Source organism: Pristiophorus japonicus, chromosome 4 (assembly GCF_044704955.1).
Source record: "Pristiophorus japonicus isolate sPriJap1 chromosome 4, sPriJap1.hap1, whole genome shotgun sequence".
NCBI classification, from domain to species: Eukaryota; Metazoa; Chordata; class Chondrichthyes; family Pristiophoridae; genus Pristiophorus; species Pristiophorus japonicus.
In genome coordinates, this window is record NC_091980.1 from 101,160,497 (window position 1) to 101,232,585 (window position 72,089).

Genomic DNA, 72,089 nt, shown 5'->3' on the forward strand with positions numbered 1-72,089 from the left:
AATGAGAGGCGACCTCATAGAAACGTTTAAAATTCTGACGGGGTTAAACAGGTTAGATGCAGGAAGAATGTTCCCAATGTTGGGGAAGTCCAGAACCAGGGGACACAGTCTAAGGATAAGGGGTAAGCCAGTTAGGACCGAGATGAGGAGGAATTTCTTCACCCAGAGAGTGGTGAACCTGTGGAATTCTCTACCACAGAAAGTTGTTGAGGCCAATTCACTAAATATATTCAAAAAGGAGTTAGATGAAGTCCTTACTACTAGAGGAATCAAGGGGTATGGTGAGAAAGCAGGAATGGGGTACTGAAGTTGCATGTTCAGCCATGAACTCATTGAATGGCGGTGCAGGCTAGAAGGGCCGAATGGCCTACTCCTGCACCTATTTTCTATGTTTCTATGTTTCTATAACCGCAACCTGGGATCACGTGGGCCTGGATAACCAATGAACATGGAGTATTCTTATTGATAATAATGGTGAGTTCTATTTGTACGAGCTCCCATTACTATCAATGAAAATACCCCCAAAAAACATAAAATCACAACACAATACATTAAAAAAAACACATCACATATTTAAAATTAATTGAAATTGAATGTTTTAGACAAAAAATGTGATTTTTTAAAAATATGTTTTAATAGGGATAAAAATAACCTTACCTTAATGGACAGGGTTTTTAATATAAAAATCAGTGATAAAATGTAATTTTTCTATCTTTTAAAACTCTTACGCTATATGCCTGCTTTTACCAGGCGTAAGAGTTTGAGGGACATTCGCTGGGCAGATAGCCCAAATCTCTGTGTGCAAATGTCCTTTTCCCAGGGATGTGTGTGATCTGTCAAAATTTTGACAGATTGCAAATGCCGGTTTTTGGCGCATGCACTTGCGGGGCCGCTTCGGGCACGTGCACACATTGTACGCACCCGGAGAGGCCGCAATTTACAGCCCATCATTGCACAATATTGACCAAGTCGGTTGTAGGTTTGGATTTTTCCAGCCCGCTGACTGGTATAGATGTTTTTAGTGGCCTGATGAAGCAGATATAGTCCCTCTTCCACCAGGTTCTTACATGATTATGGGCAGTGAATAGGCCAGCATCTGTCTCTAGTTGCTGCCATATCCCTGGTCTGTTGTTGCAGACATTCTCGTTAATATGGTGAATCTTGGAGAATCCAGCAACAGGTGAAAGATCTTCCAGATAATTAGTAGCACATTGTGTGACTCTGGTCCCCCAATGGCAGATCTTCAGCACCTGATGCTGATTCCTCCTTTCCAGAATTTTCAACATTCTCTTAGGCTCTTGGCAAGTTAGGAGCTATCTGACCAGCTCATGTGTCTCTTAATGTTTCCCAGTACCTTCTTGCTCCCCAGTACAGAATTATTTTTAACACTAAATTAATAGACACTCAGTGACTGGGGTCTGGGCCCACTCAGTGAAGAGTGAATTTACATTTCTAACTAGTTGCATTTTTTAATTTTACAAAGCTCTCTCATGCGTTCCTCTAATAATATGAAACAGACATTAAAAGATGTATAATAAGCCTTTATTAAAGAAATAGCTGAATTAATAAAAAAGAAAAAAAAATCACCATCAGGTAGGAGATTTAGTCCCAGATGTCATCAGTAATGCTAACTTTGAATTAGATTAAGTGCTCATCCTGTGTTGGCTCATCCTTAGATGAAATTTGCAATTATGTTTTACTCCCTCGGTTAGAATTCTTCTCCAGATCTCGCACAGCTCATTGTTCTTCAATTTTAACATTATTAAGCGCTCCCAGCCACCAGGGAAGGAATTAAATGCCTGTAACAGTACTGCTGCCCCCAAGACACAGAAACAGATGTATGAGCTTAAAAAAATGCAGCAAATATATGCAGTGCTACTGCATGCTAATGAGCAGAAGTACATTCTGACAGTGTTGCAGAGAAGTGGCTGAGGAACATCAGGCAGTGTTTATATATTATTTAGCAAAATGGCACATTGTGACTGTTATAAAGAACAGACTAAGGAACATCAAGCAATAATTATTTATTATTTAGCCAAACAGCACCATCATTGCAATGTTTCCATCCCTTTTTTTTGGTCACGATCAACCTTCAAAGGAATACAGGAAGATGTTTAAAGTTGTGCAGGAACACGCAAAATAAGTTATCTGGATTTGCTTCATACATGGGATAAATTCCATATTTCACATTTACTGGCAAGATTCCAGTCAATTTTAGCTTTGACCGTTCTCTCTCTCCATGAGAGAGAAAGAAAAAGGAAAGAGAAAGAAAGAGAGAATGTTATCAGTCAACTTGAAAATTCCAGTACTTTGAATTAATGTAAAAAATTGAGCAGGTCCAGCCCCATTTATATATTTTAATAACTTGCCATCAGGCTACTTCAAGGTTTTAAATTAAAGGGGTGAAAATGGGTTATGCCCTGTTTTTGTGTCCATAACCAATGGCACACTGACAGCGCACACCCCAACCAGGACGTCTGAGGCCGGCCTAAATTTGGTCCTCAGGTAGCTCACACAGTTTACTTACAAAAATATGGGGCCACTTGCATCGCCCGAAGCAGTGGTCCAAAGGTATGTCCCAGGAGGGGTTTGGGAGCAGGTACAGGGGGGCGGCAGTGGCAATTGTAAGGACTGTGGGTAGGGGAGCAATTCTGCTCCTCCTGACTCCACAGGGACGTTTTAAAAACATTTAAAGAAAAAAAGAAAACTTACATTTTGGTGGTGATTGTTGCCCATTTACACATGTAAGTGGCCTAATGCTTGTTTTAGGCAGCCAGCTGGGACACCTACAAAGTGGTCTTTACCAATATGGCAACGATCGAGCATGGGATGCTGCACCATGAAGTTGGTCCATTTTGGTCCCATTTCCCCTCTGGAAAACAGGTGCAATGAGCACCAGTGTCTCCACCAATGAATCATTGACATTGTAATTACTGGAGTATAAGTGAAATATTTACAATGATTACAGGGTAAAGGGAAATTATGAGATGAGGAAACAGAAAGTAGAGCAAAAGGGACAAGAAGTGTTGGAAAGATAAAAAGAAAAAAAACAGGTCAGAGAGAGGACAGAGGGAGGTTTGAACTGTAATTACATAAATGCACAAAGTATTGTGAAACTTGTGAGCGAGATACATAAATCTTAATGGGGAGAGATGATATAGCCAAAGTGGACTAGAAATAGCTACTTGATGGTAAATCAGAGTCAGAGCAGTGGGAGGCATTCAAGGAGGCGATCCTGAGGGTACAGAGCAAGTATGTTCCCTCAAAGGAAGGTCGTATCTGACTAACTTGATTGAATTTTGAGAGGGGGTAACCAGGAAGGTCAATTGGGAAGTGCATATGATGTGGTGTATATGGATTTTAGCAAAGCTTTTGATAAGGTCCCACATGGCAGACTGGTCATGAAAGTAAAAGCCCATGGGATCCAGGGCAAAATGGCAAGTTGGATCCAAAATTGGCTCAGAGACAGGAGCAAAGGGTAATGGTTGATGGGTGTTTTTGTGATTGGAAGGCTGTATCCAGTGGGGTTCCACAGGGGTCAGTGTTGGGTCCCTTGCTTTTTGTGGTATATATCAATGATTGGACTTGAATGTTGGGGGTACGATTAAGAAGTTTGCAGAAGAAACTAAAATAGACTGTGTGGTTGATAATGAAGAAGAAAGTTGCAGACTGCAGGAAGATATCAATGAACTGGTCAGGTGGGCAGAACAGTGGCAAATGGAATTTAATCTGGATAAGTGTGAGGTAATGCATTTGGGAAGGTCTAATAACGCAAGCGAATACACATTAAATGGTATGACACTGAAAAGTGTAGAGGAACAAAGGGACATTGGAGTGCAGGTCCACAGATCCCTAAAGGTAGCAGGCCAGGTAGATAAGGTGGTTAAGAAGGCATTTGGAATGCTTGCTTTTATTAGTTGAGGCATGGAATATAAGAGCAAGGAGGTTATGCTTGAATTGTATAAAACACTGGTTAGGCAGCAGCTGGAGTACTGTGTGCAATTCTGGTCACCACATTACAGGAAAAATGTGATTGGACTGGAAAGGATGCAGAGGAGATTTACAAGAATGTTGCATGGACTGGAGAATCCTAGCTATGAGGAAAGATTGGAGATGCTGGGTCTGTTTTCTTTGGAACAGAGGAGGCTGAGGGGAGAGCTGATTGAGGTGTATAAATTTATAAAGGGCCTGGATAGAGTGGATAGGAAGGAACTGTTTCCCCTTGCAGAGGGGTCAACAACCAGGGGACATAAATTTAAAGTAATTGAGGGGAGGTTTAGAGGAGATACGAGGGGAAATGTATTCACCCAGAGGGTAGTGGGGGTCTGGAACTCATTGCCTGAAAGGGTGGTAGAGGCAGAAACCCTCACCACATGTAAAAAATACTTGGATGTGCACTTAAAATGCCATAACCTACAGGGCTACGTACCAGGTGCTGGAAATTGGGATTAGGCTGATAGCTCTTGATTGGCCGGCGCAGACACGATGGGCTGAAATGGCCTCCTTCCGTGCTGTAAATTTCTATGGTTTCTATGGATATAATAGCATTAATAGAAATGTGGCCTATGCTAGGGCAGGACTGGGAACTAAACATTCTTGACTCCAAAGTAATCAGAAGGATAGAGTAGATAAAAGGAAGGCAGGGTGCCAATCTTAATCAAAGATCCTATTAAAGTACAAAAGCATAGAGACTTTGGCCCCAAGTTTTGTCCCGCGGCGAAAACGGCGCACCTTCGAGCTGGACGCCTGTTCCTCGCGCCGAAAACTGCGCCTAAAAAAAAGTCTGATATTCTCGAGGTCCTTGGCGCGGCGCGCTCTTCGCAGCAGGGGGCGGAGCCTAACACTCGCGCCGATTTTCTAAGTAGCAGGGGGCGGGTACAATTTAAATTAGCTTTCGTGGTGCCGGCAACCCTGCGAGTGCGTGTTGGAGCGTGCGCGCACGCGCAGTCTCACACAAACATTGGCACTCGGCCATTTTTAAAAATACTGCAGAAAAAGTGAAGATTTGTTTCTTGGACCCCTGCAAAGGCTTGTAATTTAATTTTTTTTGATATTTCTGTGTGTGAGGGAGTGCTTTTAGCAGCACTGCTGAATAAATCACCTGCTGAAATCAGTGAGTTCAGCTTTTCACTGCTAAACTTGCAGAACCGGTGTGCATTGGTGCATGCAAATTAAGGACTGTGTGTTTGGAGAAATAAGAGTGCCAATTCAACTTTGCAATGGATCAACGTCCACCAAGAACAAAGATGGCAAACCATTGCATAATACGTGGTGTTGACAATGCAGCACCCATTCTGCAAATTTAAATATAAAACTGTCGATGTGGCTGCCTCTCCCTGTCCAAATGGCCTCAGTCCCCCTCACAGCTCGAACGCTGCTGCTGTATCTTCGGCTGCCGTCGAGCCACTGACGCCGCCCCTAAAGCGTGGCCGAATGGCCTCAAGCACCATAAGAGCTGCGTGTGTCAGGTGTTGATTCTTCGGCTGCCGGCCAGCCACTGACGCCGCTGATATCCTATGGCCGAATGGCCTCGGGTCCGTCCGGTGCTGCTTCTTCGTGGCCAGCCACGAAGAGAATGAAGGCCTGCCTCAAGCACTGCAGCTCAGCTCGAAGCTTGCTGCTGCTGCCGTCGAGACACTGACGCCACACCGCTGCCTGTCTCCAACATGAAAGGCCTGCCTGAAGCACAGCAGCTCGAAGGCTGATGCTATTTCACACAGGTAGGAACATGGTTTATTTAATCTTTACTTTGCTTATAAATTTTTATTCAGGTTGGATTTATTTGTATAATATTTGTATAAGTATAACTAAGGATTGATTGTAGAATTTAATGACTTCCCTTCCCCCCCTCCCCCCCCCAACTCGTTCCCTACGACTAATTTGTAACCTACACCTGATTTTCTAAAGTGTAGAGAAGGTTTTTTCGAGCGTACAAAAATCTTCACTTACTCCATTCTAAGTTAGTTTGGAGTAAGTTTTCACTCACAAAACTTTGAAATCAGGCGTAAGTGGCCAGACACGCCCCCTTTTGAAAAGAAAATTCTGTTCCAAAGTGAAACTGTTCTAACTGACTAGAACTGGAGCAAACTAAATGACGAGAAGTCCGATTTCTAAGATACTCCGTTCTACACCAGTTGCTCCTAAAAATCAGGAGCAAATCATGTGGAAACTTGGGGCCAATATAGGGAATGATACAAAAGCTGAATCTATTTAGTTAGGGTTAAGGGTACTAAGGGGTAGGCAACAAAGGTGGGTAAATGCAGTTGGGGTGAAGATTAGCCATGATCCAATTGAATAACGAAATAGGCTTGAGGGGCTGAATGCCTTCTCCTGTTCCTTTGACACTATGTAAGGAATAAGAAGGGAAATGATGCGCCATTGGGAATATGTTTTAGACTGCAAAACAGTGGAAAGGAAATAGAGGAAGAGATACATTAGGGTGAGCCATAATAATGAATGACTTTAATTACCTAAAGATAGACTGGGGCAAGAGTAATGTAAGTGGCAGTGCTGGATATAGTTCTAGGAAATTAAGTGGGGCAAGTAGGTAATGTAAAAGTGAGGAATTGCTAGGAAACAGTGACCATCACAAAATTAGGTTCAATCTAAAAATTGAAAAGGAGAAGGAACAGACCAAGATAAAACTATTTACTGGAAATAAGCCAATTTCAATGAGACAGCAAGGAAATGAATCCAGATAAACTGGGAAGATAGTGGGTAAATAACACGATGATCCAACGATGGGAAATATTTAAACAGGATATCATTAAGGTGCAGCTAAACATATTCCCACACAAAGCAATGATGTTACAAAAGCTAGAGTTCCCCAGATGAGTAGAGAAAATCAAATCAAAGGAGACTAAAGTAAATGCATATGACAAATCTAGGACTAACAACGCTGAAGAAAATGAAACCATATATAGAAAATACAGAGAGGAAGCAAAAGAGAGATTAGATAGGCTAAGAGAAGGTCTGAAGAATGGCTGGCCGGTAATATAACAGGGTGAGCAGCCCACCTACCTGAAACAGACATAAGGCTGTTTAAATATACAAATTGGGGTACCATGCCAGTTTAAGGACCCCAAATGAAATTCAGATACAAGTTGGGCATGCTCTGCCCAATTGTACCAGTTGATGAAGAGCTCCCCAAAAAGTAAGTGAAACCCTATATTTGTGAGGCCAGGAGGAGCAAGAATATTCCTCCAGACTCCACAAGTATAATTTTGCTGCTGCACTCCAGGCTACCTCCATCCGTGATCAGTCCCAGCCCACCTTCCTCCACCAATCCCCACACCTACCTCTTGGCAGCCAGTTCAGCCTCTGGACCACCTGATTTTGTGTTGGTTGGGTTTGGTGAGCAGCAGCAGGAGGCCTACTGGCACTTGCAGCTCGCTGGAGACATGGTAATAAGGCGCAACCACAAATTTGGCATGCCGGCATGAAAGAGTGGGCCGAATGACCGCACTACCAACTACACACCAGTTTCGGGCAGAAGTCATATTTCTCCCCCAATAACTCTAGATAAGGAAGTAGTACTGAAACGATGCTGGAGCTCCAAGTGGAATTGGGCCCTGATGCCATGCATCCCAGAATGATGAAGTAAGTAAGAGGTGAAATAGCAAAGGCTCTGATCGCAAGCAACCTTAGATGCAAAAATTGAGCCAGGGATGCCAATGTAACATCTCTAGTCAAATAGCTTGAAAAAGCGATAAACCAGGTAACGATAAACCAATCAGCCTAAAAGCAGCAATGGGTATGCTTACAGGATAAAAGACCAGAAATGTGATCCTCTAATTAGAAAGACATGAGGGATAAAATTCAGAACCGCCTCGTTTGGGAGCAGTAACAGCCATGAGGTAGGAGTTCCTGTGCCAGGGACGGTAGTCCCGCCCCGCGACCTATATTTAGGTTTCTGCCCTCGAGAGGAAGAACAGCGCAAAATAGTGTGCTGCACTTCCTTTCGGCGGCAGGAGCAAGGCACAAAGCCACACGAAGTTCGCAGTGCTACGTGGTGGGACGCGTAGTGCTGGTGCATACACAGGGCCCTCCCCTTCATTAAAAGGGAGGGCCAACTTGCCGATTCTGTGGGTGGGAAGCAGGGCCATCACTGGACCATCAGGGAGCAGGGTGCCGTGGCAGCAACCTGGCACACACGTGGAGTGGCGGGCTGCAAGATCTCGGCACGGACCCCACGATCAACAAACAAGGAGGCCGTGACCGGTAAGTCCTACAGCCCAGCATCGCCCGTGGCAACTTCAGGGGGTGCGACCGAATTTTCACTACGGGGCAAAAACGGGTCGTTGCACACAATGATGACGTTGTCATTGCTGATGCAGCAGAGTGGTGCGCTACCGGTTACCGCCTCTGCTAAACTCCTGCAGAATTTCACGGGAGTAGGTCGCGATGCCGCGCCTGGGTGAAAAGTTGTTTGCGTCCTATTAGCGCCCACTAACGGGAGGTGCAAATTCCCCCAATTTTTCCCCCTTGCATCCTAATTAGGATTACCTTAGCTTCTTTTCATTAGAACAGAGAAGATTAATCACCTTGGGATGTTTTACTACGTGCTCTATAAGTATAAGTAATGGATGTTGTGAAGAGGAGATCTAATGGAGGTGTTCAAAATGATGAGAGGTTTTGATGAAGTAAAGCGGATTTGGCAGAGAACAAGGGGCATACATGAGAAAATAAGTGGGAACTGGAATGGAAGGAGAGGTAATCTCCACAAGGCCCTTGTGAAGTCTTTAGCACCCACTTTCCAAAGCCTACCACCACCTTCCCAATGGCTGCCCTGGGAAGTGGCGGTAACTGGGGAAGATAGTAAGGAAGTTGACCTGCGACCTCTCGGGTACAGTAGCATAGTGATTATGTTACTGGACTTGTAATCCAGAGGCCTGGACTAATAGTCCAGAGACCCGAGTTCAACTCCTACCGTGACAGTTTGTGAATTTGAATTCAGTTTATTAAAGAAATCTGCAATAGAAAGCTAATATCAGTAATGGTGGCCATGATGCCAGTGTCATAAATATGCAATTAGTTTCTTGAGGGAAGGAAACCTGCAATCCTTACCCGGTCTATGTGACTCCAGACCCACAGAAATGTGGTTGACTCCTAACTTCCCTCTGAAATGGCCTCAGTTATATCAAACTGCTACAAAAAGGTATATTAAGAATAAAACCAAACGGACCACCTGGCATTGACCTAGGCATCAGATTCAGACGTGACAAAGGCACACCCAGCACAATTAACCCTGCAAAGTTCTCCTCGCTAACATCTGTGGACTTGTGCCAAAATTGAGACATAGTCATACTCAAAGAATCATACCTATCAGTCAATGTCTAAGACTCCTCCATCACCATACCTGGATATATACTTTCCCACATACAGATTGAGCCACCAGAGGTATACAATCAGGAGGGAGTCACCTGGGAGTCCTCAACATTGATTCCTGACCACATGAAGTCTCGTGGCATCAGGTCAAACAGGGGCTAGGAAACCTCCTGCTTGTTGAACACCACTTGGAAGAAACACTGAGGGTAGAAAGGGCATAGAATGTACTCTGGGTGTGGTCTCCAATGTCCATCACCAAGAGTCGATCAGTAGCACCACTATTGACTGAGCTGGCAAAGTTATGAAAGACATAGCTTTTGCGGCAGATGGTGAAAGAACAAACATACCTACTTGACCTTGTCTTCACCAATCTGCCTGTCGCAGATGCCTCTGTCCATGACAGTATTGTTATAAATGACCGCTATGGAGATGAAGTCCTGTCTTCACACTGAGGACACTCTCCATCGTCTTGTTTTCCACTACGATCGTGTTAAAGGGATAGATTCAGAACAGATCTAGCAGCTCAAAACTGGGCATCCATGAGGCACTGTGGGCCATCAGTAGCAGCAGAATTGCATTCACCACGATCTGTAACCTTATAGCCCGGCATATCCCTCGCTCTACCATCAAGCCAGGGAGCCAAACCTGGTTCAATGAGGAGTGCAGAAGAGCATACCAGGACCAGCACCAGGCATACCTAAAAATGAGGTGCCAACCTGGTGAAGTTACCACACAGGTACACATGCATGCAAAACAGTGGAAGCAGCATGCTATAGACAGGACTACATGATCCCAGAATCAATGGATCAGATCAAAGCTCTGCAGTCCTGTCTCATCCAGTTGTGTATGGTGGTGGACAATTAAACAACTAATGGGAAGAGGAGACTCCATGGATATCCCCATTCTCAATGATGGCAGAGCCCAGCACGTGAGTGCAAAAGGTAAGGCTAAAACGATTACAACCATCTTCAGCCAGAAGTGCTGAGTGGACAATCATCTCAGCCTCCCATGAAGTCCCCACCGTCACAGATGCCAGTCTTCAGCAGGAAGATGGTTGTGATTGTTAGAGGACAATCATCTCAGCCCCAGAACGTCACTTCAGGTGTTCCTCAGGACAGTGTCCTAAGCCTAACTATCTACAGTTGCTTGATCAATGACCTTCTCTCCATAATAAGGTCGGCAGTGGGAATGTCCACTGATACTGCAGACTGTTCAGTTCCATTCGCAATTACTCAGATAATAAAGCAGTCCATGCCCACATGCAGCAAGACCTGGACAACATCCAGGCCGGAGCTGATAAGTGGCAAGTAACATTTGTTCCACACTTGGACTATCTCTAACAAGAGAGAGTCTAACTTGACATTCAACAGCCTTATGATCGCTGAATCCACCACCATCAAAATCCGCTAACAACCTCCCAGTGATAGTCAATGGCATTACTATCATTGAATCCCTCATAATTAACATCCCAGGTGTCGCCATTGACCAGAAACTTAACTGGACCAGCCATATAAAAACTGTGGGCTGGATATTCGGCACATTTGCGCCTCGGTTAGCGCCCTGGTGGGGCGTTAAATGCTGTTTTTGGACGTTATACCGTGCATCCAGGATTTACCGCCCGGGCGGAAGATTCGGCTATTGGTTTGCACCGGCGCAAAAACTTAAAACTTACCATCCCTGCCTACGTTTTTAGCGTGATGACAACGTCAATTATCCTGTAATGCTGCGCTAGCACCCCAGATGGAACATTTGGCATTAATGCCTCATTTAACGCCCGCCCCAGGAAATACCTGAAAAAAACAGGCAGTCCCAGGGTGCGGCAAGCGGTATTGGCAGTATTTTTAAATGGAGGGATGAGGATCCTACATCGCAGGTCACATTGACCACAACGGTTACGTACATAATGCTGCGTGAAGCTCCAACTTGCAAACTTCACTTTTATTTGCCATTACAGTGCCCTTACAACTTCAGTGAGAGAATATAATGGGGACATTACTAATTCGCCTGTGTATCATGCTCCATGCTATTGCCAGACGGTGTCAAGCTAGAGGAAGGACTCTTGGCCATGTCGGCTCACGGATGATGAGAGGCTGAAGACATCCGGGAAGGACGGCTTACTCCTCACGGGTTTACAGGCACCAATGCTTGGATCTCCAGCTCTCTGAGGAGCAGTGTTGAGAAGGTTACACTTCCGAAAGGAAGTGCTGACAAAGATATGCCATCTCCTACAGGCAGACCCATGCCTGCACCGCTCTGGAGGCAGCCTTCAATACTCCCCTCAACAGGTTTCTGTTATGTATGCAACACCTTGTAACCAGCATTCTACCGCCACCAGAGGATGCATCTGTTGGAGTCCCAAGGGATCCCCGCATTCCTTGGGAGCACTGCATATAAGCAGGCCTCCCATGCTGTGTCAGCACTCTGGAGTCAGAATAAAGAGACTAAGGTCACATTTACTCAAGTCTACATTACTCAGTCACGTTGCTTTATTTGAGACATAACAGTTTCCAAATTCATTGTGGTGTGCTACATGTTGCATAGCTTGGCCATCATCAAAAATACTTTGATAAGCACTTAAGTGCCGTAACCTACAAGGCTGCAGACGAAGAGCTGGAAAGTAGGATTAGGCTGGGTAGCTCTTTTTTGGCCGGCATAGACACAATGAGTCGAATGGCTTCCTTCTGTGTTGCAAATTTCTATGATTCTATGCATACAAATTTATACTTACAGGACTGCTGCTTAAGGTTAACATTCCAATTAGGATAGTTGTGTGACAACAAAAGAATATTTCTGCCAAATTGTGCACAACTGAGTCAATTATACTCATCATTACTCAGTCTCGGTAATGACAGCATTATTTCCCAGAATCTGGCACTTATTTGCTTTTCCATAGATATAATTGATATTGGCATTGGTTATCAGCAATAATACAGTCTTAAATTATCAGAGTTAAAATCCGATGTGAAATGAATTTTAAAATAAGCAACAATGGTAAATTTCCATTGTTTACCTTAAAATGCAGTGATGTATTTGTTAAACCTTTGCTTGGATAGTCAGTCCACTGGACATACAGGCAAGGTTTATTGATAAATAAATACAAATTTCTGTTACTCATCATCATAGGCAGTCCCTCGGAGTTGAGGAAGAGTTGCTTCCACTCATGAAGTGAGTTCTTTGGTGGCTGAACAGTCCAATAGGAGAGCCACAGACTCTGTCACAGGTGGGACAGATAGTTGTTGAGAGAAGAGGTGGGTGGGACTGGTTTGCCGCACACTCCGCTGCCAGCGCTTGATTTCTGCATGCTCTCGGCGTTGAGACTCGAGGTGCTTAGCGCCCTCTCGGATGCACTCCTCCACTTAGGGCGGTCTTGGGCCAGGGACTCCCAGGTGTCAGTGGGGATGTCGCACTTTATCAGGGAGGCTCTGAGGGTGTCATTGTAGCGTTTCCGCTGTCCACCTTTTGCTCGTTTGCCGTGAAGGAGCTCCGAGTAGAGCACTTGCTTTGAGAGTCTCATGTCTGACATGCAGACAGTGTGGCTTGCCCCGTGGAGCTGATCAAGTGTGGTCAGTGCTTCGATGCTGGGGATGTTGGCCTGGACGAGGCCGCTGATGTTGGTGCGCCTGTCCTCCCAGGGGATTTATAGGATCTTGCGGAGACATCGTTGGTGATATTTCTCCAGCAACTTGAGGTGCCTGCTGTACATGGTCCATGTCTCTGAGCCATACAGGAGGGCAGATATTACTACAGCCCTGTAGACCATGAGCTTGGTGCCAGTTTTGAGGGCCTGGTCTTCAAACACTCTTTTCTTCAGGTGGCCGAAGGCTGCACTGGCGCACTTGAGGCGGTGTTGGATCTCATCGTCAATGCCTGCTCTTGTGATAGGAGGCTCCCGAGGTATGGGAAGTGGTCCACGGTGTCCAGGGCCATGCCGTGGATCTTGATGACTGGGGAGGGTGGTGGGGGGGGGGGGGGGGTAGGGGTGGTATGGGGGGTGCTGTGTGGTGAGGACAGGTTGGTAGGGGACCTTTGTCTTATGGATGTTTAGCGTAAGGCCCATGCCTTTGTATGCCTCAGTAAATACGTCGACTGTGTACAAATTTCTGTTACTACAGTGGTAATGTAAAAAAAATTTTCATGATTAACTTACCTTCAAACACCCTTTGTATGGTAATCTGATTAAAAAGTTATTTGTGTCTGAAAAGACTAAAAGAAAAACACCTGTACAGCTGTTTAAAGTAATTTAAACACAAAAAGCAAATAACTCTTATCAAATAACTTTGAATGCCTGATATTAGTAGCAAATTATTATTCTTTCATCTTAAGTCCTTGATTTCACCCTTATAAAGTTAGATACCTGTCTGTGTTACTGATGTGAAAACAATGGGCTGGATTTTGCTCTGAGCGGTGAATGAACAGCATTTGCCCATAGACTTGGAGAATATTATCAGCCTGATTTTGCTCTCATTGGAAAATTAAAGGCGCCAGCCATTATATACACTTGCACTTGCTCACAGACTTTCTGTGGGATTTTGCACTGGAATTTACTGTAAATTAGAGAGCCAAACTGGTGCAGTGTCCTCTTTAACCAATCAGATTGAAAAATGGTTAATAATTAGGGCAGATTGCAAACCAGGAAGTGTCAGTTAGAATAGTGAATTCAATGTCAAACCAGGTACAGAAAGCGAAATAAATAGGGAAAGAAAGATGGGATTAAGATAGAGAGGAAAAAAAGAGACAGAAGATATAGTAATAAAAAATGTTTTTTTTACATCTCCAACAATAATTAAAACTGAAGGAATGAGACTCCATACTTTAAAAAGTTAATTTTCAGTGCCAGAAAGGCTGTTTGGCAGTAATTAAGACTTACCACTCTGTGAAAATGGTACTTACACTTAAATGGACAAGCCCTAATTTTTCATGCAAATTTAGTTTGTATCTATGAGGTAAGTATAGGAATTTCACATGTCCAATGTATTGGAATGGTGAGTCAGATGGTGAGATGCCATTTTCTGGAAGTTTTTGGAGGAGTACGGCAGCAACATTCTGATGTCCACATTTAACTGCACATGCGTCCCCCCAAAACCAATCGCACCCCTTTCTGAGTAGCACATGGTGAGGCTCCAGCAGCGTGCGCAAGTTCTGCATAAAGTTCCCAAAGTAATTGAGTAGCCCGAGAAAGGCGCGCAGTTCTGAGACATTCCGGGGCCTGGGTGCCAGGCAAATTGCTTCTGTTTTGGACACTGTTGGGCGGATTCCATCAGCGGCAATCCTTCTGCCCAAAAATTCAACCTCGGGTGTGAGAAACAGGCACTTGGATTTCTTGACTCGTAGGCCTATCCGATCCAGTACTTCCTCCAAATTACGGAGATGGGAGACGGTGTCCCTGCCCGTGATAAGTATGTCGTCTTGAAATACAACGGTCCCCAGGATGGACTTGAGCAGATTCTCCATGTTGCGCTGGAATATAGCAGCTGCCGACCTGATGCTGAATGGGTATCGATTGTACATGAAAAGGCCTCGATGTGTGTTGATGGTGGTGAGTAGCTTGGATTCCTCGGTCAATTCTTGTGTCATATACGCAGATGTGAGGTCTAATTTTGAGAAAAGTTTACCTCCAGCCAATGTGGCAAATAAGTCCTCCGCTCTGGGCAGCGGGTACTGGTCCTGTAGGGAGCCTCTGTTTATGGTAGATTTGTAGTCCCCACAGATTCGTACGGATCCATCAGGCTTCGTGACTGGGACGATGGGACTAAATTCCACAGGTGATGTAATGCCTTCCCGCAGAAGCCTGTCTAGTTCGTGTTCAATCTTTTCTCTCATCACATAGGGCACAGCTCTGGCCTTGTGATGGACCGGTCTAGCATCCTGTGTGATGTAGATTTTAACTTTGGCCCCTTTGAAAATGCCCACACCTGGCTGAAAGAAATATTCAAATCGCTTTAGAACCGTTGAGCAGGAGTTCCATTCCTCTAATGACATGGCATGGACATCATCCCATTTCCAGTTTAGTTTTGCCTGCCAGCTTCTCCCCAGCAGTGCTGGGGGGTCTCCGGGGACAATCCACAGGGGAAGTCGGTTCACTGTCCCTTTGTGTGTGACAGAGAGCATGGCGCTGCCGAGGACTGGTACGATTCCTTTGGTATAAGTCCTTAGTGTGGTGTCGACCCTTGTGAGTTTTGGTCTGTCTCTTTTATGCGGCCACAGTTGTTCAAATTGTTGAGCGCCCATGAGAGATTGACTCGCTCCCGTATCCAGCTCCATGTTGACAGATATCCCGTTGAGTAGGACCCTCATCATTATAGGAGGTGTCCTGTTGTAGGAGCAGCGGCCATTGATCATGTTGACCCGCTGTACATCGGTGTCCTGGGTACTGTCCCCACCATCTTCTGGTCCACTTTCCGACCCATCCGAGCTGCCGTTTTTTTGCACATGCGGGCCAAATGCCCTGTATATTCACAATTTCTGCAAACAGCCTGCTCAAATCGACATCCCCTTGCCGAGTGCCCACCCCCACACCTCCAGCACAGACCTGTTCCATTGTTCAAAGAGTTTCCAAAGAATGAGCTGCGTCTGGCTGATCTCTCTTGAGCTTCTCTCAGTTTGTAGTTGATTGCTCGCATTGTGGGTTGATGAGGTGTGAACGGCCGTTCCTGTGGCCCTTGATGGCTTCTGCCTGCTGTCGAGAACCTGTTCTCCTGGTTTTGTCTGTGTGTGGGGGTAGCAGCTTGTTTAGTGCTGTGAACTTCTTGTTCCAATATTTTGTTAGTTGTCATACCTACATTGTAAATCAACCTTGTTTCTTCTTCCCCTACCAAGAATGTCTGTGCAACCAGTGCTGCTGCCTCGAAGGTCAGGTTCTTGGTCTCTATGAGCTTTCGGAATATGCCTGCATGGCCTATTCCTTCAATGAAAAAGTCTCTCAACATTTCTCTCCTCAGTTCATCGGAGAACTCACATAAACTAGCCAACCTCCGAAGTTCTGCCACGAAGTCGGGTATGCTCTGGCCCACACAGCGTCTGTAGTTGTAGAACCTGTGTCTAGCCATGTGTAGGCTGCTCGCTGGCTTCAGGTGGTCTCTTACCAGTGTGCTCAATTCTTCAAACGACTTGCTTGCTGGTTTCACGGGTGCCAACAGATCCTTCATTAAAGCGTATGTTTTCGAGCCACAGCTGGTCAAGCGATGGGCTCTTCTCTTGTCTGCCTTATTGTTGCCTAACCAGTCTTTGGTTACAAAGCTTTGCTGGAGCCTTTCTATAAAGTCCTCCCAATTGTCTCCCGCATTGTACTTTTCATCTGATCCGTTGTTCGCCATTCTGTGGATTCTGTAATCCCGTAACCCGCCGCCACTGTAAAGTCCTGTCCCCTCAGTACAGATTAACACGAGGCATATAGTGAAGTCAAGGTCACTCTGGACCTGCACCTTTATTTCACAGCTCTGGAATGCTGCACTTGCCTGAGACCTGCCCTTATATACCTGTCTCTTGCAAGTGCACCCCTGGTGGTAAGGTATGCTGGTGGTTACAGGTCATATCTTATTACAGTCATGTATAGCTTCAGTTGTATATAATAATGTAAGATACATGACAGAATAGGTCGTGCAAAGGGTTATAAAATCAATATGGTGTTGCTCACCCTGTCTTTGTTGTACACACTCATGCCCTATCACAAGAAGGCAAGAGCCATCACGGTTTGATACTGTTATTCAGATGCTGACATTATTTTAACCCTATGTCGCACGCAGAATGTGCCTAAGACTGGAGTGATATGTTATGTTTTGGACTTATTTACTTGCATCAGACAGTGCTTTGTAGACATGTTTGGTCAAAGATCATTTAATAATTCTGTTAGTTAACTACTAATTATTCTTAAATAAAAATCTAAATCTTACTTATCTTTTTATTGGAAAAGAAACAAGATGGCACCTACACATAAGTGTTTAGAAAAGCCTAAGAGGTCATCTGGAAAGACCACATCTTCAATGTGATATAAATAGAGAGACTTATATAGAAATAACAACAGTAGTAATGTATAGAAGACTGAAACCTACTGCAATCCCTTCAGAGCAAAAGAACAGGTCTCAGAACTATTGCCCTTGGAACCAAAACATGGAAACAAAAAAAGAGGCTGGCCTTGAATTACAAACCTCAATTTGTACAGGATACAGAAATTCCCATAAATTAATTACCATCAAGCATGATGAATAAAGAAGTGTGGAGGGCTGTCACAGGAGCTTTGCTGATAGTTGGTCACTAGTGACAAGGACTGAAAGTTGATTTTCTTCACTCTTGCATCCAACCCATTTTTTTCAATGCTACAGACTGATCTATTGTTCTGCATATTAACTTTTAGGAGCATTTGGGCAAATTTTCTGTACCTTTATCCATAGAAACATCGAAATTTACAGTGCAGAAGGAGGCCATTTCGGCCCATCATGTCCGCGTCGACGACAAAGAGCCGCACGGCCCTTGGTTAGCAGCCCTAAAGGTTACATATAAACCTATGAACAATGACGGAAAGGCAAAGAGCACCCAGCCCAACCAGTCCGCCTCACACAACTGCAAGACCCCTTATACTGAAAACATCTATACTCCACCCCAACTGGAGCCATGTGATCTCCTGGGAGAGGAAAAAGCAGATTAAAAACCCAGGCCAATTTAGGGAGAAAAAATCTGGGAAAATTCCTCTCTGACCCATCCAGGCGATCGAAACTCATCCAGGAGATCCCCCTGGCCATATTCTGTTCCCTGCACTACTTACCATTATATCTGCGCCGTCCATCAAAAGGTCATCCAGTCTAATCCCAATTACCAGCTCTAGGTCCATAACCCTGCAGGTTACGGCACTTTAAATGCCCATCCAACCATCTCTTAAAAGTGCTAAGGGTTTCTACATCCACCACTCTTCCAGGCAGCGAGTTCCAAATCCCCACAACCCTCTGCGTAAAGAAGCCCCCCCTTCAAATCCTCTCTAAACCTTCCACCAACCACCTTAAATCTATGTCCCCTCATAATAGACCTCTCCACCAATGGAAATAGACCCTTACTATCCACTATGTCCAGGCCCCTCAATATTTTGTACACCTCAATGAGGTCTCCTCTCAACCTCCTCTGTTCCAATGAGAACAAACCCAGCCTATCCAATCTGTCCTCATAACAAAGATTCTCCATTCCAGGCAGCACCCGAGTAAATCTCCTGTGCACCCTCTCTAGTGCAATCACGTCCTTCCTATAATACGGCAACCAGAACTGCACGCAGTACTCCAGCTGTGACCTTACCAAAGTGTTATAAAACTTAAGCATAACCTCCATGCTCTTATATTCTATGCCTCAGCCAATAAAGGTAAGCATTCTGTATGCCTTCTTAACCACCTTATCCACCTGGCCTGATACTTTCATGAATCTGTGGATAAGCACTCCAAAGTCCCTTTGTTCATCTATACTATTAAATGGCCTACCGCTTAAAGTGTATACCCTTTCCTTATTAGCCCGTCCAAAATGCACCACCTCACACTTCTCTGAATTAAATTTCATTTGCCACTGCTCTGCCCACCTGACCAGTAGATTGATATCCTCCTGCAGCCCATGACGTTCCTCTTCATTATCAACCACACAGCCAATTTTAGTGTCGTCTGAAAACTTCTTAATCATATTCCCTATATTCAAATTTAAGTCGTTGATATATACCACAAAAAGCAAGGGACCCAATACTGAGCCCTGCGGAACCCCACTGGAAACATCCTTCCAGTCACAAAAACATCCATCAATCATTACCCTTTGCTTCCACCTTCAAGCCAATTTTGGATCCAACTTGCCACTTTGCCCTGTATCCCATGGGCTTTAACCTTCATGACCAGCCTACCATGCGGGACCTTATCAAAAGCCTTGCTAAAGTTCATATATATTACATCGTACGCACTACCCTCATCGATCCACAGTGTACTCATTTTTTTTCCATAAGTATTTAAATAATGATTTACCTTGCGCCAAGTAAATTATTGAAATAGGTGGATAGGAGATCATTTCTATTACATGTTATTACTGTTTCTCTAGGTGAACTAGAATTATAAACCTTATAAGTCGTGTATAGAGATCATAAATTACTTAAAAAACCTTCTCCATGCTGATATCATAGGCAATGATAATGAAACCCAACAGTACTATACATCATGGTCTTTTAATATGGAACCTTCCCAAGAGCAACTAGGGATGAGCAATAAATGCTGGCCTTGCCAGTGAGGCCCATATTCAAAAGAATGATAAAAAAAAATGATACCTTTGTTATTGTTAATTGGATAGCTTGTGTTCTTGCTACTTGGCCAAGAATGTATTATGATTTTGATTAATTCAGTCATAAGATGTGAGTTTGCAGCAGTTCCATTAAAATAATTAAGTTAATACCGAAATAACCTAATGCTAAATGGGCTCTAATATTCTCACTGACAGATGGGTTTCATGCTAAATGGACAATCTGAAATATTGTCAAAGTTGTTCTAGAATTATGTTAACTTAAAAATCTAATCTGAATTTTAGACACAATAAAATGCAAAGGACCAGATGCTAGATCTCTGAATAACACATTATATGGCATCTTGTAATGTGCAAGTGCGAGATCAAACAACTTAGCTGATTAAACAGATGAAAATGAGAGATAATTATGGAACATGTAGGAAATTCCAGTATCGCCAGTAAATTCTCAAAATATAAATACCTACAGAAAGGCTATTTGGGATTCCACATTGAACACTGAGATATCCTATTAACTCACATACATAATTATATTATGTACAGGATAATAGCTATTTCCACATGTTGAAGATTTATAAAAATGTATTTCACACAAAATTTTAAAGAAAGCCATATTAGTATGTGTAGGATATATATCACTTCTAAACAGCAATTACTTATGTAAGTTAGTGGAGGGGCCATACTTAGAATATTATGTGCAATTGGAGAGGGGTCAAAAGGCATTGTTACATTGAGGAGGTTTCAGAAAGGAATGATGATTCCCAAGCTCAACTTACAGAAAAAAGCATTTGAGAAGTCTAAATGGTGAGAGGACTGGATAATGTCTGCCCAGCAGGTTATTTCACTTGGATTGTGAGCACAGATCTAGAGGTCATGAATATGAATTTAATAAATACTTGAGCACAACTTGACAGTGGAAGGTTTTCCCCTTTTCAGAATATGGAGTGGAGAATACATTCCCATGGATGGCATTTAATGCCATATTAATTATCACCTATCAAAAAGTGCTGGATGATTCTCTGGTTAGAAGTGTGATTGAGGCCCATCAGGATAAAATGGAGAAATAAATAATGAAATAGCGGTGTCGTCCATAATACTAGCCATCTTTGAGCAGCTAAGAGGGCTTACTTCTGCTCGTATCTAGCACTAATGATGACTCAGGCAGATGTTACAACTGGCAGAAAAATCAGAAGATAAGGTTAAACTGTAATTTTCCTTACTTTTCTGTGCAAATCCCTGTTTAGCATCTCCACAAAACGGACCTTGGCAATATTATGTTTTAAGTTTGCTTTAGTTTTTCCCAGGGGCAAATTAAAATGTCCAGGCAAGAATGAGTTCACCCACTGTTTAACATTATTATAGTAGCTGGTTAAGGGTCAACACTAATTGGAGGGGGCTCTGTAAAGTCCTTACTCTACAGTATAAAACCACACGAGGCACATTCTGGAGACAAAGTCACTCTGTGATCTTAACTCTTTATTCACAGGACTCCAAAAACAATGACCCTGCATGGGACCTCCCTTTTTATACCTGTGTAATCAGGTAAGGAGTGTCTCCCACAAGTTCACCCCTTGTGGTCAAGGTGTGCATCTAGGTTGAGTGTATACAGTAATACAGTGGTGTTACATTGTGGTTACATACATGACAGGCTCCATTGAAAATTAAACTCCCACCCCACAAATTATGTTTGGGATTATCAATGCCGTTTCCTGCATTGCATTTATCAGCAGTTTAAACATTGAGCAGAACTGCACCCATGTTCTCTTCAAACAAATGAGCAGTGAACTGTTAAAAAGTCCAAATGAATGGCTTAGCTGTATGCTTCACCCTTCCTCATGGAAAACCCCAAATCTTCATTGTTTGGATACATTATTACAAGTACAAAGAAAACTAGAACTAACCAAAAAATAATTTTAAATTATACTGAAATACAAGCCCACAATACATACCATTTTTACAACTTGAATAGTTTTCGAAACTCTGGAGTTGATTATTGCACATAAAAGAAAATTCCAGTTTTTCAAAATCATAAGTAGATCAAAATAGTAAATCAAGGTGTACACATTTTCTACTCTGCTTAATTCCCTTAGACTTCCCATTTTCTGGAGCTCGATTAGTGTCTTTACACATCACTTGACCAGTTGAGATGCTCTTAAACAAATTGAGAGGTGCAGACTAAGTAGGTGAGTCCTTATTGTTAGCCTTACTGGCAGAAATCTAGCCAAAGCCACTGATTAAACTAATCCAGCAGAAGTTAGTGTTTCCATTATTGAGATATTTTTTGTTAATGGCGAGATTAATACCTTGGTTTCTCAAATCAATTTAGCCAGGTCAGTAAGAAAGGACAACAGAACAAAACAAAACGCCAAAAACAACCCTTGGGTAAACAACCTGGACATTCATAGTTGCTTTGTATTAAACAATGTTCCTTTTCAATATAATTGTTCCTCTGGTTTGATTGGAAGGAGCATAGGAGACACACAGTTCATTTATTACAAAGCACATGGCACTCTGTAGCTAAACTGGGGGCTACAGATAATATAGTCTCATCTTTCAGGCGAGTGATTTAGCTACTTTGCATCTTAGACTTCCTGCATGAGATAGAAAGAGAGCTAAAGCCAGAACTTTCTGCCCTTGTAAAGACAAATCATACTGTAATTCCCATTGTATTCTCACCATACTATTAATTTAAATGATGCAAAATACACTGAGCCAGCTTCATGCAAAATTAAATAACAAAACAAATGTATTCAAAAAATGATATTGGGACCTAGGCAATACTGTAAGCATAAACGTAATGGCCCCAAGTTTCCACACGATAAAAAACAGGCGCCCCTCTGAGCTGGGCGCCCGTTTTTCACGCCGTAAATGGCGCCGGAAAAAAAACGCGCGATTCTGGAGGGCCCTGCAGCTCCATGTCTGCTTGGCGCGGCGCCCAGGAGGGCGGAGCCTACCACTCGCGCCGATTTTGTAAGTAGGAGGGGGCGGGTACCATTTAAATTTGTTTTTTTCCTGCTGGCAACCCTGCGCGTGCGCGATGGAGCATTTGCGCACGCGCAGTGTGAAGGAAACATTGGCACTCGGCCATTTTTGTAGTTCTTTGTAGCTGTTCAATTTTTGAACATTTTTTAATAAAAGCACATTGCCATCAGCGCATCAGCACTGAGGCTTCTTGCAGCAGTGAGAAGGCTGCAGGAAGCCTCAGAAAGTTGAGGCAGTCGTTTCCCGACGGCCTCCCCCCTGCCGTCGGGGAATGGCTGCTGAACTTGTGAGGCTTCCTGCAGCCTTCTCACTATCTCCTTCCCACCCCCCGTCGACCGTCTGGAACGGCTTCCTCCCCCCCCACCCCCCGCTGCGTTCAGTCGGTCGGTCGGTCCCGCACTCCCTCCCGCCCCCCCCCCGCCCGCCGTCTGGAACGGCTTCCTCCCCCCCCCCCCCCGCGGGAACGAATGGCTGCCTCCTCCTCCCCGCGGGAACGGCTGCCTCAACTTGTGAGGCTTCCTGCAGCATTCTCCCTGGCTGAAGCACTTTCACACAGGTAGGAAGATGGTTTATTTAATCTTTTCTTTGTTCATAAATTTTTATTCAGGTTGGATTTATTTGTATAATATTTGTATAAATATAAATAAGGATTTATTATAGAATTTAATGACTTCCCTTCCCCCCTCCCCCCCCCACCTTGTTCTGGACGCCTAATTTGTAACCTGCGCCTGATTTTTTAATGTGTAGACAAGGTTTTTTCAGTTCTACAAAAATCTTCACTTGCTCCATTCTAAGTTAGTTTGGAGTACGTTTTCACTGTGGAAACTTTGAAATCAGGCGTCAGTGGCCGGACACGCCTCCTTTTGAAGAAAAAATTCTGTTCCAAAGTGAAACTGTCTAACTGACTAGAACTGCAGAAAAAATAATGTGGAGTATTGCGATTTCTAAGATAGTCCGTTCTCCACCAGTTGCTCCTAAAAATCAGGCGCAAATCATGTGGAAACTTGGGCCCACAGTGTGGAGAATCCATTACAGTATTAGTTTACCATTACAGTATTCCTTTACCATTATGGTATTCATTTACCATTACGGTATTAATTTACTATTACAGTATTTATTTACCATTACACCCCGCCTGATTTTACTATCTTAACAGAAATAAAGCAATAAGCAAGAATTTTATTTCACGATGATGGCTGATGGTAAGCTTGATTACCCAGCATCAGTGAGGCAGATGAGGTTGGAATTGTGATTTTTTTTCCCCCTGTATATCTGGCTTCCCTCTTTTCCAAAGGAAGAGCTCCATAGGCTTAAAAACGCCAGTCTAAATACAGAGGGGGATTTGTGGGTTTCATTATCAAGGGTCCAAAGCAATCGCTATTCATCAGACCTCAGGAGCAGCAAGCAAAAATGCTTGGGCAGAAAAGTTTGATTTTCAGGTTGGCAGCTGCCTTCTTCCTTCCGCTACAATAGCCCTACTAAGACTCTGCCACAGCCAGCCTGGCATAACCTCCTGCCAGAGGCTGCACAGCCTGCCTCTAGCACGCAAATGATCCTTTAAATGGAAAGAAGGCTAGGGTCAGGGGAAATTCTATAGTGGGCAGAAATCCCAACCTCCAGCGATAGCTCCAATTAGAAAGCCTCGGCCACTGTTTGTAGTTTATATCTGTGTTTATTGTGAATCATTGAAATAAAAATGTATAATTATGCCTTATTATTTTTGAAATGCGAATGAAAGTCAAACCCCCATTTAAGGATTTTTAGGAGGATGCTAAGCACCATATAGAAAGTAGAGGAGTGCCATTGTGCTGATCCAATATAATTGCATTAGCATTCATTAAATTGGTGATGAAGTGCAATTCAATATATGCAAACACACTCCACTCTGACTCATGGCAATCATTGCATCACAGTTTGACTGCTACAATTTTCCATGTGAAGAGCTCCTGATCATGGCCAATTGAGGGAGGTGCCTTCTTACAGGAGAGAAGGTAAATAGGAAATAAAATCAACACACACTCTCCTATTGAGCCTCCAAACTACTATGGTAACTGTGGCAACAACAGAGGCTAAGGAACAAGTTGCCTATCTGACTGATCAGTCAGTAAATTATGAAGAGGCAGTCACAAAGGAAAAAAAGAATATTGTTTGAAACTGGGGAGAGTGGAGTTATTTTATCAGTTTATAAAATTGTTTTAAAGTATGGGACAATCAAAATAATGAGTGACTGATTATATGATCACGACTTTCATCTGTAGTCAGGTCATGGATCAATTGTGAGTTATTTGGCAAACTCACATTATCAGTCATTTATTATGCAACATGTGTACCAAAAAGGAGGGTAATAATATTTACATAAAAACATAGAAATTAGGTGCAGGAGCAGGCCATTCGGCCCTTCGAGCCTGCACCGCCATTCAATAAGATCATGGCTGATCATTCAAGCTCAGTACCCCTTTCCTGCTTTCTCTCCATATCCCTTGATCCCTTTGGCCGTAAGGGCCATATCTAACACTCTTTTGAATATATCTAACGAACTGGCCTCAACAACTTTCTGCGGTAGAGAATTCCACAGGTTAAACACTCTGAGTGAAGATGTTTCTCCTTATCTTGGTCTTAAATGGCTTACCTCTTATTCTTAGACTGTGACCCCTGGTTCTGGAACTCCCCAGCAACAGGAACATTCTTCCTGCCTCTAACCTGTCCAATCCCGTCAGAATTTTATATATTTCTATGGGATCCCCTCTCATTCTTCTAAACTCCAGTGGATACAAGCCCAGTTGATCCAGTCTCTCCTCATATGTCAGTCCTGTCATCCCGGGAATCAATCTGGTGAACCTTTGCTGTACTCCCTCAATAGCAAGAACGTCCTTCCTCAGATTAGGAGACCAAAACTGAACACAATATAAGAACATAAGAATTAGGAACAGGAGTACGCCATCTAGCCCCTCGAGGTATAAGATCATGGCTGATCTGGCCGTGGACTCAGCTCCACATACCCGCCCGCTCCCCATAACCCTTAATTCCCTTATTGGTTAAAAATCTATCTATCTGTGACTTGAATACATTCAATGAGCTAGCCTCAACTGCTTCCTTGGACAGAGAATTCCACAGATTCACAACCCTCTGGGAGAAGAAATTCCTTCTCAACTCGGTTTTAAATTGGCTCCCCCATATTTTGAGGCTGTGCCCCCTAGTTCTAATCTCCCCGGCCAGTGGAAACAACCTCTCCGCCTCTATCTTGTCTATCCCTTTCATTATTTTAAATGTTTCTATAAGATCACCCCTCATCCTTCTGAACTCCAACAAGTAAAGACCCAGTCTACTCAATCTATCATCATAAGGTAACCCCCTCATCTCTGGAATCAGCCTAGTGAATTGTCTCTGTACCCCCTCCAAAGCTAGTATATCCTTCCTTAAGTAAGGTGACCAAAAGTGCACGCAGTACTCCAGGTGCGGCCTTACCAATACCCTATACAGTTGCAGCAGTACCTCCCTGCTTTTGTACTCCATCCCTCTCGCAATGAAGGCCAACATTCCATTCACCTTCCTGATTACCTGCTGCACCTGCAAACTAACATTTTGGGATTCATGCACAAGGAGCCGAGGTTTCATGTGGCGGTCGGAAGAGAGGGCTGTGGCTGATGAGGTGACCAGGGTCAGGGACCTGCTCGATGGCGGAGGAGCGGGCTGGATGGTGCCAGACACGCTGGCGCGGCGCCTAAACTCTGCCAACGTCCGCCACGCGGCCGATGCCATCGAGTCGCTAAAAACAGCTCTGGGCCCTGACTCCGTTAGGTGCATCGAGGAGGCTCAAGCACGTGGGGAGATCCCGTCCGAACTGACCCCCGTCCGGACGGAATTCCTCATCGGCGCCAAACCCCGGAACCTCCCTCGGGGTCTGGCGCCTCACAACTTGAGCCGCCTCGGGGAAATACCCTTGTGCCTTTCAGTTCCGCGTGGAGGGGTTTCCTGTACGGGCTGTCCTGCACACCCTCAACTTTGCCATCCTCGCCGGCCGTCCGGACACGCCATGGCGTACCATCTTGCCGTCCGGAGGAGGCGGGGGTCCCCGATGGAGGGCACTCTACGCAGGGGTCCTCCCACTATTCATCGGGGACTTGGCCTGGAGGGTGGTGCACGGAGCAGTGCCGTGCAATAAATTTTTAAGCCGGTTCACGGACTCCCAGGCCGCCTGCAATTTCTGCGGTCTGGAGGAGTCCGTGTTCCATGTTTTTATTGAATGCACGAGGTTGCAGCCCCTGTTCCACTATTTGAAGGGGCTGCTCCTGAAATTCTGGCTGCACTTCAGTCCCACTCTCCTGATCTTTGGGCACCCTGTGCGGAGGGGAGCGGGTAGGTCCGAAGGCCTCCTCGTAGGACTGCTCCTGGGCACGGCCAAGGGTGCCATCAGCCAGTCCAGGCAGCGGGCGGTCGAGGGGGTCGTTCAACCTGACTGCCTGCCTCTCTTCCGCTCTTACATCCGGTCCAGGGTGTCCTTGGAGATGGAGCACGCGGTGTCCACCGGTACGCTCGCGGCCTTCCGCGAGAGGTGGGCACCGGAGGGACTGGAGTGCATCATCACGCCCGGCAACCAAATTTTAATTTGATTTTACGTTTTAAAGTTTAATTTGTTTTAATTGCCGGTGCTTTTAGTGTCCCCCTTCCCTTTTATAGGGGGCACTGGGGAAAATTGTGATTTTAGTGCCCAAAAAAAAACCAAAAAAAAAAAAAGAAAAACACAAAAAAAAAACCAAAAAAAAAAAAGGGGGGAAAAAAAGGGCCTTGAAAATGTCTGGAGTGTCACCCAGGTCGGGTGGCACCGTTTATTGTTTTTATGTTTTCACAGGTGAACTCAAAAGAGTTTCATGCACAAGGAGCCGAGGTTTCATGTGGCGGTCGGAAGAGAGGGCTGTGGCTGATGAGGTGACCAGGGTCAGGGACCTGCTCGATGGCGGAGGAGCGGGCTGGATGGTGCCAGACACGCTGGCGCGGCGCCTAAACTCTGCCAACGTCCGCCACGCGGCCGATGCCATCGAGTCGCTAAAAACAGCTCTGGGCCCTGACTCCGTTAGGTGCATCGAGGAGGCTCAAGCACGTGGGGAGATCCCGTCCGAACTGACCCCCGTCCGGACGGAATTCCTCATCGGCGCCAAACCCCGGAACCTCCCTCGGGGTCTGGCGCCTCACAACTTGAGCCGCCTCGGGGAAATACCCTCCGTGCCTTTCAGTTCCGCGTGGAGGGGTTTCCTGTACGGGCTGTCCTGCACACCCTCAACTTTGCCATCCTCGCCGGCCGTCCGGACACGCCATGGCGTACCATCTTGCCGTCCGGAGGAGGCGGGGGTCCCCGATGGAGGGCATTCTACGCAGCGGTCCTCCCACTATTCATCGGGGACTTGGCCTGGAGGGTGGTGCATGGAGCAGTGCCGTGCAACAAATTTTTAAGCCGGTTCACGGACTCCCAGGCCGCCTGTAATTTCTGCGGTCTGGAGGAGTCCGTGTTCCATGTTTTTATTGAGTGCACGAGGTTGCAGCCCCTGTTCCATTATTTGAAGGGGCTGCTCCTGAAATTCCGACTGCACTTCAGTCCCACTCTCCTGATCTTTGGGCACCCTGTGCGGAGGGGAGCGGGTAGGTCCGAAGGCCTCCTCGTAGGACTGCTCCTGGGCACGGCCAAGGGTGCCATCAGCCGGTCCAGGCAGAGGGCGGTCGAGGGGGTCGTTCAACCTGACTGCCTGCCTCTCTTCCGCTCTTACATCCGGTCCAGGGTGTCCTTGGAGATGGAGCACGCGGTGTCCACCGGTACGCTCGCGGCCTTCCGCGAGAGGTGGGCACCGGAGGGACTGGAGTGCATCATCACGCCCGGCAACCAAATTTTAATTTGATTTTACGTTTTAAAGTTTAATTTGTTTTAATTGCCGGTGCTTTTAGTGTCCCCCTTCCCTTTTATAGGGGGCACTGGGGAAAATTGTGATTTTAGTGCCCAAAAAAAAAAAAAAAAAAGAAAAACACAAAAAAAAACAAAAAAAAAGGGGGGAAAATAAAGGGCCTTGTAAATGTCTGGAGTGTCACCCAGGTCGGGTGGCACCGTTTAATGTTTTATGTTTTGCAGGTGAACTCCAAAAAGAGTTTCATGCACAAGGACCCCCAGGTCCCTCTGCACCTCAGCATGTTGTAATTTCTCCCCATTCAAATAATATTCCCTTTTACTGTTTTTTTTCTCAAGGTGGATGACCTCACACTTTCCGACATTGTATTCCATCTGCCAAACCTTCGCCCATTCGCTTAACCTATCCAAATCTTTTTGCAGCCTCTCTGTGTCCTCTACACAACCCGCTTTCCCACTAATCTTAGTGTCATCTGCAAATTTTGTTACACTACACTCTGTCCCCTCTTCTAGGTCATCTATGTATATTGTAAACTGTTGTGGTCCCAGCACCGATCCCTGTGGCACACCACTAACCACCGATTTCCAACTCGAAAAGGACCCATTTATCCTGACTCTCTGCTTTCTGTTCGCCAGCCAATTCTCTATCCATGCTAATACATTTCCTCTGACTCCGTGTACCTCTATCTTCTGCAGTAACCTTTTGTGTGGCACCTTATCGAATGCCTTTTGGAAATCTAAATACACCACATCCATCAGTACACCTCTATCCACCATGCTCGTTATATCCTCAAAGAATTCCAGTAAATTAGTTAAACATGATTTCCCCTTCATGAATCCATGCTGCGTCTGCTTGATTGCACTATTTCTATCTAGATGTCCCGCTATTTCTTCCTTAATGATAGTTTCAAGCATTTTCCTCACTACAGTTGTTAAACTAACCGGCCTATAGTTACCTGCCTTTTGTCTGCTCCCTTTTTTAAACAAAGGCATTACATTAGCTGCTTTCCAATCCGCTGGTATCTCCCCAGAGTCCGGAGAATTTTGGTAGATTATAACGAATGCATCTGCTATAACTTCCGCCATCTCTTTTAATACCCTGGGATGCATTTCATCAGGACCAGGGGACTTGTCTACCTTGAGTCCCATTAGCCTGTCCAGCACTACCCCCCTAGTGATAGTGATTGTCTCAAGGTCCTCCCTTCCCACATTCCTGTGACCAGCAATTTTTGGCATGGTTTTTGTGTCTTCCACTGTGAAGACCGAAGCAAAATAATTGTTTAAAGTCTCAGCCATTTCCACATTTCCCATTATGAAATCCCCCTTCTCATCTTCTAAGGGACCAACATTTACTTTAGTCACTCTTTTCCGTTTTATATATCTGTAAAAGCTTTTACTATCTGTTTTTATGTTTTGCGCAAGTTTATCTTCGTAAAGAGAGAAAGGAGATGAGTAAAAGTGGAGGGCAGAGAAACCCAAGGCAAAAAACAAAAAGGGCCACTGAATATAAAGGGGCTGCAGGAGGGGTCAAAATTAAAAATCTATATATATGCTAAAAAACTAAAAAAAACTATATTCCTGGTGTGGCCTCACCAAGGCTCTGTACAACTGCAGTAAGACTTCCCTGCTCCTATACTCAAATCCTCTAGTTATGAAGGCCAACGTGCCATTTGCCTTCTTCACCGCCTGCTGTACCTGCATGCCAAACTTCAATGATTGATGTACCATGACACCCAGGTCTTGTTGCACCTCCCCTTTTCTTAATCTGTCACCATTCAGATACCGGTAATATTCTGTCTTCCTGTTTTTGCCACCAAAGTGGATAACCTCACATTTATCCACATTATACTGCATCTGCCATGCACTTGCCCACTCACCTAACCTGTCCAAGTCACCCTGCAGCCTCTTAGCATCCTCCTCACAGCTCACACCGTCACTCAGCTTAGTGTTATCTGCAAACCTGGAGATATTATATTCAATTCCTTCATCTAAATCATTGATGTATATTGTAAATAGCTGGGGTCCCAGCACTGAACCCTGCGGCACCCCACTGGTCACTGCCTGTCATTCTGAAAAGGACCTGTTTATTCTGACTCTCTGCTTCCTGTCTGCCAACCAGTTCTCTATCCCCGTCAGTACATTACCTCCAATACCATGTGCTTTAATTTTGCACACTAATCTCTTGTGTGGGACCTTGTCAAAAGCCTTTTGAAAGTCCAAATACACCACATCCACTGGTTCTCCCTTGTCCACTCTTCTAGTTACATCCTCAAAAAATTTTAGGAGAGTTGTCAAGCATGATTTCCCCTTCATAAATCCATGCTGACTAGGACCGATCCTGTCACTGCTTTCCAAATGTGCTGCTATTTCATCTTTAATAATTGATTCCAACATTTTCCCCACTACCAATGTCAGGCTAACCGGTCTATAATTCCCTGTTTTCTTTCTTCCTCCTTTTTTAAAAAGTGGTGTTACATTAGCTACCCTCCAGTCCATAGGAACTGATCAAGAGTCAATTAAATGTTGGAAAATGATCACCAATGCATCCACTATTTCTAGGGACACTTCCTTAAGTACTCTGGGATGCAGCCTATCAGGCCCCGGGGATTTATTGGCCTTCAATCCCATCAATTTCCCTAACACAATTTCCTGACTAATAAGGATTTCCTTCAGTTCCGCCTTTTCGCTAGACCCTCGAACCCCTAGTACATTCGGAAGATTATTTGTGTCTTCCTTAGTGAAGACAAATCCAAAGTATTTGTTCAATTGGTCTGCCATATCTTTATTCCCCGTTATAAATTCACCTGATTCTGACTGCAAAGGACCTACGTTGGTCTTCACTAATCTTTTACTCTTCACATATCTATAGAAGCTTTTGCAGTCAATTGTTATGCACCCAGCAAGCTTCCTCTCATATTCTATTTTCCACCTCCTAATTAAACTCTTTGTCCTCCTCTGCTGAATTCTAAATTTCTCCCAGTCCTCAGGTTTGCTGCTTTTTCTGGCCAATTTATATGCCTCTTCCTTGGATTTAACACTATCCCAAATTTCCCTTGTTAGCCACGGTTGAGCTACCTTCCCCGTTTTATTTTTACTCCAGACAGGGATGTACAATTGTTGAAGTTCATCCATGTAATCTATAAATGTCTGCCATTGCGTATCCACTGTCAACCCTCTAAGTATCATTTTACAGTCTGTCTTAGCCCATTGTATTTGTACCAACCTACAATTTTCAACCTGGCAGGAAACAGAATTTATTGACACCTTGATGTTGCCACTCCTCATAAATGTTATTAACCTATGTCATCTCCAGGCCAGGTCCAAGACCACCCCAACCTCTGTCATCGAGCTACAGAATGCGGATGATGCCTGCGCCTGCGCACAGAGGTTGAACTCCAAGTCATAGTTGTTATATATGTAAACTTGTATTTTCTCTGTACAGCCACCAGAGGGCTCATCCCCTGGAGTCCCAAGGGATCCCATAATCCCTTGGGAGCACAGGTATTTAAGGAGGCTTCACAGGTTGGAGAGGCACTCTGGAGACCTACAATAAAAGACTAAGGTCACACTTTACTTTGAGCTCACAGTGTTTAGTCTGACTCTTTCTCCATACACAACAATAGTCAACGTATTTACTGAGGCGCATGAAAGCATGGGCCTTACGCTAAACATCCGTAAGAAAAAGGTCCTCCACCATCCTGTCCTCGCCACACAGCACTGCCCCCCAGTCATCAAGAACCACGGCGCGGCCCTGGATAATGTGGACCATTTCCCATACCTGGGGAACCTCTTATCAACAAGAGCAGATATTGGCGATGAGATTCAACACCGCCTTCAATGTGCCAGTGCAGCCTTTGGCTGCCTGAGGAAAAGAATATTTGAAGACCAGGCCCTCAAATCTGCCACCAAACTCATGGTCTACAGGACTGTAGTAATACCCGCCCTCCTGTATGGCTCAGAGACATGGTCCATGTGCAATAGACAACTCAAATCACTGGAGAAATACCTCCAACGATGTCTCCGCAAGATCCCACAAATCCGCTGGGAGGACAGACGCACCAACGTTAGCGTCCTCGACCAGGCCAACATCCCCAGCATTGAAGCACTGACCACACTTGATCAGCTCCGCTGGGCAGGCCATATTGTCCGCATGCCAGACACGAGACTCCCAAAGCAAGCGCTCTACTCAGAACTCCTTCACGGCAAACGAGGTAAAGGTGCACAGAGTAAACATTACAAGGACACCCTCAAAGCCTCCCTGATAAAGTGCAACATCCCCACTGACACCTGGGAGTCTGTGGCCAAAAACCTTCCTAAGTGGAGGAAGTGCATCTGGAAGGGCGCTGAGCACCTCGAGTCTCATCGCCGAGAGCATGCAGCAAAAACCAAGCGCAGGCAGCGGAAAGAGCATGCGACAAACCTGTCCCACCCACCCTTTCCCTCAACGACTATCTGTCCCACCAGTAATAGGGACTGTGGTTCTCGTATTGGACTGTTCAGCCACCTAAGGACTCATTTTTGGAGTGGAAGCAAGTCTTCCTCGATTCTGAGGGACTGCCTATGATGATGATGATGTAAGGACAAGTTTCTTTTCAGACATAAATTATGAAGAAAAAACATGTATTGCTTCACTTTTCCAATAAAAGAGAGAAAATACTATTCCTAGATGTACTACAGATTGAACCTAACTTTTAGTTTTAAGTTGAATGCCAAAAAAGGAATAATGCTTAATCGGCAAATAAAAAGTGAAGAAGAAATGGAATTTACAGAGCCTCCTCGAAAGATCGCAAACAGGTGTTTTCAGCATAAACTTGCCATCCTCATTATCTTGATCTGAGGGTGTGACCAGTTTAGTGGGTGGGCCCAGCTTCCTGCAAGATGTTTATTAAATCAGCGAAAAAAGATTACAGACAATTGGATTTATGCTCGATGTAACTTGCACTTAAAATTCCGTGATCTTTTACGATGGTTTGGCTGATTTCTGGCAAATTGCACTGATTGGGCCACTGTATCCCAGGATACACGTACGTTCCTGGGATGCCTGGGCCTCTGCGCTGGGCTGCACATCTAGGCCTCGAAGCAAAAGTGTGTTTGTTTCTCTGGGACCACCAGGTATTTTTGTAAATTTTTTTATGGTCCGAGGCATCTGTCCGCGGGAAGCCTCCGACTGGGATTTCTGGGCCAAATAATGTTATATTGTATATAGACCCGTTATTTTCTCTTACTATTGGAAAAATTCATGCATACCTAAAAATATCATACATGAACAACCTGATCACACCAGTTTAGAAAAATGTCTTCGTATAACACAAGGGGGTAAATTTCCTGATTGGGCTTCTAATCAAACACTAGTTTGGTGGCGTGTTATTAGTATCCATCCAACAGTTAGGCCGCGATCTCGCCAACTGTGGTGAGTCCAGGGAACCCATTCCTGGTTCGAGCTCGTACTGTGTGAAGAATATTCCCTTGATGGAGCTTGTTTATCCTGCCCTATGAGGTTCCCGGCCAATTAAATGGAAGCTGGTCTGATGAAATCATTGATGACATGTCATCAGCCTGTTTCTTTAAAGGGAACATGTCTACATTGAGGTTCTGCAAACAATGACAAGCACTGCACAGAGATGCACGGCTGCACTCAGGCTCTCCCATGACTCCCTCCAGATGCTTATGGATTCACAGCCACAGGGAGGTTCTCTTCCCTACCAATGGGCGGAAGGGACCTCCCCAGGAGATCAACGCAGCCTTGGTGCACATTGCACAGGAGGGCACAAGCAGGGATGTTGTCAGAATGAGCGGAGCTGCAAACCTTTCAATGATCTCAGTAGATCACGAAACGTTACTGCAAACCCACTCTGAACCTCATCCTGCTGTGCCATTCATCACATCCCCATCACTCTTCCCTACCCTACTCCTGCACATCCTTACACACACCAACTTATCTTGCACCTCCACCCATCCCTCTCTCTATCTACATTATCACATCCCCAACTCATTAGCCACCCCTGACACTCACCCGCATCCTTGTCCAATCATACCAACTAACAACACACAAAGGTAGGCAATTGGGTGTTTTAGCCAATGCTCATGTAGAGTTTCTGCTAATGCGTTGTAAAACATTGAAATCTTTACTTTGAACACTGTGTGTTCTTGGACAGACTTGCGTACACCTTTGGAAGTGGCTTAGTGAGTTGCAGTGAATGGTCAGAGATAAGGATTGGTAATGAGTGTGAAAGGAATGGCTTGGGCATTGCAGGGATGCTTTATGGTGCTGGTGTGGGGTTGTACCAATCTGACACAATGGGCCCAAGTTTCCACATGATTTGCGCCTGATTTTTAGGAGCAACTGGTGGAGAACGGACTATCTTAGAAATCGCAATTCTCCACATTTTTTTTTCTGCAGTTCTAGTCAGGTAGAACAGTTTCACTTTGGAACAGAATTTTTTCTTCAAAAGGGGGCGTGTCCGGCCACTGACGCCTGATTTCAAAGTTTCCACAGTGAAAACGTACTCCAAACTAACTTAGAATGGAGCAAGTGAAGATTTTTGTAGAACTGAAAAAACCTGTTCTATACATTAAAAAATCAGGCGCAGGTTACAAATTAGGCGTCCAGAACGAGGTGGGGGGGGTGGGGGGGGAAGGGAAGTCATTAAATTCGACAATAAATCCTTATTTATACTTCTACAAATATTATACAAATAAATCCAACCTGAATAAACTTTTATAAGCAAAGAAAAGATTAAATAAACCATCTTCCTACCTGTGTGAAAGTGCTTCAGCCAGGGAGAATGCTGCAGTCAGCCTCACGTTGAGGCAGCCGTTCGTTCCTGCGGGGGGGGGGGGGAGGAGGCAGCCGTTCCCGCGGGGGGGGGGGGGGGAGGAAGCCGTTCGTTCCCGCGGGGGGGGGGGAGGAGGAAGCCGTTCCCGCGGGGGGGGGGGGGGGAGGAAGCCGTTCGTTCCCGCGGGGGGGGGGGGGGAGGAAGCCGTTCGTTCCCGCGGGGGGGGGGGGAGGAGGAAGCCGTTCCCGCGGGGGGGGGGAGGAGGCAGCCGTTCGTTCCCGCGGGGGGGGGAGGGGGAGGAGGCAGCCGTTCGGTCCCCTGACTTGATGGTAACGGTAGAGTAATGGTAGGGATATGCCGGGCCATGAGGTTACAGATTGTGGTGGAATACAATTCTGCTGCTGCCGATGGCTCACAGCACCTCGTGGATGCCCAGTTTGGAGTTGCTAGATCTGTTCTGAATCTATCCCATTTAGCACGGTGATGGTGCCACACAACACGATGGAGAGTGCCCTCAGTGTGAAGACGGGACTTGATCTCCACAGGGACTGTGGGTGGTTACTGCTATCAATGCTGCCATGGACAGATGCATCTGCGACAGGTAGATTGGGGAGGACGAGGTCAAGCCGTTTTTTTCTCTCATGTTGGTTCGCTCACCTTCTCCCACAGGTCCAGTCAGACAGCTATGTCTTCAGGACTTGGCCAGCTCGGTCAGTAGTGGTATTCTTGGTGATGGACATTGAAGTCCCTCAGCCAGAATATATTCTGAGCCCTTTCTCTCAGTGCTTCTTCCAAGTGATGTTCAACATGGAGGAGTACTGATTCATCAGCTGAGGGAGGTGGTAATCAGCAGGAGGTTTCCTTGCCCATGCTTGACCTGAAGCCATAAGACTTCATGGGGTCCGGAGTCAATGTTGAGGACTCCCAGGACCACTCCCTCCTGACTGTATACCACTATGCTGCCACCCCTGCTGGATCTGCCCTGCCAGTGGGACAGGACATACCCAGGGATGGTAATGAAGGAGTCTGGGACATTGGCTGACAGGTATGATTCTGTGCGTATGACTATGTCAGGCTGTTGCTTGACTCGTCTGTGGGACAGCTCTCCTAATTTTGGCATAAGTCCCCAGATGTTAGTAAGGACGAATTTGCAGGGTCGACTGGGCTGGGTGTGCCATTTGCCATGTCAAAAGCCCATGCCTAGTTTGAGGCCGGGTGGTCTGTACGGTTTAATTCTTATTATTGTTTATCGTAGTGGTTTGATACAACTGAGTGGCTTGCTCGGCCATTTCAGAGGGCAGTTAAGAGTCAACCACATTGTTGTGGGTCTGGAGTCACGATGGCAGATTTCCTTCCCTGAAGGACATTAGTGAACCAGATATTTTCACGGTCACCATTTCTGATACAAGCTTTTTATTCCAGATTTTAAAAAGTGTAATTAACTGAATTTAAATTCCCCAGTTGCCGTGGTAGAATTTGAACTCTGGCCCCTGGATTCAGTAACATAACCTCTGTGCGACTGTACACTAAGGTAATTGCACTCAAGTCATTTTTAGATGTGCTAAAATTACATTTCACATAACTATGAACCAGAAGCATTGGCTGCTTCCTGCAATGTATGGTATTCTCATGCTTTTGCCGAGAGACTTTCTATCCGTTAAACATACCAGTTAAACATAGATTCAAACAACATTAAAAAAATTATATTTAAGTTAATTGCCCAATGTTGTACATATCTTTACCTCAGCCTGCTGTCAAAAATAATTTGATAGTGTTGTGCAAACACTATAATAGGAAACAATGTGGTTTAGATTTAAAGTGTGACAAATTGTTATAAAAATAGAAGCTGAGAGATAACTGCATTGCTAATTTGGAACAGTGCCACTTTTGCTACACTTTGTCACATAGAAGTATTATAAGCAGAATTTCTATCTTTGGGCTAAATTTGTAATTTATTTTTGGATACAAACAAATATAAGATTGCGATGAAAATACGTGTTGGAGAATAAGGGACCGAAATTTACCGTCCCTGAAGGGACAGTTACGCGGGGTTTGGGCAGCCGATCGAAAGAAATCGAATGCCCGCTGTGTTTGGTTGTTTTTTCCTCCCTGAGCGATATTCAGCTCTGGGGGGGGCGGATTCCAGCGGTGCGCACTTCCGCCAGAAACAGCGGGGTGAAACCACAGTCAAGGTAGCTGTGCAGCAGTGACCTCAGCAGCGTGCGAGCCGCTGAAAAGCAGCCACGCCAGCGACATTGAGCATCAAAAAGGTAGGATTCTTCCCGGCAGTGCCTCCGTGTCATTTTCGGTCTGTCCTCAAACACGACACCACTGGACACTTCCCGCGATCGGGTCCATTTTTACATTTACATTTCTCAATAAGATAGTACCAGGGATGAGAGGCGTTAACCATGAACATAGTATAAATAAATTGGGGCTCTGTTCATTGGAACATAGAAGGTTAAAAGGAGATCGGATTGAGGTCTAAAATCTCATGAAGAGTTTTGATAAAGTAAACGAGGAAAAAAATATTTTCACTGGTCAGTGAGTCATTTATGGTAAGGCATAAATTTAAGATCATCACTAAGAGAATGTAGGGAGAGGGTCGGCAATATTCTTTAGAAACAGGAATTATTAGTCAAAAAAAGACTAAGGTCCATCTAATTTGATTTCGACTATCCTGGTAGATGCAGGTACAATGATAAAGGAGTGAGGGTTTTTTTTAGCTCCATTGAACCTGCTGAGTGCTGATCAGAGGTTTTGAGAGGCTTTTGGAGGACTTTCAGGTCTGACTCTTTAGTAGAAGCCTGTAGGCCTCATTCTGGGTTCCAGAGACCTGTTTGGCAGGGAACACACTGAAGATGGGATCAGTGTTTGCAGGGGAACACCTGGTATACCTGGTCAGACGCAGGGAGGCACCTAGGAGAAGGTTTCGCCGTCAGCACCATCGAGAAAAGCAGTGGACAAGCGAGGCAGTAGCCATGGCTGCCCAACAGAGAGAAGGGCCTGCAAGGCTCAGGACCACACTCACCATGGAGACCAAGGTCACCATTGCCTTGAATTTTTACGCGACGGGGTCTTTCCAGTCTGCCACTGCAGACATGGGCAAAGTCTCCCAATTCTCAACACATCGGTGCATCCGGCAGGTCACCGATGCACTCTACAGGAGAAGGGTCCAGTACATCGCCTTCCCCATGACAAGGGACAAACCGGAGAAGTAGCAGGCCGGATTTGCCTAAATTGCAAGCTTCCTGAGGGTGCAGGGTGCCATTAACTGCACACACATTGGGATGAGGGCGCCACAACATCATCCAGAGATAGAAACATAGAAACATAGAAAATAGGTGCAGGAGCAGGCCATTCAGCCCTTCTAGCCTGCACTGCCATTCAATGAGTTCATGGCTGAACATGAAACTTCAGTACCCACTTCCCGCCTTCTCGCCATACCCCTTGATCCCCCAAATAGTAAGGACTTCATCTAACTCTCTTTTGAATATATTTAGTGAATTGGCCTCAACTACTTTCTGTGGTAGAGAATTCCACAGGTTCACCACTCTCTGGGTGAAGAAGTTTCTCCTCATCTCGGTCCTAAATGGCTTACCCCTTATCCTTAGACTGTGACATTCTTCCTGCATCTAACCTGTCTAAACCCGTCAGAATTTTAAACGTTTCTGTGAGGTCCCCTTTCATTCTTCTGAACTCCAGTGAATACAAGCCCAGTTGATCCAGTCTTTCTTGATAGGTCAGTCCCACCATCCCGGGAATCAATCTGGTGAATCTTCGCTGCACTCCCTCAACAGCAAGAATGTCCTTCCTCAAGTTAGGAGACCAAAACTGTACACAATACTCCAGGTGTGGCCTCACCAAGGCCCTGTACAACTGTAGCAACACCTCCCTGCCCCTGTACTCAAATCCCCTCGCTATGAAGAACAACATGCCATTTGCTTTCTTAACCGCCTGCTGTACCTGCATGCCAACCTTCAATGACTGATGTACCATGATACCCAGGTCTCGTTGCACCTTCCCTTTTCCTAATCTGTCACCATTCAGATAATAGTCTGTCTCTCTGTTTTTACCACCAAAGTGGATAACCTCACATTTATCCACATTATACTTCATCTGCCATGCATTTGCCCACTCACTTAACCTATCCAAGTCACTCTGCAGCCTCATAGCATCATCCTCGCAGCTCACACTGCCACCCAACTTAGTGTCATCCGCAAATTTGGAGATACTACATTTAATCCCCTCGTCGAAATCATTAATGTGCAATGTAAACAGCTGGGGCCCCAGCACAGAACCTTGCGGTACCCCACTAGTCACTGCCTGCCATTCTGAAAAGTACCCATTTACTCCTACTCTTTGCTTCCTGTCTGACAACCAGTTCTCAATCCACGTCAGCACACTACCCAAAATCCCATGTGCTTTAACTTTGCACATTAATCTCTTGTGTGGGACCTTGTCGAAAGCCTTCTGAAAGTCCAAATATACCACATCAACCGGTTCTCCTTTGTCCACTTTACTGGAAATATCCTCAAAAAATTCCAGAAGATTTGTCAAGCATGATTTCCCTTTCACAAATCCATGTTGACTTGGACCTATCATGTCACCATTTTCCAAATGCGCTGCTATGACATCCTTAATAATTGATTCCATCATTTTACCCACTACTGAGGTCAGGCTGACCAGTCTATAATTCCCTGTTTTCTCTCTCCCTCCTTTTTTAAAAAATGGGGTTACATTGGCTACCCTCCACTCGATAGGAACTGATCCAGAGTCAATGGAATGTTGGAAAATGACTGTCAATGCATCCGCTATTTCAAAGGCCACCTCCTTAAGTACTCTGGAATGCAGTCCATCAGGCCCTGGGGATTTATCGGCCTTCAATCCCATCAATTTCCCCAACACAATTTCCCGACTGATAAAGATTTCCCTCAGTTCCTCCTCCTTACTAGACCCTCTGACCCCTTTTATATCCGGAAGGTTGTTTGTGTCCTCCTTAGTGAATACCGAACCAAAGTACTTGTTCAATTAGTCTGCCATTTCTTTGTTCCCCGTTATGACTTCCCCTGATTCTGACTGCAGGAGACCTACGTTTGTCTTTACTAACCTTTTTCTCTTTACATACCTATAGAAACTTTTGCAATCCGCCTTAATGTTCCCTGCAAGCTTCTTCTCGTACTCCATTTTCCCTGCCCTAATCAAACCCTTTGTCCTCCTCTGCTGAGTTCTAAATTTCTCCCAGTCCCCGGGTTCACTGCTATTTCTGGCCAATTTGTATGCCACTTCCTTGGCTTTAATACTATCCCTGATTTCCCTTGATAGCCACGGTTGAGCTACCTTCACTTTTTTATTTTTACTCCAGACAGGAATGTACAATTGTTGTAATTCATCCATGCGGTCTCTAAATGTCTGCCATTGCCCATCCACAGTCAACCCCTTAAGTATCATTCGCCAATCTATCCTAGCCAATTCATGCCTCATACCTTCAAAGTTACCCTTCTTTAAGTTCTGGACCATGGTCTCTGAATTAACTGTTTCATTCTCCATCCTAATGCAGAATTCCACCATATTATGGTCACTCTTCCCCAAGGGGCCTCGCACAATGAGATTGCTAATTAATCCTCTCTCATTACACAACACCCAGTCTAAGATGGCCTCCCCCCTAGTTGGTTCCTCGACATATTGGTCTCGAAAACCATCCCTTATGCACTCCAGGAAATCCTCCTCCACCGTATTGCTTCCAGTTTGGCTAGCCCAATCTATGTGCATATTAAAGTCACCCATTATAACTGCTGCACCTTTATTGCATGCACCCCTAATTTCTTGTTTGATGCCCTCCCCAACATCACTACTACTGTTTGGAGGTCTGTACACAACTCCCACCAACGTTTTTTGCCCTTTGGTGTTCTGCAGCTCTACCCATATAGATTCCACATCATCCAAGCTAATATCTTTCCTAACTATTGCATTAATCTCCTCTTTAACCAGCAATGCTACCCCACCTCCTTTTCCTTTTATTCTATCCTTCCTGAATGTTGATTACCCCTGGATGTTGATTTCCCAGCCCTGATCATCCTGGAGCCACGTCTCTGTAATCCCAATCACATCATATTTGTTAACATCTAATTGCACAGTTAATTCATCCACCTTATTGCGGATACTCCTTGCATTAAGACACAAAGCCTTCAGGCCCGTTTTTTTAACACCCTTTGTCCTTTTAAAATTTTGCTGTACAGTGGCCCTTTTTGTTCTTTGCCTTGGGTTTCTCTGCCCTCCACTTTTCCTCATCTCCTTTCTGTCTTTTGCTTTTGCCTCCTTTTTGTCTCCCTCTGTCTCCCTGCATTGGTTCCCATCCCCCTGCCATATTAGTTTAACTCCTCCCCAACAGCACTAGCAAACACTCCCCCTCGGACATTTGTTCCGGTCCTGCCCAGGTGCAGACCGTCCGGTTTGTACTGGTCCCACCTCCCCCAAAACCGGTTCCAATGCCCCAGGAATTTGAATCCCTCCCTGCTGCACCACTGCTCAAGCCACGTATTCATCTGCGCTATCCTGCGATTCCTACTCTGACTAGCACGTGGCACTGGTAGCAATCCCGAGATTACTACTTTTGAGGTCCTACTTTTTAATTTAGCTCCTAGCTCCTTAAATTCGTTTCGTAGGACCTCATCCCTTTTTTTACCTATGTCGTTGGTACCAATGTGCACCACGACAACTGGCTGTTCTCCCTCACATTTCAGAATGTCCTGCACCCGCTCCGAGACATCCTTGACCCTTGCACCAGGGAGGCAACATACCATCCTGGAGTCTCGGTTGCGGCCGCAGAAACGCCTATCTATTCCCCTCACCATTGAATCCCCTATCACTATCGCGCTCCCACTCTTTTTCCTGCCCTCCTGTGCAGCAGAACCAGCCACGGTGCCATGAACTTGTCTGCTGCTGCCCTCCCCTGATGAGTCATCCCCCCCAACAGTACTCAAAGCGGTGTATCTGTTTTGCAGGGGGATGACCACAGAGGACCCCTGCACTACCTTCCTTGCACTACTCTTCCTGCTGGTCTTCCATTCCCTATTTGGCTGTGGACCCTTCTCCTGCGGTAAGACCAACTCACTACACGTGATACTCACGTCATTCTCAGCATCGTGGATGCTCCAGAGTGAATCCACCCTCAGCTCCAACTCCGCAACGCAGACCGTCAGGAGCTCGAGGCGGATACACTTCCCGCACACGTAGTCGTCAGGGACACCGGAAGTGTCCCTGAGTTCCCACATGGTACAGGAGGAGCATAACACCCGACCGAGCTCTCCTGCCATGACTTAACCCTTAGATACCCTTAAATTGGTAATAACAATGTTAAAAGTTACTGACTAATATAAAAAAGAAAAAGAAAAACAACTCACCAATCACCAGCCAATCACTTACCCCCTAGACTGTGACGTCACCTTTCTGTTTCTTTCTACTTCTTTTTTGCCTTCTCCCTGTAGCTGCACAAGTACGTCTCTCGCCGACCCCGGACTCACGTCTCAGCAACCACTAACTCCCGCTGCCTCTCGCGGCCTTTTGTAGGCCTCTCGCCGACCCCGGACTCACGCCTCAGCGACCACTAACTCCCGCTGCCTCTCGCGGCCTTTTGTAGGCCTCTCGCCGACCCCGGACTCACGCCTCAGCGACCACGAACTCCCGCTGCCTCTCGCGGCCTTTTGTAGGCCTCTCGCCGACCCCGGACTCACGCCTCAGCGACCACTAACTCCCGCTGCCTCTCGCGGCCTTTTGTACGCCTCTCGCCGACCCCGGACTCACGCCTCAGCGACCACGAACTCCCGCTGCCTCTCGCGGCCTTTTGTAGGCCTCTCGCCGACCCCGGACTCACGCCTCAGCGACCACGAACTCCCGCTGCCTCTCGCGGCCTTTTGTACGCCTCTCGCCGACCCCGGATCTTTGTCAACGGCAAAGGGTTCCACGCGCTGAATGTGCAGCTCATGTGTGATACTAGCGGCAGATCCTGGCAGTTTATGCGAGGTACCCAGGAAGCAACCATGTTTCCTTCATTCTATGCCAGACCAGTGTGCCGCCCTCTTCACCGGCTCGAATCGCGACAGACACTAGCAAAATGGTTCATTTTACCACATGCAGAGCATTTCTTCCCAGGTGAAGGGCAGTTAGGACTCTTCGCTGAATGTGATTTATCCCTGTTGTGTATGGAGAAAGAGTCAGACTGAACACTGTGAGCTCAAAGTAAAGTGTGACCGTAGTCTTTTATTGCAGGTCTCCAGAGTGCCTCCCCAACCTGTGAAGCCTCCTTAAATACCTGTGCTCCCAAGGGATTATGGGATCCCTTGGGACTCCGGGGAATGAGCCCTCTGGTGGCTGTACAGAGTAAATACAAGTATACATATATAACAACACTCCCCCCACCAAAGTCAATAGTGTAACTATTTACAATGTGAGTCGATCTGGGGCCCTTCTTGCCCTGGTTGATCGTCTCGGTGTGAAAGCTGGTGTTGTTGAATCATTTGTTGGGCCCCCGCTGGGCTGCTGTGCAGCTGGCCTTGCTGGGCTGTCTTGTGTGTTGGGCCCTGCTGGGCTGTTGTGAATAATGGGTTCTGCTTCATGGTCAACTGTGGTGCCGGTTGCCGCTGGTGCGCATGCTGGGGGATCTAAAAAGGTAGGGTCCAAGGTGGGTTGCTCAGGATAGTCCATGAATCTGAGTTTGATTTGGTCCAAGTGTTTCCGGTGAATGAGTCCATTTGAAAGTTTGACCTGAAACACCCTGCTCCCCTCTTTGGCCACGACAGTGCCAGGAAGCCATTTGGGACCTTGTCCACAATTTAATACAAACACAGGATCATTAATTTCAATCTCGCGTGACACATTTGCACTATCATGGTATGCACTTTGTTGAAGCTGCCTGTTCTCTAACTGTTCATGCAGATCAGGGTGAACTAACAAGAGCCTTGTCTTAAGTGCTCTTTTCATGAGCAGTTCAGCGGGTGGGATCCCAGTGAGTAAGTGGGGTCTCGTGCGGTAGCTAAGCAGGGCTCGGGATAGGCGAGTCCGCAATGAGCCTTCAGTTACCCTCTTCAAGCCTTGCTTGATGGTTTGCACTGCTCTCTCTGCCTGACCATTGGACGCTGATTTAAATGGGGCATATGTGACACATTTGATCCCGTTACAGATCATGAATTCTTTGAACTCAGCACTGGTAAAACATGGCCCGTTGTCACTCACCAGGACATTGGGTAGGCCGTGTGTGGCAAACATGGCCCGCAGGCTTTCAGTAGTGGCAGTGGACGTGCTAGCCAACATTATCTCACTTTCAATCCACTTGGAGTACGCGTCTACAACCACAAGGAATATTTTACCCGGGAACGGGCCTGCATAGTCGACGTATACCCTAGACCACGGTTTGGAGGGCCAAGACCATAAACCTGGCGGCGTCTCCCTGGGTATATTGCTTAACTGCAAACATGCATTACATCTGTGAATGCAGGACTCTAAGTGTGCATCGATACCGGGCCACCACATGTGGGATCTGGCTATCGCTTTCATCATTACGATGCCTGGGTGGGTACTGTGGAGATCATTGATCAAGGTGTCTCTGCCCTTCTTGGGGACCACTACTCGATTGCCCCACAGAAGGCAGTCTGCCTGTATAGACATTTCATCTTTGCGCCGCTGGAACAGCTTACCTCTTCTTGCATTTCCACTGGGACACTGGGCTAGCTCCCATGAAGCACACAGCTTTTGACTAGAGATAATAAGGGGTCCTGGCTTGTCCAGATTTTGATCTGCTGGGCAGTGACAGGTGATTGCTCACTCTCAAGTGCTTCCATAATTATGGCTAGATCTGCGGGCTGCGCCATTTCCACCCCCGTGGTGGGCAATGGCAGCCTACTGAGAGCATCGGCGCAGTTTTCTGTGCTTGGCCTGTGGCGGATGGTGTAGTTGTATGTGGACGACATGAGCGCCCATCTCTGAATGCGGGCCGATGTGTTGGTATTTATCCCTTTTCTCTTGGAGAACAGGGATATAAATGGTTTATGGTCAGTCTCCAATTCAAATTTCAGCCCAAACAGGTATTGATGCATTTTCTATATCCCATAAACACATGCTAACGCTTCTTTCTCAATCATGCTGTAGGCTCTCACAGCCTTAGACAGACTCCTGGATGCATAAGCAACTGATTGCAGTTTCCCCGAAATCATTAGCTTGTTGCAATACACATCCGACGCCATATGATGACGTATCACATGCTAGTACCAAGCGCTTACATGGATCATAAAACACAAGCAATTTGTTTGAGCATAACAATTTTCTCGCTTTTACAAAGGCATTTTCTTGGCTTTTGCCCCAAACCCATTCGTCCCTTTTTCATAGTAAGACATGCAGTGGTTCTAACAGAGTGCTGAGACCCGGTAAGAAGTTACCAAAGTAGTTCAGGAGTCGCAGAAATGACCGCAGCTCCATCACATTCTGTGGCCTCGGTGAATTCTCGATTACCTCCGTCTTCGCATTGGTGGGCCTGATGCCGCCCGCTGCAATCCTCCTTCCCAGGAACTCCACTTCAGGTGCCAGGAAAACGCACTTCGAGCATTTTAACCTGAGCCTCATGCGGTTGAGTCGACTAAGAACCTCCTCCAGGTTATCGACTGTGTTCCGACCTGTGACCAAGATGTCGCCCTGGAAGACCACGGTGTGCGGGACCGACTTCAGTAAGCTTTCCATGTTTCTCTGGAATATCGCTGCCGCCGATCGGATTCCAAATGGGCATCTCTTATAAACAAAAAGACCTTTGTGCATGTTGATGCAGGTGAGGGCCTTCGATGATTCCTCCAGTTCTTGCGTCATGTAGGCTGAAGTCAGATCCAGCTTCGTGAACGTCTTTCCTCCTGCCAGCGTTGCAAAGAGGTCGTCGTCCTTTGGTAGTGGGTATTGGTCCTGCAGGGAGAAATGATTGATAGTTACTTTGTAATCGCAACAGATTCTGACGGTGCCGTCTCCCTTGAGGACTGGGACGATAGGACTGGCCCACTCGTTAAACTCGATCGGGGAAATGATGCCCTCTCTTTGCAGCCGGTCTGGCTCGATCTCTACCCTTTCTCTCATCATGTACGATACTGCTCTCACTTTGGATGGATGAATCGTGCTCCTGGAATTAGGCGGATCTGCACTTTTGCTTCTTGGAATTTCCCGATGCCGAACAGCGAAGGAAATTTGTTTAAGACCTGGCCACATGAAGTGTCGTCAGCGGGCGATAGCGCTCGGACGTCATCCCAGTTCCAGCGTATCTTTCCCAGCCAGCTCCTGCCGAGCAGCGTGGGACCTTCGCCCAGTACCACCCAGAGTGGTAGCTTGTGCACCGCTCCAGCATAGGAGACCTTTAGGTAGTACTGCCGATTACAAGAATCAGTTCTTTCATGTAAGTTCTTAGTTTCGTGCGAACTGGAGTTAAGACTGGCCTTGAGGCCTTGTTGCACCACAACCTTTCGAAAGTCTTTTTGCCCATGATGGACTGGCTTGCACCTGTGTCCAACTCCATTGACACTGGGAGTCCATTTAGTTCAACATTCAGCATTATCGGGGGACAATTCATGGTGAATGTGTGCACCCCATGTACCTCTGCCTCCTCTATCTGAGGCTCTGGTTCATCATGATCCTCCGTGGATCTGTCCTCCTCTGCAACATGTTGGTTTGCAGGTTTAAACAGGCTTTGCAGCTCACCTGCACACTCGTTGGAGGTGTCCCATTGTTCCACAGCCCTTGTAAACGTACTCTGTTTTGGCTTGAATGGAAACGATGATCACCCCCGCAGCGCCAACAAGGTGTTAATGGCCTTGCATTCATCACCCTTGATGATGGACTCAGACATCTGTGAACGTGTAGCTGCAGGTACGTGTGACCTACTCTGTATGTTACGATTCGAAAACAACATCGCTTTGTTCACAGTACTTGTAGCAGCACTTGTGTTCGGAGAGATTTGCTTCATATTGTCACTGGTGACAATGAACGACTGGGCTATCGCTATGGCCTTACTCAAGGTTGGGGTTTCCACAGTTAGAAGTTTGCAAAGTATGGTTTCGTGGCCAATGCCAAGTACGAAAAAGTCTCTGAGCATGTGTTCCAAATGTCCTTCAAATTCGCAATGTCCCGCAAGGCGTCTTAGCTCGGCGACATAACTCACCACTTCCTGGCCTTCAAACCTTTTGTGGGTGTGGAACCGGTACCTTGCCATCAGAACGCTTTTCTTCGGGTTCAAATGCTCCCGGACCAGTGTGCACAAATTGTCATACGATTTCGCTGTGGTTTCGCTGGAGTGAGCAGATTCTTCATGAGGCCATACGTTGGTACCCCACAGGCGGTGAGGAGGATCGCCCTTCATTTGGCAGCACTCTCTTCCCCATCTAGCTCATTGGCCACGAAGTATTGGTCGAGTCGCTCCACAAAAGTTTCCCAATCATCTCCCTCCGAGAATTTCTCCAGGATGCCCACTGTTCTCAGCATCTTTGGGTTCGCTATCTGTATCTCATCGCCAGTTGATGTGTATGGAGAAAGAGTCAGACTGAACACTGTGAGCACAAAGTAAAGTGTGATCTTCGTCTTTTATTCCAGGTCCCCAGAGTGCCTCTCCAACCTGTGAAGCCTCCTTAAATACCTTTGCTCCCAAGGGATTCTGGGATCCTTTGGGACTCCAGGGGATGAGCACTTTGCTGCCTTTACAGAGTAAATACAAGTATACATATATAACAGTCCCCATGGTTAAAGCAGTGGAGGTTCGGCCTGCCATCCGTAGTGGGTGGCTTATTACAAGCCCTGGGTCTCTGCTGTGATTTCTGCTTTGGATGAATGCCTTAACCATTGGCTGTAGCTGAAATCTGCTGCACAGGGGGAGCAGGGGATCTGATCGTTTTTGAATCAGAAAATGTTAATTCGATTTGGTTGCCCAAATTAGTTGCTTTATCCAATGTCATTTTGTCATCTTCCATTAGCAAGCGTTCCCGAATGCAGGGATCATTGTTTTCTCAATAATTTAATCCCTGATCATTTCCTCTGAGTGCTCTAAAGTTACATGTAGTGGCCAGTTCAGTTAATGAAATGATATACTGTTTGATTGGTTCATCGTTCCCTTGTCTCCTTGATGAAATTTGTACTTCCCCATCATGATACTTTTCTTTAGTCAAAAATATTTCTCTAGGGCGTTTACCGCTTTGTTGTAGGATTCTGTGTCTTCAATTTGGCCAAAAATACATTTGCCTTCAGTGTGGAGGCATTGGATAAGTATTGCATGGTGATGAGCAGGTGTTACGTTGTCGCCATCTAACCCACTCGTCGTGATGTACGTAGAAAAGCTTTTTATCCATCTCGGCCATGGAATTGGGGTTCCCCAGGTGTGGAGGGGAAAGGCAGGGGGGTAGGGAGGTTAATTTGATTCATCCTCGTCACCAAATTGTGTTGTGTCTGTAAATAAATAGACTAACTGAAACAGGAGTAATGTACCTTAACTGTGTCCTTTAAAGCAACTCCCCAAAATGGTGTCCCAAAACCAGCTGAACCATCATGTTTACAGTAGTGTACGAGTAGCTCCCTCAGGGTCCTAATGCTAGTCTAGTGGGGCTCATGTATCAAACAAATAGAGTACGAACACAACAGTTGGCTGCTTGGGGACAAGAGAAATCCCCTGTCCACTTGGCTGCTCACTCCATTGCAGAACCCCAGCACTGTGCCAAAGCGTGCATACAATGACGCTCATTGTGCCACCAGGTGCATCAACAAGCACTGCATAGGCATCCTTAAGCAGAGGTTCCGGTGCCTGGACCGTTCTGGTGGCACCTTGCAGTACTCTCCTCAATGGGTCTTCATAATCGTTGTGGTCTTCTGTATGCTGCACAACCTGGCCACCATGATGGGACAGCTGCTGGAGGTCGAGCAAGCAGTACCACCTGATGAAAAGGAGGAGGAGAAGGAGGGGGAAGAAGATCCCCGTCACCCCAGAGCTAGGAAGCATTATCCCCATCACATCCCTGGAAGGGAGGTGCAGCTGCGTCTCATAGCTGCTCACTTCAGATAATCCTATCCACACATGACCCTTCATGTCACCCTTTCAATGGCCATCGCAATGAGCCTTACCGCAGAATTGCCCACACCCAAATGAAACACCTGGCCAGATATATGTGCCAAAAATAAAGATTTGTCAAATTATCCAAATCATTGCAAAAACAGAACATAAAGAACAATATAATAATACTCTAATCATTTTTTACCCTTGTGCATCTCACTATTACACCTCTTACGCATGCCTATCCTAACACTACGCTTTAGTGTCATCCCTGTGGATGCATCATGGGTCCGGGAAGGCTGCTGTGGTTGTTGTCTGGGACCTACAGCTGTCCTTCTAGCATGCCCTGGAACACCTCAGGGCCTGGAAGGGTACAGACCGGCCAGCATCCTGAGGGTGCATCCTCACATATATGGAGGTGCCTGACACCTCCCCTACAATCTCCCTCCTGCCATCCATCCATGCATGCATTATTTACTGCCTGTCTTCCAGGTCTAGGAAAGTCAGCAATCCTTCCAAACTCCTTACTCTGAGGATTGGGAGAAATTTAGAATTCAGCAGAGGAGGACTAAGGGTTTAATTAGGAGGGGGAAAATAGAGAAAGAGAGTAAGCTTGCAGGGAACATAAAAACTGACTGCAAAAGCTTCTATAGATATGTGAAGAGAAAAAGATTAGTGAGGACTAATGTAGGTCCTTTGCAGTCAGAATCAGGTGAATTCATAATGGGGAACAAGGAAATGGCAGACCAATTGAACAAATACTTTGATTCTGTCTTCACTAAGGAAGACACAAATAACCTCCCGAAAATACAAGGGGACCGAGGGTCTAGCGAGAAGGAAGAACTGAGGGAAAAATCCTCATTAGTCAGGAAATGGTGTTAGGGAAATTGATGGGATTGAAGGACGATAAATCCCCAGGGCCTGATAGTCTGCATCCCAGAGTACTTAAAGAAATGGCTCTAGAAATAGTGGATGCATCGGTGGTCATTTTCCAACATTCCATGGACTCTGAATCAGTTCCTATGGATTGGACGGTAGCTAATGTAACCCCACTTTTTAAAAAAGGAGGGAGAGAGAAAACAGGGAATCATCGACCAGTTAGCCTGACATCGGTAGTGGGGATAATGCTGGAATCAATTATTAAAGATGTAATAGCAGCGCATTTGGAAAGCAGTGACCGGTCCAAGTCAGCATGAAAGGGAAATTATGCTTGATAAATCTTCTAGAATTTTTTGAGGATGTAACTAGTAGAGTGGATAAGGGAGAACCAGTGGATGTGGTATATTTGAACTTTCAAAAGGCTTTTGACAAGGTCCCACACAAGAGATTGGTGTGCAAAATTAAAGCACATGGGATTGGGGGTAATGTATTGATGTGGATAGAGAATTGGTTGGCAGGCAGAAAGCAAAGAGTGGGAATAAACGGGTCCTTTTCAGAATGGCAGGCAGTGACGAGTGGGGTACCGCAAGTTTCAGTGCTGGGATCCCAGTTATTTACAATATATATTAATGATTTCGACAAAGGAATTGAATGTAATATCTCCAAGTTTGCAGATGACACTAAGCTGGGTGGCAGTGTGAGCTGTGAGGAGGATGCTAAGAGGCTGAAGGGTGACTTAGACAGGCTGGGTGAGTGGGCAAATGCATGGCAAATGCAGTATAATGAGGATAAGTGTGACGTTATCCACTTTGGTAGCAAAAACAGGAAGGTAGATTATTATCTGAATGGTGACAGATTAGTAAAAGGGGAGGTGCAATGAGACCTGGGTGTCATGGCACATCAATCATTGAAAGTAGGCATGCAGGTACAGCAGGCATGTTGGCCTTCATAGCGAGAGGATTTGAGTATAGGAGCAGGGAGGTTTTGCTGCAGGGCCTTGGTGAGACCACACCTTAAATATTGTGCACAGTTTTGGTCTTGTCATGTATCTTACATTATTATATATAACTGTATTCCAACATGCTATACATGACTGTAATAAGATACGACCTGTGACCACCAGCATACCTTACCACCGGGGGTGCACTTGCAAGAGACAGGTATATAAGCACAGGTCTCAGGCAAGTGCAGCATTCCAGAGCTGTGAGATAAAAGGTGCAGGTCCAGAGTGACCTTGACTTCACTATATGCCTCGTGTGAATCTGTACTGAGGGGACAGAACTTTACAGGTCTCCTAATCGGAAGAAGGACATTCTTGCTATTGAGGGAGTGCAGCAAAGGTTCACCAGACTGATTCCCGGGATGGCAGGACTGACATATGAAGAAAGACTGGATCGACTAGGCTTATATTCACTGGAATTTAGATGAATGAGAGGAGATCTCATAGAAGTATATAAAATTCTGATGGGATTGGACAGGTTAGATGCAGGAAGAATATTCCCGATGTTGGGGAAGTCAAGAACCAGGGGTCACAGTCTAAGGATAAGGGGTAAGCCATTTAGGACCGAGATAAGGAGACACTTCTTCACTCAGAGAATTGTGAACCTGTGGAATTCTCTACCACAGAAAGTTGTTGAGTCCAGTTTGTTAGATTATATTCAAAAGGGAGTTAGATGTGGTCCTTATGGCTAAAGGGATCAGGGGGAATGGAGAGAAGGCAGGAGTGTGGTAATGAAGTTGCATGATCAGCCATGATCATATTGAATGGTAGTGCAGGCTTGAATGGCCTATTCCTACACCTCCTGTTCCCTGCAAACCTTGGCCTTTAAAAAGGCCAGGGAGCAGCTAACTCATTTGAAACCCTTACCTGCATGCTGAATTTCTCAGTGATCATAATGTTCCAATTAAGACAGCCACACCACTGAAAAACCCACTTTGGAAGGGTTCCTTAGCGCTGGAACCCATTTTTTCACTTTTGGAACTGAATATGGGGTGGCCCAGCCACAAAAGAAATGTTGGTGCTATTGGCCACAAAGAGTTGAGGGGAGTGGCAGCTTTCCAGTGGTACTGGATTTCAGGCCCTGAGTCTTTATGGAACCACATGGCCCACATCCTCAACTTTCCTGTGAGTTTCATGAAGTTGCTGCATTTCCAAATAATTGCCAATTAAACTCACAGCAGAAAGTTAAGGCTGCTACTTAACAGAGTAAGTACCTTTTTAATGAGGAGATTTAGGTTCATGCAATGCCAGTCAACCACTCTGGCCCAGAGAGTGAACAATTTAAACTGAGGCATCTCTTCCTGACAGGTATAAATTGTTGTTCGAACTTTTAATTTAAATTTCATAGAATCATAGAACCTTGCAGCACAGAAGAAGGCCACTTAGCCCATCGTGCCTGTCCTGGGTCTTTGAAAGAATTGTCTAATTTAGTCCCACACCCTAGCTTTCTCCCCATAATCCTGCAAAATAGTCCTCTTCAAGTGCATGTCCAATTGCCTTTTAAAAGTTCCTATGGAATCTGATTCCACCATTCTTTCAGGTAGTGTTTTCCAGAAATTAACAACCGTCTGTGAAGACATTTCTCCTCTAATTCTTTTGCCAATTCCTTTAAATCTATGCCCTCTGTTTACTGACCCATTTATCAGAGGTAATAATTTCTCCCTACTTGCTCTATCAAAACTCCTCATAATTTTGAATACCTCTATTAGGTCTTCCCTTAACCTTCTTTGCTCTAAGGAGAACAATCCAAACTTTTCCAATCTCTCCACATAACTGAACTCCCTCATCCCTGGTATCATCCTGGTATACCTCCTCTTAATTCTCTTCAGGGCTTGACATCCTTCGTGAAGTGTGGTGCCCAGAATTGTACACAATACTCCAGCTGAAGCCTATCCAGAGATTTGTAAAGTTTGGCATAACTTCCTTTTAGTTAATGCCCCATTTAAAAAGGCAAGTATCCCACATCTCAACTTGCGCTGCCGCCTTCAAGGATTTATAAATAAGAACATAAGAAATAGGAACAGGAGTGGGCCATACGGCTCCTCGAGCCTACTCCGCCATTCAATAAGATCATGGCTGATTTGATCATGGACTCAGCTTCACCTCCCTCCCCACTCCCCATAATCCTTTATCCCCTTATCGTTTAAGAAACTGTCTATTTCTGTCTTAAATTTATTCAACGTCCCAGCTTCCACAGCTTTCTGAGGCAGCACATTCCACAGATTTACAACCCTCAGAGAAGAAATTTCTCCTCATCTCAGTTTTAAATGGGCAGCCCCTTATTCTAAGATCATGCCCTCTAGTTTTAGTCTCCCCCATCAGCAGAAACATCCTCTCTGCATCCACCTTGTCAAGCCCCCTCATAATCTTATACGTTTCGATAAGATCACCTCTCATTCTTCTGAATTCCAATGAGTAGAGGGGCAACCTACTCAACCTTCCCTCATAAGTCAACCCGCTCATCCCCGGGATCAACCGAGTGAACCTTCTCTGAACTGCCTCCAAAGCAAGTATATCCTTTCGTAAATATGGAAACCAAAACTGCACACAGTATTCCAGGTGTGACCTCACCAATACCTTATATAGCTGTAGCAAGACTTCCCTGCATTCATACTCCATCCCCTTTGCAATAAAGGCTAAGATTCCATTGGCCTTCCTGATCACTTGCTGTACCTGCATACTATCCTTTTGTGTTTCATGCACAAGTTCCCCCAGGTCCTGCTGTACTGCAGCACTTTGCAATCTTTCTCTATTTAAATAATAATTTGTTCTTTGATTTTTTTCTGCCAAAGTGCAAGACCTCGCAATTTCCAACATTATACTCCATCTGCCAAATTTTTGCCCACTCACTTAGCCTGTCTATGTCCTTTTGCAGATAAACACCTCCAGGTCCCTCTGTCCTTGCACCCCTTTAAAATAATTCCATTCAGATTATACTGTCTTTCCAAGTTGTTTCTCCCAAAGTGCATTACTTCACAATTAGCCCCATTATTTTGCATCTGCCATGTGTCTGCCTATTTTATCAGTCTCTCTATGTCTTCCTAAGGTCTGCTGCTATCATGCTCACTATTTATTACTTTGCCAAGTTTTGTATTGTCTGTAAACTTTGAAATTAACAGTGCAAGTTAGGAGAAGGAAGCATAAATTAGAGTGGCTGAATTCAATGTCAAATCAGGCACAGAAAGAAGATAAAGAGAGGAAAAGAAAGATTGGATTAAGAGAGATAAAAAAAAGAGACTGAAAGGAAAAGTAAAATAATGTTTTTTAATATTAAATTCGATATTTTTAAAGTATCCAGCATCAATTAATACCTGAAGGTCTCCATACTTTATAATAGTTAATTTGCAATGCCAGCGAGGTTGACTGGCAGTAATTAACAATGATCACGTCGTTAAAGGGTACTTGCGCTTGAAATGACAAGATGTAACTTTCTGTGGTGAGTTTAGTTCGTATCTACCACAAAATACAACAATTTCAAGCCATTCAATTCATTTCAATGGTGAGGCTGACAGTGAGATGCTGTTTTTGCAAAGCAAACAGTGGTGCAGTGCAACTCAGTGCAACTTGGACATTTGAAATTTCACGTTTAACCACATCTGCCTCTCGCCTGAGGTTATTGTACCATTTATGAATAAATAATGGCGAGAGCTAATAACTTCACTGCTATTTTGGCAGCAAATTCTGGCCATTTATATTTCACTACAAGGGTACAACACACATATCTTTATAACCTTAGCACAACCCACAGTGACCAAACAGTGTTTTCAGTTTCTGTGAAAGCCAAATAATAAACAGTACAACAGTGCCACCTGTGCTTCATTCACAACTGTTCATCTGAAATCTATCAAGAGATATCTAACTCTTTGGCATTCATTCCCTGAAGAAGATTGAACTCTATGCACACAGTTCAGCAATGTATTTGGACACTTACAGCAAAGACAGTTCAATGTCTTCTATTCCTTGAACACAAAATTCAAGCATTGATGAAAATTATACCATTTAAATTAGCACATTCGTGAGAAAATGAAATTTTCTAATTATTATACCAATCAAGAGACCTATTGATTACTAGAGATGGCTGCCTTTGTCACTTTTTGGCAAAATGAATTGAATTGCAATTAATATTTAATTCCACAGTGTCGCTTTGTATAACTCAACAATTCAAGAATTGTTCGAAATACAAAATTAGTATTGTAAAAATAGCAATGTTAAATTAAACAATTTTGTTAATTTGATGTAAAAATTATTTCACTGGAAAAACAGGTGAAAAGTAAATAACTAAGGATATGAAAATGAACCTGGGTATTGAGACGATATGGTAATAGGGCGAGAAAGTGGAGTTAGAAAAATAGAAACATAGAAAATAGGTGCAAGAGTAGGCCATTCGGCCCTTCGAGCTTGCACCGCCATTCAATGAGTTCATGGCTGAACATGCAACTTCAGTACCCCATTCCTGCTTTCTCGCCATACCCCTTGATCCCCCTAGTAGTAAGGTCTACATATAACTCCTTTTTGAATATATTTAGTGAATTGGCCTCAACAACTTTCTGTGGTAGAGAATTCCACAGGTTCACCACTCTCTGGGTGAAGAAGTTTCTCCTCATCTTGGTCCTAAATGGCTTATCCCTTATCCTTCGACTGTGACCCCTGGTTCTGGACTTCCCCAACATTGGTAACATTCTTCCTGCATCTAACCTATCTAAACCCGTCAGAATTTTAAACATTTCTATGAGATGCCCTCTCATTCTTCTGAACTCCAGTGAATACAAGCCCAGTTGATCCAGTCTTTCTTGATATGTCAGTCCCACCATCCCGGGAATCAGTCTGGTGAACCTTTGCTGCACTCCCTCAATAGCAAGAATGTCCTTCCTCAAGTTAGGAGACCAAAACTGTACACAATGCTCCAGGTGTGGCCTCACCAAGGCCCTGTACATCTGTAGTAACACCTCCCTGCCCCTGTACTCAAATCCCCTCGCTATGAAGGCCAACATGCCATTTGCTTTCTTAACTGCCTGCTGTACCTGCATGCCAACCTTCAATGACTGATGTACCATGACACCCAGGTCTCGTTACACCGCCCCTTTTCCTAATCTGTCACCATTCAGATAATAGTCTGCTCTCTGTTTTTATCACCAAAGTGGATAACCTCACATTTATCCACATTATACTTCATCTGCCATGCATTTGCCCACTCACCTAACCTGTCCAAGTCACTCTGCAGCCTCATAGCATCCTCCTTGAGGTAGAAATCAGTCATGATCTATTGAATGGTGGAGCAGGCTCAAGGGGCCATATGGCCTTCTCTTGCTCCTATGTCTATGTTCTTATGAGAGCTGATTTAACCTAAGACAAATGACCAAAATCAATCAATGCCAAGAGAAAATTGGACTTGCTCAATCACTGTATACCCACTGCCATCACTAGGTAACATGCAATATTTCTGCTCTTAATTTTCTTCCCGCAGGAAAATAAGAAGCAAATATTCTATCAAGCTGGTTTCCTTCTGCAAGATTCTTTAACCTGATGAACACTATAGACTTAGCTTGAAGGAAGCTTCATACATCTTGGTGAATGTTACAGATTTCTCCAGTGGATGCTTCTAAATTTGCACTAAGCTGCCTCTTTCCCCCCCCCAAAGGATATTTTGGCTCCTTATGAATATTCTCATCCCTATGTGTATGTTTCTTTTTATGGACAGGAATTCCAGCAATATAAAATGCTACAATCTCATACAACTTTGGTTAAAGGACATTGCACATGATCTCATATAATCGAGGCAAAGGTTTCACTTTGGCATATCAGCCTATTTTGGGTGGCATTTTCTGGGGGGCCAATTCCATACTTAATTTGGTTGGTAATTCCTATGATGATTCCTCGCCTTTAATTATTTAGAGGAGGAAGAAGATGAAAGGAGGAATGGGAGGGATGTTTTATTGCACCAGAGACAGACTGGATTTACCCATGCAGATGTGCTTACACACCAACCTGTGGGTGCCCTTGGAATACTGACTACATAATGGGAGCAGTGATGGAGTTGTGCCATCTGCTGGGCATGTGGCATAAATAGTTCTATATGGGCTTAAAAGAGATATGGTTCAAAATATTCTATGCCTTTAGTTTGTCATTTTCATGTTTCTACATTACTTTGGACTGTTATACATGTGACTGTGTTTTCTGCCTTCTGCTCCCCCGGAAATGTCTCAAGCTGTATTTTTTCCATTGATTCTTCGGGTATATGATACCCACTTAACAAAACTTCTTGTTCAGTGAATTTCTGCTGTCCGGAGCATTTAGAAATTAAGTGTAAACCAAGATATTTGTGCATATCACAGATTCGAAGATGCACTGGGTGAAATACACAATAGTGGAAAGTAGTAAAGAAATGCACCTCTGCTTGAATAAGTCTCAAATGGTAAGATATCTCCAAATGATAACTTAATGGTGCAGTACACTCTCATAGTATTACACCCTACAGAATCACAGAATGGTTACAGCACAGAAGGAGGCCATTTGGCCCGTCGAGCCAATGCCGGCTCTCTGCAAGAGTACTTCAGCTAGTGCCACTCCCCCACCCTTTTCCTGTAGCCCTGCATTTTTTTTTCCTTCAGGTACTTATCAAACTCCCTTTTGAAAGCCATGATTGAGTCTGCCTTCACCACCCTTTCAGGTAGTGCATTCCAGATCCTAACCACTCACTGTGTAAAAAAGTTTTCCCTCATGTCGCCTTAAATCTGTGTCCTCTGATTCTCGACCAGTTTCTCTCTAGCTACTCTGTCTGGACCCCTCATGATTTTTAACACCTCTATCAAATCTCCTATCAACCTTCTTTGCTTTAAGGAGAACAACCCCAGCTTCTCCAATCTATCCATGTAACTGAAGTCGCTCATCCCTGGAATCATTCTTGTAAATCTTTTCTGCATCCTCTCTAAGGCCTTCTATGGAGGTGTATGGATAGCAACAGATCCTCCAATGGTTTGAACAGGTCATATCTGTGTCCTCTGGCTGGTAGAGTGGTGCAAAGCTCGGAAGAATTGAAATTTGGTAAACAAATAACTTACAAAATGGAAGGAAAGACCAGAAATACATTTGTATATATATTGGGCACTGCTACCTCGCACTCTATTCTTAATAGAAAGTTGCTTAATTCAAATTATTTGTTAATTTAAATTGAAATCATTTAAAAATTGCCTCCTGTGCTATTTTGTTGCTTAATTTGAAATACAGGTACAGAATAATTTTTTTAATTGTAATCATATTTTAAAACTGTATTGAAAGGTTACTAAAACCCCATTGATGAGTTTTTGTGTTGACTGCTCCACAATAGTTAACTGGAAGATGTTACAGTAATGTACTGTTGAAGTATAGTTTATTTTCAATCTTAGCCTCCTTATTATTTTGTGAACTGTGGGCATTAAGAACTACAGCTAATAACATCACTGGAAGCAACTCTGAACAAATGGAATTTCAGTAATCAAAACCTTTCAAGAATACTCTATCAGGTAAATTCAGTGATCTCATGTTTTTAGCCTTACTGAAAGGGAGCAGAGAATCACAGCTCGGGCTCCAAAACTGTAGAGCTGCTTCTTTGACCCGCACTCCACTCGAGGGAGGTTCCTCACTGGATGTGTGGTGTCGAATAACCACACAGTAACCGCTTGGCTCAATTGATAGCATTCTTATCTTTGGCACAGAAGCTGAATCCATGAAGTCGGGAAATCTGTAATTACAGGTTTCCCGAATGTCTTGCAATTTTTAAGCGCTGAGCTCCTTTAATTTTTTTACAGAACTGCAAGAGGCCCAGACCCAGGCCCAACAAGCTACCAAGCAAGCCTGCACCACTGCCGCTCCGCCCCCCCACCCCCCGCAAAATGTCTGCTTTGTCTGCTTCCCCCCACCCTAACCATCGGACCCTCCGACCACCATCTGCTCCCGCTGACTACCATTGGAGACCACTCCCATGATCAGGGATCAGGACATTCTTCAATGATCGGAACCACTCCCCCTCCCATCATGATTAGGACACTCCCCCCACCAGATCGGAACCCCTTTACACGCTCTCTCCCACTACCTCATTAAACCTACCCACTCTCCTTGGCTGTGGCCTTGTGCTGCAAGCTTCCTCGCCCAACAAGCCTCTAGCCTGTCAATCAGGCTGCCTGTGGGTGGCAACCCGACAATTAAACAATTAAACAATTAAAGGAGCCCAGCGCTTAAAAATTGTAGGACATTCAGGAAAATTATACTTCTGGATTTCCCGACCGCAAAATAGACCCCCACAAAAAATTTGCCTTTGGGCTAAAATCCAGGCCAATATTGTTGCTGCAGAATTGCTGCTGTAACAAATGTCATTACACTTTGATTTATTTTATTATGTGAAGTGTCCTGATGTGAAAGGTGCTTATAAATACAATAATCATTGTTTTATCTAATTTTCTTGGTCGAAAGAATTAAACCAGGGCTCCAAGGGTTAGATTATGAGGAGAGATTACATAAACTAGGCTTGTATTCCTTGGAATATAGAAGGTTAAGGGATGATTTGATTGAAGTTTTCAGGATTTTGAAAGGAATTGATAAGGTAGATATAGAGAGAAACTTTTTCTGCTTGTGGGGGAGTTTAGGACAACGGGACATAACTTTAAAATCAGAACCAGGCCATTCAGGAGAGAAGTTAGAAAAGACGTTTTCATGCAAAGGGTGATAGAAGTGTGGAACTCTCCCACAAAAAACAGTAGTTGCTAGTTCAATTAATAATTTTCAATCTGAGATTGATAGATTTCTGCTAGCCAAGGCAGATGGATGGAGTTAAGATACAAATCAGCCTTGATCTCGTTGAAAGCTCAAAAGGCTGAATGGCCTACTCCTGTCCTATGTTTTCAGTTAATGTGCAAGATCACCCCATGACCATTGGCTTCAAAATTATTAAATAAAAACAAGTGCATTCTAAATTCATTTTTTCCTTCAATAATGCAATTGGAAGTTAAGTCAATGGTTGTGAATCTCTAGTTATTATCCAGAGTCCTTATAGTATTATTATTATTTTCAACAAGGGCAATAATTGTCTTGTACAGATTGAACCACCCTTATCCGGGGACTCCCTTATCCGGCACCGCCCCTCATCCGGCACCATTCCCAGCTGATCCGACATGAACAAATTGAAGTCCTTGACTCCCGCAATCGCTGGCCTAACCTCGCGATCCACCGGCCCCCCCCCACCACAATCTCTCTGCTGCACGCCCAGCCCCAAGCCAGTCAGCCCCAATATCCCCTTGCTCAGTATCTGTACCATCCACAAGTAGTAGCAAACGTGACCACCCCTCGTCCGGCAAAATCCCTTATCCGGCACAAGCCAGGTCCCGAAGGTGCCAGATAAGAAAGGTTCAACCTGCACTAAATTTGTGTAACTACAATCATTTGTCAAAACAGCTCCCCTACTTAATTCTACTCATCCAGAGTGATGCAAGGTTATGGCCAGGGGTATAATCCATCATTGTCACTTGTCTAGGGATCTCAAACCATCAGCCCAAAACCTAAGCTATTGACTGGGTTTTCTTTATTTGCTGTTGGAATGCATAATAGTTATGCATTGATTCTTTGGATACCATTGAGCTTTATAAAGAGAGGAATTCAATGCTCCTTGATAGCAGCATTAGTATTTTTCTGAGTTGCTGTTGCTGTTTACACAAGGATCGCTTTGCCACAGGCGCTGGTTGAGGCAAGCCTATTGTCTCTTTAAAGGAAATGTGGTTAAATATTTGAAGCAGTGGAAAGTACAGGCCTATGGGGCGTATAGGCATCGGCTCCCCAAGGATTATCTGGACATTGCGTTTTAATATTTCTCACTGCTGAAAAAAACTGGAAGTCTGTTTGTGGGAGGGGCCCAGGTACTTTTCCATATTGTACTTGAAATCCACACCTGATGGGCGGGAGTGGTCTGGGAAGTTACAATGATCAGGATAAGACGACTCATCACAGGTAATGGGCATGGAGGGTCCATTGTTAAGCAATGTGAACTCGTCAGAGTTAGATCAGATATGAACTGGTCAGTGATCAAGCCATTACCTGGATGAGATAACCCCGAGAGGCGGGAAACCAGAACAATAGAAAACCATTAAGCCCCAGACCGGGTGGAAGCGAAACCCCATACCAGCCATCAGTGGAATACCCAGAAGCCACACAAACAGGAAGCCTTGAAACAAGGACAAACTTTATTGGGCCAGAAGAAGCCACACAAACAGGAAACCTCGAAACAAGGTCAAACTTTATTTGAAAAGCTATAAAAGGGGCTGTGTGGCCACATTTCTTTCTCTATCTCTTGCTTGCTTCACTTCCACAAGGATCGCACTCTGTGTGGGACGGAGAGAAGAAACCAGTACGGAACCAGAAGAGACACGTTTTCACCAGGCAAAGCCAACGAATCGGTGAGCATCATCCCTGCCCACAGCCACTGTGTGAGAAGGTGTCATGTGTTCTCCCAACCAAGCCTGAATAAGGGTTTTAGTGGGGAGGTTTTGATGCGAGGGCCAAAGGGATACGCCCAGCCGGTCGGTAAGATTTAGGGTATACTGTGGATCCGAGCAGAGGATTTAGACATTGGGGTACTTTGCGATAGGGGCGATTTAGACATGCCAGGGTATTGTATTGTACTACATCATCACTGTGTTTACTTGTAGTTTTGCTGTGTTGAGGTAGCTTTAATAAAGGTTGAGACCGAGGTATTTGTCCGTGACTCATTCATCTGTTCAGTACAGTAATCACTCCCAGGTCTAGAACTATTGTAATGTGGGGATGCATCAAAAACACCTAAGGGAAACTACTTACAGGAGAGCAGGGCAGTACAATTAGTTTAGGATTACTTTGGCAGTGTTGGCACAGATATAATTGGCCAAATGCTGTCTTTCTGTTCTACAAACTTCTATGATTCTAATTTCTTCAATGGTACACTGCTAAATTTGTATTTTGTTAATGATTGCAAGTGCCTGTAAGAGGTTTTATGCCACAAATTTAATGATTCAGCCGTGACTCCATGGGCCAGGTCTTCGAGAAGTTTGCGATAGAGTTTTCGCTGTGATTTGACCCTCCGCGCTGAAAACCCGGTCGCAAAGCCTAGGCGAGATCCTCGGGTACTTGTTTGCGGCGGCGCTTCCAAGTACCGACGGGGAGAGGTGCGCCGACGTGCAATGACGCAGATTGCGTTTGAGTTGGACTTTTGGCACTCTCCCGACCCATATGCCACGCCCAGAATAGCAATAGGTCACATTTGTTGGTGCAGCCCCGCCAGCAGCGGTAAGTTTGAAAACCTGCAAAAAAGATAAGTTGATGTTTTTATTTTTTAATTCTTTTTCAGCGATTTGCTTGCTTAGAGTTTTGTGAATTTTTTGGAATGTTTTTTGCAATTTTTTTTCCCCCCCTCCCAAGGGCTCTCTCGCAGCACTCCCGGCTTGGGACTAAATTTGGCGAAACTCGCGTTTTTGTGCCGCGATTCCTCGTGCATTGCTCCCTTGATCAGATCAGCCATGATCTTATTAAATGGTGGAGCAGGCTCGAGGGCCTAATGGCCTACTCCTGCTCCTATTTCTCATGTTGTCATGTTTCTCACGTTCTCATGTATTCTCATGTTCTTACGGATGCGCTGGCACAGACATAAAACCCAAAATCTCGGCCTAAAACGGTAGCGCAATGTAAATGTTAATTTTCACATGTTGCTACCGTTTTCGTCGTAGAAACCCGAAAGCCGAAAATCTGGCCCATCATTGGCAGAGGTAGATGTTTTATAGGTATACAGTGGAAAATCAACACAGCCGGCAAAGTTTAACATTAATCGACAGTAATTTACAGTTCCGAAGGACATTACTAAATTCAGTCACTGAACAGTGTAGCGTGCGATGTCTCCATTGTTTCTTTATCCGGTCCGACGGTTGTTTTACTAGCAGAGAAGAGCATTAGGCTTTCACCAGCATTGATCTGCTCCTCAATACCAACATACCAGAGAAGCGTTAAGTGCATTTGACTAGCATGGAGCTGCTTATACAGGTACAGTACCGTGGTCTTTCTCTCTACATCTGTGCTGAATGTTCGCAATCCCTCTTCTTTTATCCCCCAAAGTTCTGATTAGCTAACTTAAAGGTCCAATTGTGTTTGTCCACATAATGTTTAAATTATTGTTTTTTTTTTGCTTAACAAGCAATTCTGCACCTCTCGAGTTCAGCGCACTAGACATAGCTTTAACTTCCTCATTTCATTCAACATCTTGCTCCGGTACTTCCTTTTGTTCCTCTTGACCTGTCTGTGACATGGCTTCAAATGACTTATAACAGGATGCAGCTGACGGTTTAATGCTTACACCTGCAAAAACTGCTCCTTTGTAAAATGGCTTAGTTTTGCAAAAGCTTATAGATATTAACTCATTACATTCTTACAAACTGGAATAAAATTCATATTGATGTACCAGAGTATTTTTTTGTTAAGTTCACTCTTTATGATCTGTGCATATGAGGATAAAATTCCATGGCTCTTCTGGTACACTTCTACCGCAAGAATGCAGTGAAAGAACTACTAACTTTCCTGGACCTGGAGATGCCAAATCTCAACCTTTGCGCCATGTTTCCAAATGGCCTTGCAAAAGGTAAATCCTACATGGTCAGTGATGCAGAGAGGGCAAGGACTCCTTACCCAGCTCTCCCTGGTGGCAGTAGCCTCTGGACTTTCCAGTTTCTATCGGCTGGCGGACATCCAAGATGCAGCCTATGTGACGTGGATGCTGACTGGCGATATGTAAATAGGGTGACTTCCCACTGTTGCCATACACTCCAGTAATGTCACTGGAGGAGATCACTGCCAAATGTGATCCTGACATTATCATGTCATCAAAAATTTTTGAGTTCAGTATATCCATTAATGATCATTAACATACTGGATTTTCAAAAAGCATACTTTTAAATCTTACTTTTTACTACTGGCTCACCGTTTAGACATTAACAGAAACATTTGAGTTTAGTTTAACTTTTGAAATTCCAATCTTATTAGTTGCTAGTTATTAGGCAGGACTGGAAACATTGGTGGAAAATAATAGAACAAATAACAGAATCAAACTTTCTCAGAGACTGGGTTCACTAACTTTGCTTCTAATGCTATAAACAAATTCTGTGTAGGAGATGGTCCGTTTTTGCTTAATATAGGTGCACTTCAGTACTGTCACAGCTACTTTGTTTGTGGCTTACATTTCAGGGATGCTCTTATTATAGCTATACTTTTAATTACAGTACTACTATTCAGTATTGTCTAGGCAGCGCATTATTCTTGTCACTATTAATGCTTCAACTGCTAAAGTTATTATCAGTGTTTCTTTGAATGGGCATTCATGTTGTCAATGTTCAGTGATATGTTAATCAGAGATTGTATTTATAACTGCAATTTTGGATTCTTTCATCTATTTTCTGCTGACATTCCACATTTGTGTCTAAGGTATCTGAGCCTTCCTAATTCATAAGGGAAATTCTCCCAAGGGTGTTGTGACTGCAGAAACTGTGATTACTATTAGGAATGCACACTAAAGGCTAGATTTTCCACTTTTGTGCTTATCGCCCAAAAATGGCCGTTATTTCCGGTATGGGTGGTAAAAAAGGGTTTTCAGATCGCCGGCTTCTTGCTCATTCTCAAAGCACCTAGTCTCCATTTTTGAAAATGGGTGTTACCGCGAGTGATATGAAATAGGCGGTAGCATTAAATCTCGCTGATCTTTTGCCATAAAATGTCGCCGTCCTTAGCAACGGCATGGCAGCGCTCGATTCCCACGATTCAGGTCAAGGGTCATCATGACATGCGCAGAAGAGGAGACTGAGAGAGAGGGAGTTCAGAGGGATTAAAGCGTGTGTGGCTGTGGTGTGTGCTTGTTTGGCTGTTGGGGGAGGCACGAGGGAGATTCACCAGCAGCAAAAAGCCTACTAAGAACATAGTTGGCACCGAGTTTTTGTCCAACAAATATGATATAACATGGAAGGGATGGAGGAGGCCCTGGAGCTGGTAGCCAGGAACATTGGTGGCAGAGAGCTCCTTGTGGTCCCCAAGGTGCCGCACCCCCATTGTCAACCATTGCAACGAGAGCCAGCAGCAACATCTTGATTCTGGCTCGGAGCATGTTCCTACCTTGGGACCGTCCTCTCCCATATCCGTCCAAGCAGTGCTTCGGCCGTGATGCCGTCATCCATCCCCCCCCCCCGCCAATGAAGCATCGCCTGAGGAGCTCCTTGGATAGGTGGCTTGGAGTCAGAAGGGGAAGGGGTAGAGGTGTGGAGGAGAAATGGGGCGGGGGGGGGGAAGAGACTTAGTTTTTCAGAAATACTGATGATTTCAGACAAATGTTCGGTTTAAATGTTTTTTATTTAACAAAACCTTGTTGCGCATTAGCTCAGATAGCTGCACCATTACACGCTGGTGATTCCTTATCAAAGGGTATAATGACACTTAACTTCAATCAACTTAAACTTTAACTGGCACCAAGGTGATACCCACCATTGATGTATGACCTGCAAACCCAGCAGTGTGTCAGCCTTGTAAATAATACCAAAGTTCTTTCAGGCAAAGCGATCATTGATGAGCTCCTGACACAAGGCTCTTGCAGCTATCATGTCACCATGGGCCCTTTCATGTGGTCTACAGGAGGGGGCGGGGACATTGACACCTGCCGATGTCAGCGTCCGCCTCCTCACCTCCTCTTCCTCTCTCTGGTGAGGTGGACTGTCAGACTCATCAGGCAATTCTTGTCCCCTCCTGATAGCCAAGTTGTGCAGCATAGAGCACACCACAACGAATTAAGATACCTACTCAGGGTGGTATTAGAGGTCACCTCCTGAGTGGTCCAGGCATCTAAAGCGCTGCTTAAGCACTCCAAGGGTTTTCTCCACGATATTGTGAGTGGCTCTGTGGCTTTTGTTGTATCACCTCTCGGCTTTGGTCTGGGTATAACACAGGGGGGTCATCAGCCAGGTGGTGAGGCGATATCCTTTGTCACCAAGCAGCCAGCATTGACCTTGTGGCTGATTGTTAAACAAGTCAGATACAGTGCACTCACATAGGATGTAAGCATCATGGATGCTGCCCGGAAATTGAGCATTCACTGCCAGTATAATTTGCTGGTGTTTGGCAATGAGTTGGACATTCAGGGAGTGGAATCCTTTGCAGTTCCTGAAAACATCTGCATCATGAAAAGGTGCCTGCATCGCGATGTGCTTACAGTCTATTGCTCCCTGCACCTTGGGTAAGTTTGCAATTCTGGAGAATCCTAGAGCCCTCTTAGTCTGAGCCTCCCTGGTCATAGGGAAGCTGATTAAGTCCCTCCTGCGTGCGTACAGAGCTTCAGTGACCTGTCTACTGCAGCAATGTGTGGCATGCTAAGAAAGCCCGTAAATGTCGCCAGCTGTGGCCTGAAAAGAACCCGAGGCATAGAACAACAGTGCCGCCATGACTTTGACCTCGACAGACAGTGCAGTACTGATGGTGCTGGCAGGCTGCAGATCTCCTCTTATCAGCTGGCATACCTCAGTGATAACCTCTTTGTGGAAGCGCAGTCTCCGAAGACAGGTGGTGTCGGGCAAGTCGAGGTAAGAATGCTTCTCCCTGTACTTGCTGGGGGTGTAACATCTGGTCCTCCTCATCAGTCTGGCATGTCTTACATTGGGCACATAATGCTGTGGAGTGTACCTTCGGCGATCTCAAGTCTGCTGCATGTAATTGGTCATCAAGAGAGGGTGAGAAAGGACAGGCCCCATTGCAGTAGCTCTCTGTTTTCCACCAATTGGCCACAAACAATGAATATCTCGACGAAGACACCTATTAAATTCCAATCGGTCACAGTATGGTCAAGATGTTTGTAGAGATGTTCACATGAACTCCAATGACCTCCAGAATACATCCGAACTCCACAGAGGATGGCGAGCGATATGTGTGCAAGGAGTTGAAAGTGACGCTGGGCGATCTCATGACCGCTAGTTTCGGTAAATATGCTCTTTACGACAAAAAAAGTGGGCGGGCGGTATTATTGAATCTTGGGATTAAATCAGTGCAGAAATTAACACTGGCCGATATTATGGGCGTTGATGATTCCGCCCCCAAAAAATAGGCGGGCGGTCTAATTTTTTCCCGGCGTTAAGCACATGGGAAAAGTAATGCTTGGCGATAAGTTTCCAAAAAATGGGTGTCAGTTTACATTTTGTGGCTAAATGGGAGATATATAGGTGTTATATGTCATTTCAGCAGTAAAATGGGCGTTAGCATGCAAAAAAAGTGGAGGTTTTAGCCCATAGTCATACCTGATATTTGAGTTTAGGTGGTAAAGGAAACAGAATTAAAACTGTTCTGTGCCATGTTGGTGTCAAATTAGTTCTGAGATTTAGTCAATAGCAATAAAGAACAACAGCAAAAACTTGTATTTATATAGCGCCTTTAATGTAATAAAACAACCCAAGGCACTTCACAGGAGCATTAGCAAACAAAATTTGATACTGAGCCACATAAGGAGATATTAGGACTGGTAACTAAAAGCTTGATCAAAGAGATAGGGTTTAAAGAGTGTCTTAAAAGAGAAGAGAGAGTTAGAGAGGTTTAGGGAGGGAATGCCAGACCTTAGGGCTTGGCAGCTGAAAGCACGGCCATCAATGATGGAGCGATTAAAGTTGGGGATACACAAGAGGGCAGAATTGAAGGCGCGCCAAAATGATGGAGGGTTGTAAGGCTGTAGGAGGTTAGAGGTAGGGAGTGGCGAGCCCATGGAGGGATCTGAAAACAAGGATGAGAATTTTAAAATCGAGACTTTGCTGAACCGAGAGTCAATGTAGGTCAGTGAGCACAGGAGTGAGGGATGAATGGGACTTGGTGCAAGTTTGGATACAGAGCAAAGTTTTCACTTTGCAGTGGAGCTGGATGAAAAAATAAGTTTTAATTATTCTGAGATGCAATGCTTTTAGCAAGTAGCAGCACTCATAGGAAATCAACTCTTAGGAAATCATGATGTTCCGTCCATTCATTTTAGTGTATGTAAAGTCACAAGCAGTGTGCTTGGAATATCCTGAAATGCTGTCCCTGGGAGCGTCGGATCACAGAATTACCCCGATGGACTTTCGTGGTTTGTATTAAAGCCCTGATTTCACCAAAATGTTTTTGGAACCCATTCACTCATTCCAAGTTACTAATTGGGATCAGTTAGTACTCAAGTATAGAACAAATTGATATTTAATAAAAATAATGTAGAAACTGAGAAATATATAGTGATGTCAGCAGTAGTTGTATGGGATAAAGCAGGCATCTTGTATTTGGTACTAAAGTCAGGAGATAAATTTGCACAACCTTTTATCAAAACACAATATAAACTGAGAAAGAAGGAAAAGCAAAAATCATTGCATGCCACTATTGAGTAAATGCATTGTAAAATCTCAACGCTCAACTGTGTAATGTACATATTTTGTTGATATGCTTATGACATTTTGATATTTCAACATGCTGTGTTATTAAATGGTTTAGTGTCCCCGCCGCACAGCACTGCCCCCCCAGTCATCAAGATCCATTGCGCGGCCCTGGACAACGTGGACCACTTTCCATACCTCGGGAGCCTCTTACCAACAAGGGCAGATATTGACAACGAGATTCAACACCACCTCCAGTGCGCCAGTGCTGCCTTTGGTTGCCTGAGGAAAAGAGAAAAGATTGTTCGAAGACCAGGCCCTCAAATCTGCCAACAAGCTCATGGTCTACAGGGCTGTAATAATACCCGCCCTCCTGTGTGCTCAAAGACGTGGACTTTATTGCTTTCTTAGTAATTCTTTGCTGTTGTTTAAAATTTTCCCAATCTTCTAGTTTCCCACTAACCTTGGCCACCTTATACGCATTGGTCTTTAATTTGATACTCTCCTTTATTTCCTTGGTTATCCACGGCTGGTTATCCCTTCTCTTACCGCCCTTCATTTTCACTGGAATATATTTTTGTTGAGCACTATGAAAGAGCTCCTTAAAAGTCCACCACTGTTCCTCAATTGTGCCACCATTTAGTCTGTGTTTCCAGTCTACTTTAGCCAACTCTGCCCTCATCCCACTGTAGTCCCCTTTGTTTAAGCATAGTATGCTCGTTTGAGATACTACTTCCTCACCCTCAATCTGTATTACAAATTCAACCATACTGTGATCACTCATTCCGAGAGGATCTTTTACTAGGAGATCGTTTATTTTTCCTGTGTCATTACACAGGACCAGATCTAAGAAAGCTTGCACCCTTGTAGGTTCTGTAACATACTGTTCTGAGAAACAATCCCGTATGCATTCTATGAATTCCTCCTCAAGGCTACCCCGTGCGATTTGATTTGACCAATCGATATGTAGGTTAAAATCCCCCATGATTACTGCCGTTCCTTTTTCACATGCCTCCATTATTCCCTTGATTATTGCCCGCCCTACCGTGAAGTTATTATTTGGGGGCCTATAAACTACACCCACGAGTGACTTTTTCCGCTTACTATCTCTAATCTCCACCCACAATGATTCAGCATTTTGTTCATTAGGGCCAATATCGTCTCTCACAACTGCCCTGATATCATCCTTTATTAACAGAGCTACCCCACCTCCTTTCCCTTCTTGTCTATCTTTCAGAATCGTCAGATACCCCTGTATGGTCAATTCCCAGTCTTGGCCACCCTGCAACCACGTTTCTGTAATGGCCACCAAATCATACCCATTTGTAATGATTTGTGCCGTCAATTGATTTACTTTATTTCGAATGCTGCGTGCATTTAGGTAGAATGTTTTAATACTAGTTTTTAAACCATGATTTTTAGTTTTGACCCCTCCTGCAGCCCCTTTATATTCAGTGGCCCTTTTTGTTTTTTGCCTTGGGTTTCTCTGCCCTCCACTTTTACTCATCTCCTTTCTGTCTTTTGCTTTTGTCTCCTTTTTGTTTTCCTCTGTCTCCCTGCATTGGTTCCCATCCCCCTGCCATATTAGTTTAACTCCTCCCCAACAGCACTGGCAAACACTCTCTACGACATTGGTTCCGGTCCTGCCTAGGTGCAGACTGTCCAGTTTGTACTGGTCCCACCTCCCCCAGAACCGGTTCCAATGCCCCAGGAATTTGAATCCCTCCCTACTGCACCACTGCTCAAGCCACGTATTCATCTGAGCTATCCTGCGATTCCTACTCTGACTAGCACGTGGCACTGGTAGCAATCCCGAGATTACTACTTTTGAGGTCCTACGTTTTAATTTAGCTCCTAGCTCCTTAAATTCGTCTCGTAGGACCTCATCCCTTTTTTTTAAACCTATATCGTTGGTACCAATGTGCACCACGACAACTGGCTGTTCATCGTCCCTTTTCAGAATATCCTGCACCCGCTCCGAGACATCCTTGACCCTTGCACCAGGGAGGCAACATACCATCCTGGAGTCTCAGTTGCGGCCGCAGAAACGCCTATCTATTCCCCTTACAATCGAATCCCCTATCACTATCGCTCTCCCATTCTTTTTCCTGCCCTCCTGTGCAGCAGAGCCAGCCACGGTGCCATGAACTTGGCTGCTGCTGCCCTCCCCTGATGAGTCATCCCCCTCAACAGTACTCAAAACGGTGTATCTGTTTTGCAGGGGGATGACTGCAGGGGACCCCTGCACTATCTTCCTTGCACTGCTCTTCCTGCTGGTCTTCCATTCCCTAGCTGGTTGTGGACCCTTCACCTGCGGTAAGACCAACTCGCTACACGTGCTACTCACGTAATTCTCAGCATCGTGGATGCTCCAGAGTGAATCCACCCTCAGCTCCAATTCTGCAAAGCGGACCGTCAGGAGCTGGAGGCGGACACACTTCCCGCACATGTAGTCGTCAGGGACACCCGAAGTGTCCCCGAGTTCCCACATGGTACAGGAGGAGCATATCACGTGACCGAGCTCTCCTGCCATGACTTAACCCTTAGATACACTTAAATTGGCAACAACAATGCTAAAGTTTACTCGCTGTTATAGAAGAGAAAAAAGAAAAAAGAAAAACTACTCACCAATCACCAGCCAATCACTTACCCCCTTGGCTGTGATGTCACCTTTCTCTTTCTTTCTACTTCTTTTTTGCCTTCTCCCTGTAGCTGCAAAAGCACGCCTTGCCAACGAAGTCCCGACGCCTCTCGCGACCTTTTTATAGGCCTCCGACCCCGGACTCACGCTTCTCCAACGAACTCCCGACGCCTCTCGCGGCCTTTTTATAGGCCTCCGACTGCGGACTCACGCCTCTCCAACGAACTCCCGACGCCTCTCGCGGCCTTTTTATAGGCTTCCGACCCCGGACTCACGCCTCTCCAACGAACTCCCGATGCCTCTCGCGGCCTTTTTATAGGCCTCCGACCCCAGACTTACGCCTCTCCAACGAACTCCCGACGCCTCTCGCAGCCTTTTTATAAGCCTCCGACCCCGGACTCCGACCCCGGACTCACGCCTCCCCAAGGCCTAAGGGTCACCTGTGCACCCTGTGCAAGCAGGTATAAAAGGCAATCCACCATGCTGCTTCCTCACTTTGGAGTTACATTAAAGAGACCAAGGTCACAATGGTTTGAGCTTACAACACAGTCTTGTGGAGTTATTCTGAACATAGTAATTGGCGACGAGTTACAGATCACAAACTTTCACGCGATAATGGCTGCCTTTGGTATTCTTGAGAGATTTGTTGAGGGTGATGATTGAGAAGCCTTCGTTGAGCGCCTCGACCAGTACCTCGTGGCCAATGAGCTGGACACGGCTGAGATGGCGGTCAAGCACAGGGTGATTCTCCTCACCGTATGTGGCTCTTCGATATATGGCCTCATCAAAAATCTCGTCAAACCAACGGACAAGACTTACACAAAGCTGTGCACACTGGTTCGGGAACACGTCAAGCCGAAGGACAACATCCTAATGGCCAGGTATCGCTTTTACATGCAC